The sequence below is a fragment of the Hyalella azteca genome, unplaced genomic scaffold, assembly GCF_000764305.2.
Source record: "Hyalella azteca isolate HAZT.00-mixed unplaced genomic scaffold, Hazt_2.0.2 contig10111, whole genome shotgun sequence".
In the NCBI taxonomy this organism is placed as follows: Eukaryota; Metazoa; Arthropoda; class Malacostraca; order Amphipoda; family Hyalellidae; genus Hyalella; species Hyalella azteca.
This window is the reverse complement of record NW_025940159.1, coordinates 1-53,741: the sequence shown is the minus strand read 5'-3', so window position 1 is coordinate 53,741 and position 53,741 is coordinate 1. Positions and strand designations below refer to the sequence as shown.

Sequence of the window (53,741 nt, the reverse complement as noted above, 5' to 3'; positions counted from 1 at the left end):
TTTTTTCTTTTATTTTTTTCTTTTTCCGTGTGTGTGTTCTCTCTTTGTTTCAGGTTTTCACTTTCAGAGCTGTTAAAACAGTTAGGTACCAATTAAACCTAGTTTAGGCAAGGGGCTATATGGACTAGTTTCCAGTGCTCCTATAAGAATAAATAAGAAAGAAAGAAAGAAGATGGTGACAAGACGAGTGGACTGTGGAGACTGGACACTGGAGTGCGTGTGTGCACTCGCTGCACTGCCTTCGAAAGACAAAGTTCAACAAAGGAAAGTCAACTGACTTTTTTTCTACTCCAAGATCACTGCAAAATTGTAATTATTTCCCAAATTCCCAACATTATTCATATATATTAATTATACTATTTTTTTCTGTAATCCGTTGAAGGGCGGTTGCCTCGTGTCAGACTTGCAGTGCTGGTCCTGACTCCTGCTGGACACGGCAAAAACAAACACGCATTTTTCCGCGCATTTTCACTTTTTTAAGCTATTGCTGTGCACAGTTGGCGCAATGTAATGAAAATTGATTATCTTTGCGCACGTGTTCGCGCAATCCCGGCCATCAATTCTACGTTGCGCTGCCGCGCACGAGCAGTTTGTGGAAGAACAGACGTAATACTCACATTACTCAGTACAGTATGCCTTCAATTATCTTTCAATAATATATGATTTTTCTTGATACGGAAATTTGGTGAATGAGAAATCTAGAACTTTGTTTTAGAAGAAATTTTCTCCAAAGTCATATGGCAGCACTGAACACCGTCTGTTTACATTTCGTATGTAATATGTATAACAGCCGCAGTTTATGATTACCGTACGTTCCGTATCCGACAAGGCGGACAAGCGGAAGAGTCAGAAGTAACCCAGACATTCCAATCAGATTTCCAATTCTGGGTTATCAGGGAACCACTGGGAAACACTGCACAAGAGATCACTGATCCTCCAGCATCACACTCAAAGCAGTAGTGCACAAGACATCAATGTAGTTGGAAGAACAATTACCGTCAACCGGGGCAACTCGGGACTGGCGGGGCAACTCGGGACGCACCTCTGACACGTCGTAAAACAGTCATAGTAGCGAAACTAATTGGAATATTGCTAAACTAAATATAGTGGCCTAAACAACAACATTTTTCCTATCTATGTAGTATAAAGGAAGTCGAAAAATACGACATTTACTAGCTTTAAAAAATTCTTGAAAAAAATGGTGAAAAACGCTATTTTGAAAAGTTACTTCTGCTAAGGTCTGTAGCAAAAAAAATATTTGCCGTATTAAAAAATTTTACTTACATAAAAGTTGCACCCAGGTGTCGGCTTGAAAACGTAATTGACAGATTTTGCCTATCTCATTACAAAAAAAAAATGGCGGCCATTTCCGCACAGCGGGGCTACTCGGGACACCCCCTCGGGGCTATTCGGGACAGCCCGGAAAGCACATTTACAGTAGAACCTCAGTTAGCAAAGGCTCCAGTTAAGAAAAAAATTGATTAAAAACAAAGAATATTGATTACATTTACCTGGCTGAGCGAAAAAAAAGTTCACTTATCGTCTCACAAATTACAAGCCGTCCTGTAAGCTTACAGATACAGAAAAAATGCTATGATGCTGCTGATATGAAGCTTGCAGTAGACAAGGTTGTTGTAAATGCTCAATGGCATGTTCATGGATACCATAATATCCCATCAATAATACAGTAATATCCCATCAATAATATGGTACCGTTAACTGGGACTGGGTGATTCAGCTGTGTTCATAATGATGGCCAAAGTAGGGTAATAAATGGTCATAAACAGTGGCCAAAGTCACTTGGGCGTTTATGACCTGGTTTACAACCCTGGCGTTTATGACCCCGACGTTTATGACCCCGCGTTTACGACCCCAGCATGAATCAAAAACACAGCTGAAGTCACCCCAGTTGACGGTAATTAATGTTTATGGTAATATCATATCAATGAAGGAAAAACTAGTAAAAGTCACAGAAAATGTCATTTATTCTACCTCTACATTGTCTACAATGAAAGAGGAGGACTTCAGAGTAATGGATGAGTATGCTCTACATGCTTCAAATATTTTAAAATGAAGTTTTATTCCCAGTGTCCCGAGTAGCCCCGTTCGACGGGGCTACTCGGGACACTCTTTTTTTGCTTCTGGCACCTTACAAATAGCATATGGAATTTTTTTGAAGATGCCATTCGATAGCCCTCGCAGAGCTATAAAATGAGCCTAAACTTGTTTATGAAATGTTTCATCGTAAGAAGTTATTAACAAAATACGCTCAAAACCGTCCCGAGTAGCCCCGGTTGATGGTACTATTGCCAATTACTGCTCATTCGTGCACCTTTAGGCAACTGAGACCAACCAAACTGGTGATTCATAAAACATGCTGAAATCACATAACCATGCAACACTCTAGATTCTAGAAAACAATCTGTGCATTGGCTATTTATAGTAATTGATGATCTGAAATCAGAAGAGATACAAGGGGTTAGGGAGAAATGCATGGGAGAAGGAATGGCAACACAAAATACACAGAGCAAAAAGCCATTCCCTCACAACATAGATAGTAAAAATGTTGAACTTTACGCTACTATTTTTGCAATATTTTAATTAGTTTAGCTGCTACAAAGTTACCATAAAATGGGGTAACTTAGACCGGCGGGGTAACTTAGAGTCTTAGACCACTTTTTGTTTTTTTAACAAAAACCCCCAAAACTCAAAAACTATTTGACATAGACAAATTTTGTCAATGGGCATTAAAGGCCTAATATTGAGGCTACATAACACAATAGAAAGATTTTACCATATATAACATATTTTATGTTTGACAGCCTATTTATGTTTTTTCTTTATGTTTCAGACTCTGCAGAGTCTTATGTATGGTAATTTTTACTCAATTTTCAAGCCAGTCAATATTACCCCATCAGGGCTGCCATTAGGTACTAGTCACATTTCCCTCATTATGGGGTGGCACCCCCCATTTGCAAACTATGACACTTTCCTCAAGTTTGTCATTTGCATATGTAACTAGAAGAGTTCTACTACAATGCACCAAAACCTGGAGTTATTTTACCAAAAAATATAATTGATTTTACCACCCGGTCTAAGATACCCAAGAGCTGGGGTAACAAAGACCGTCACTTTTTTTAAAATTACATGAAGACTATGAGAGGCAGGAGCCAGCAATTTATGGTGAGTGAAGCTAGAGTATAGACCTGTATTTTGCATGTTTCAATTCAAGTTTCATTTGGCTAGTAAAAAAATGACATTTATAAAAAAAAAGTGGTCTAAGTTACCCCATCTTACGGTACTACAAAATGTGGAACAACTGTCCCAATTTACCCTGCCCGTCCCTTATTACCGCATTTGACAGTAGGTAGGAATGCAGGATTCCCTACATTTCCCTTCTCTGTCTCTCTTGTATGGGAGGCTGATATCCCATGCCAGCAACCTCTTTTTTTTGAGTATTTTAGTTTCTGTTGCTTTTCACTTGTCCCTCTCCCTGGACCCTCATGGCCTCATTGTCACATCGTCTCTTTGAGATGCTAACGCTGTTTCCTTTGAGACAGCTTCAGTGGGCTGAACAAATGAGAATCTTGTGGGTGATGAACAATTTTTGATTTGAGAAACTTTTGATAACTGAGACCTTCCATGAAGTTCCATCTCTTTGGTAATTCTCATCATGACTTTCAGTCCAAGATAGCTAATTAGCTGAAGTACGGTACTAGTAAACATGTCACTATAATAACTACAAAAAACTTGTTATTAATAGACTATTGCCCTGCTTGCAGAAGCACCTACCAAAAGTTCTACCTTTCCCAAATTTCACATCTTATCTAAATTCACTTTTCAAATTTGTAATACCCTGGAACCCTAAGAAATTGACTGGAGTTTTGTGGTGTTGCTTTGGATTTTGGAATAGCAGAATAATAATGGATATAAAATTAAACATTTCACCCATTCATTTCATTACTCTAGTCATGTATCTTTTGAATAAGAAAAGATTCACCCTACCTAGGTTATCTCCTGACCTTTGCAGGAACCAATGTTCTGATTTATTTACCTATATTTAATGAAACTAAGAACTTTGTTGGCTTGTGTGATACTGTATCTTTCAAGTCAGTATTTGTGGAGGAACTGATAAAGTACATGGTTTTTCCATGATATGGGCTTCAAACTGCCATTAATATTTAAATTTATAATTGGAAGAAATTTTTGTGCAAGTTTCCTAGTTCTCAGACTCATAATCTGATTACTGGTACTTGAAGGTTTTGATATTTCTTTGATTTCAGAATTTCTTTGGAATTGAAAGTTTCTAATTGCAGTTACCAATATTAGATGAAAATGTTGTCTAGATTTTGGTCATTTGTTCGTGGGCCTCAAGTCTACCGCATTTACTCCTCAGATGGAACGGTATGTAAAATTCCATTTCTTCACAACCTTATGCAAAACTAACTGAAATGATGATCATTTTAACATTATTATTTGAAGGATATAAATATAATCTGAATTGTATAATGTTTTGTATCTTTATTCACAACTGGAGGCAATTTCTTGAAGCATCATAGGTACTGATTCTGAGGTGCTAAGTGATCAAGATGTACCATGACAACCTATTAATTTTGTTACAATTGCCAGCAGGATTGCAACATAATTTTCTCCAAAATCTGTTGAATTTTTTCTAATTGTTTACTGATGAAGCACTTGTTATAAAACTTTGGTGATGTCGCCTGTTAAATAAATAACCTTCTTTTGCCTCCAATAATGTTGCTGGAATAATTTGGAAGAAGAATATTATTGTTACTATTATTATTATCAATAATTTTGTCATAAATTTTATTCATTCATCAACCTAACCTATAGTAATTTTCTAGATGGATATTTGCTAATTGATCATTTGCTCAGTTTTCATCATATCTTTTCTGTCCATTTCCATAACATTGGAGTCAAACAGGAATGATTTGCCACAAACTATTCCACATAGTTAGGGTCCATATTATAACAATATTTTAATATCATCTTCTTTCAAGTAAACTATTTTTGTTGCAGAACCAACCATATACTCCAAGTATACTGGAAAATGGCAGCCAGCAAATCATCAAAGGCATTTCCGTGCTGGTCAGCTTAAGTCAGTACATGTCTCCTCTCATCCTCATCTACCTCTATAAGAAGAACTACACAATTGAAACCTTGTGGATATCTGCAGTCAGGTTGACAGCTAGTGTCTCTCTTCTTGTGTGCATCTCTTTCCTTATTAGAGGCATTGGTCGGATTACAAACACAAGCTACGTTAACTTCATGGACCACCTAAAAAATGCTCAAGATAAGCATTCCAAGTCCCCATACAATTATGCTCTCATCTCACAGAAATATGACTGTGACATCTCAGCTCTACCACATGCGTATGTATCAAATGAAAGCCAGGCTTCAAACCAGACATCTTCTTTTCTCATGGAGTACTTCTCCATCAGTGGTATAGGTGCTCACTTGCTAGGCCGCCCTCTCATCTACCCCGGCAGTATTCAGGTCTTGCAGTACCTGCTTTCTATGCACCTGGAGGAGGGTCGTGCAAACTTGATTCTGAAAGAAAGTGGAAGACGAGCAGTTATCCAAACAGCTGATGGGAATTCTATTGACACAATATTTGTTGATCGCCAAAAAAGGTGAATGAAGCTGAAAAGTTCTTAAATGAAGCTGAAAGGTTGTTCTTATTGGAATATAAATATATTTGTATATATTTTTCAAGTAAATACATCTGCATTTTTTCCAAAATGTGCTTTTTATTTTGTTTTAGAACCAAAAGTTTTTTGTTAATTCATGCTGAAGTTTAAATGATATATAAATCTATTTCTAAAAGCAATTTATCCTCAATGGTCTTCTTCTTGCATCTATTCTAGAATATCCATATTCCTTTAAGAATTATTCTGTATATTTGAATGATTATATACCTATATCATGATATGTGAGCAGAGGAACCCCGCAGGGCAGCACTCTCGTCATCTGCTGTGAGGGCAATGCAGGCTTCTATGAGATCGGCATCATGTCAACGCCTGTGGCAGCTGGGTACAGTGTACTTGGCTGGAACACACCTGGATTTGCTGCCAGCACTGTTAGTCAACAACTTTAATTTTATCATCATAGAATATTTTTAAAAAATTATGTCTGTATATAAATAGTTTTTTAGCCATAGATGTTCAGTACCTAAAGAAAGAGCTGCTATGCTTGGCTTTCAGTGAAGAAGCCAAGCAATGGTCCTGTTTCATTGCACATAAAATTCAATCATTTGTTTTTATCCTTTCTTGAATGCCTTTTATGTATTACTGTTGTGCCTTTCACCTATCAAAAATCTCCTTAAAGCTTATGAAATTGTAGATTGTTCTGGAGCAATTTTCTTGTTTACCAAGTTAGGGTGTAAACTTTTTATCATTTGTTCGCCTGAGAATTGGATGCCTAACTGACATTCATACCTGACAATTTGCTTTCAATGTATCTTTGATGTAGGTAAACCGCTGTCTAAATTCTGTCCTGGCAAAAAATACCTGCATTGAAATCTTTGAAATAAAGTAGAATCCATGTTGAATAGTTTAGGTTAGGTTTTAATTTGTTTTAGGTCAACTTACGTGAGCCGTAGAGACAACATTAATTGGAATATCAAAGTTAAAACTGTGCATTGTGTGGTACTTAGCCAGCAGGTATTGACGTTATGAACTGCACACTCTATAGAATGGACTGTACACTAAGAATGGATTGTCTGTGAACTATTGCAGGGCCTGCCATTCCCCCAGCAAGTGCAGGCAGCGGCAGATGCAGTCATGCAGTTTGCCATCAACAAACTGGGCTTCGCCCCCGAGAACATCATCATCCACGGCTGGAGCATTGGTGGCTACCCTGCCTCTTGGCTAGCGGAGCACTACCCTGATGTTGGTTTCACATACTTGGGCCTTATATATTTAAACTAGATTCGTTTTGCTTGGCCCTACATCATAAAGTTAAATGCTTTCTTTGTTATTTTTATTTATGTTATATGTATCAGGGTAATATTTTGTTGTTTAGTACATTGATTATTCTTCGATCTGGCCTATAGTAAATTGCAATAGATATGAACCTAGATACTATTTGTGTGCTATTGATTTAATTTTAATTGAAGCAATACTAATAAAAATACTATTTTTTTCTCATTTCTTCATAAGGTTAAATGGGGTCTTTTTAGAGTGCTATACAAGACCATGGTTATTGAGGAGATCTCTGTCAATATTAATATTGATGTTTTATCCACTATATATAATTAAAATTTTGTTCATGACCAGATTCGGGGGCTGATTTTGGACGCTACATTTGATCACGTGCTGCCTCTGGCCATCCCCCACATGCCGGCCTTCATGTCTGGCTTGGTCAAGACCGTCATAGAGACTCGCTTCAACCTCTGCAATGGAGAGCAAGCATCTCGATACTTTGGCCCCATCACCCTCGTACGGCGCCGGAGCGACGAGATCATCAGCATAGTGTATGGTTATTGCTCAAATAGTCTCTCTGTTTGTCCATAAATGCTGAGACCATTTGCAAAGTGTATGATTATTGCACAAAGTTTCTCTTCATTTCTTACTAGGTATCATTCATGAGATATAAGCATTGTGTACAGTTGTTGCTTTAAGTGACTGCATTTGTCCATAGCATTTCCGAGATCATGTTAATGTTTCATGTAATGATGGCTGTGCATGTGTAAGAAGTGGCTACTTAGTTTAAGAGGGAGGGCCAACAAAACGGCAGGAGATACGAAAAAGTTGATGAATAACTTTAGTCAAATATGGGGAGGGTGAGAGTGTCCCACAAGGAGGATGCGCTGGGAGTCTCGGGAAAGAAAAGACGGGCGACAAGATGCTGAGTGGACTGCAGGGGGAGCTGCAAGTAGGAAGCATGCGGTTATTTGTGTATGCCTTGCCCTAAACCTGTGAGACGCTTGGGAGCTTAAGAGATCCACTGTAGCTGCACCAGAGCTTAGCTGTAGGGCCTTGGGAGGCGGGCTTCCTTGGAAGCAATGAGAGATAAAGAGGCAGCATGATTCAGTGGTTTTCGCCGGATTTTGTAGTGCGGTAGGCTGTTTCCCTGCGAGAGTTTTGATGTCAAAGACCTGATGCAATCAGCAGGAGGGAGCAACAAGGTTGCTGAAACAAGACGGTAGAGTGGCTTCCAGGGTCTTTCAGCATGGGTAGCGGAAATGCCTATGAATGGTTGAGAGTCCGGTTGTTAATGATCAGAATGGCGTTGGCGAGTCATCGCGGTCACGCTAGGTCCAGGTATATAGAAAGGGCAGGAGTGGTCTGAAAGGGTAAGTATCTTCAGAGGTGGTGTGAAGATACTATCCTGAGGCACATGGTGGCTGTTTGCCATTCCGAGCTTTGAATGGACTAAAAGGTTGTGGTGACAGTGTACCAGATGTGGGCTGATAAGCAAAGAATTGGACTCGTGATGGATCTGTGGGTGGATATATCTCGTTTGGACGAGTGCCAATGAGATTAGGTGTGGTACAAGAGGCGGCTGGTAATGGGGCTGTGGTCATGAGGGGCAGCAGACAACCCTTTTGCAGGAAGCAGCAGCAATCTTACATAGCAACGTGAAAGGGGTATTGCTTGACTGGTTGGGATGGTTTGTGTGCCTTTTTATTATGAATTTATGTACAAAAGTGTTAGTATTTCCCATGCAAGCTAGAATTTTCTAAGTTAATAAAATTTCTTGTTATTTTAGGCCTGGAGACGTGACTACCAACCGGGCGAACGAGCTGCTGGTGATGATCCTACAGTCCCGCTACCCTCAACTCTTCTGCACGCGCTCCCAGGCCGCCCTGCTGCGCTACATCAACGCCTCTACTGACGCTAGGAAGAGTTAGTTCTCTGCCTCCTGATGATGGTTGAGGCAGTTCTTACTAGTGACGAATGTGCTACTGCGGCAGTTCTTACTCCTGACGAATGTGTTGTTGCGGCAGTTCTTACTCCTGACGAATGTGTTGCTGAGGCAGTTCTTGCTCCTGACGAATGTGTTGCTGAGCAGTTCTAACTCCTGACGAATGTGCTGCTGTGCAGTTCTTACTTCTGACGATATGTTGCTGTGGCAGTTCTTACTCCTGACGAATGTGCTGCTGGGCAGTTCTTACTCCTGACGAATGTGCTGCTGGGCAGTTCTTACTCCTGACGAATGTGCTGCTGGGCAGTTCTTACTTTTGACGAATGTGCTGCTGGGCAGTTCTTACTTTTGACGAATGTGTTGCTGCGGCAGTTCTTACTCCTGACGAATGTGTTGCTGCGGCAGTTCTTACTCCTGACGAATGTGCTGCTGGGCAGTTCTTACTCCTGGCGAATGTGCTGCTGGGCAGTTCTTACTCCTGGCGAATGTGCTGCTGGGCAGTTCTTACTCCTGGCGAATGTGCTGCTGGGCAGTTCTTACTTTTGACGAATGTGTTGCTACAAACAGCTGGCTGTGTCTACTGCTCTACTATAAGATCTCTTTGTTATCAATAATTACGCCTCGTGCCAAATGTGCTGCTGCTAGCGCATGTGAAGTGATAAGAAAAGAATTGACGCGACCGTTGATGACAGCTCCATCTGAATTGATTTTTTGTAAAATTTTCGATCTCAGTGAAGTGGCATTATGGCTAACTTACCGATTACATAAATATTAAAATAGGTATGTTTGTTAAGAGATAATTGTTCCTATTCTGATTAGAATAATTCTTATAGCTTATTTATTGACAAATATATTAGACATAAATTATTGTTGTGGTTGAAATGTTAGAAGTGAGTAAATATTATTGCATATCTATTGACACATTTACTGTTGATATTTTGGTTCCCATTGTAGCTTTCATTGCTGAAATGTTAATTAAGAGTAAGATTATCGCTGTCAATACCGCCTGCTTAAGATGGTTCTCATTGTGACGACGTTTACAGAGGAGGTGCTGGCAGCCAACGACGTGAACAGTGACGAGGCGCTGGCGCTGCTCAGGAGCTTCTTCGCCGAGGACGTGCCTAGCTTCCCGTCAGAGCTTGGAGCCACCAACTCGGACGAGGAGAAGACCAAGCTGCTGCTCTTCCTGGTGAGTGCGGCCACATAGTGGATTATTTCCTAGTGGATTTTTTATCTAGATGATCTTCATTTTTTTGCACTATGTGATCTTTATCTAGACCACATAGAGGATCATTTCCTAGTGGATCTTTTACCGTCTAGATGATCTTTATCTTTTTTCCACTCTGTGATCGTTATCTAGACCACATAGTGGATCATTTCCTAGTGGATCTTTTACCGTCTAGATGATCTTCATCTTTTTTCCACTATGTGATCTTCATCTAGACCACATAATGGATCTTTTCTTCTCACCGTTTAAATCAAAATACGGGAAGCTGCATGAACTTGCATCAGCATAGGTTTGGAGTAATGTTGGTAGAATAAATTATTTGAAGGTTCCTATGATCGATCATAAGGTGAGCTAACTATACTATTATCGGGATGATAGTCTGTTTTTTGATTTAGTTTAGTACAAACTATACTTTGTTGTACATTTATCGGTGTTTACTTATCGAATTACAAGGATTGATGCGAGACACAATACTGCTAGTTTCTGATTGGTTATACAAACCTTAGCATGTTTATGAAACTGGCTATTGGTGGGCCATAATACTGTGAGTGGTCGGCTATAATACTGTTGAGTGGTGGGCCATAATACTGTGAGTGGTCGGCTATAATAATGGTGAGTGGTGGGCCATAATACTGTGAGTGTTGGGTCATAATACTGTGAGTGGTGGGCCATAATACTGTGAGTGGTGGGCCATAATACTGTGAGTGGTGGGCCATAATACTGTGAGTGATGGCCATAATACTGGTGAGTGGTGGGTCATAATACTGGTGAGTGGTGGGCCATAATACTGGTGAGTGGTGGGCCAGAATACTGCGAATGGTGGGCCATAATACTGTGAGTGGTGGGTCATAATACTTTTGAGTGGTGGGCCATAATACTGGTGAGTGGTGGGCCATAATGCTGAGTGGTGGGCCATAATACTGCGAGTGGTGGCCATAATACTGGTGATTGGTGGGCCATAATACTGGTGAGTGGTAGGCCATAATAGTGGTGAGTGGTGGGCCATAATACTGGTGAGTGGTGGGCCATAATACTGCGAGTGGTGGGCCATAATATTGCGAGTGTTGGGCCATAATACTGTGAGTGTTGGAACATAATACTGTGAGTGGTGGGCCATAATACTGTGAGTGGTGGGCCATAATACTGCGAGTGGTGGGCCATAATACTGTGAGTGTTGGTGGGCCATAAGGCCATAATACTGATGAGTGGTGGTCCATAATACTGGTGAGTGGTTGGTCATAATATTATGAGTGGTGGGCCATAAGGCCATAATACTGATGAGTGGTGGTCCATAATACTGGTGAGTGGTTGGTCATAATACTGCGAGTGGTGGGCATAATACTGCGAGTGGTAGCGTAGCGCTAGCACCATCCATCACTCATAACATCCGTCCCTGCGCAGGCCACCAAGATGCTGGTGGACGTGGACGGCGGCCACGCTAACCCCCTCGAGGCGCGGGTGTTCAGGCAGCCCTGGAGCGTCGTCGACGACACCTCCTACGAGCAGGTCGAGTAGCGGCCACCTCCTCCCTCCTGCCATGGGCAACCGTTGCTAGTTCCTCCTTCTTTCTTACTCTTCTTCCTCTTCTTCTTTTTTCCTCTTTCTATCTATTCTTCCTTCTCCTTTCTTCCTCTTCTTCCTTGTCCTAACTTCTTCTTCTTCCTTCCACGTTTAATATTTCTCTCCTATTTTTTTCTCGTACCCCTTGCTCTTCTCATTGTTCAAAGTCAACGTCAGCCACTGATTTTCTACCTTACTCTCCATTTTCTCATAACCTCTCCACTTATCCATCTTGCTCATTCTACACCTCGTCTTCGCTCTTTTTCAAAATTTGGGTGTACTTATTCACGTCTTCCAACTGCTTCTTCCGCCTTCTACTTCCTTTCTCCCTCCTTCCCCTTCGTTTCTTACACTTAATCCGTTCTCTCGTATTTTTCTTCCTCCTGCAACTGCTCTTCTATCTCATTCCTCCTTGTATCCTACTTCCTACTTCCCATCCACTCCTCCCAAGAGCTGCTGCGCGCGTCCGTCGCCAAGGCTCCTTTTCTTCGGGGACTAGAATATTTTTAAGTTTTACTTAAATTTATATTGTGTAAAATAGTTGAAAAATAAAATTCTCGACTGACACGACACGAGTCCTCTCTCTTTACCATCTTTTGTGTAGCTCTTGTCCATCTCTTTTGACATCGTAGTGAGAGTTAGAACAAGAATTTCGTTAAAGAACCACATTGTAATTAGTCTAATAATACGTATTCCTTATACGTGCTTGTTTGTTGTGTTCTGTAGAAGCTGTTCAAGAACGATTTATTTCCACTTGGCGTTTCTTCATGCTAGCTGTGATGAAGCTGTCAAATAGTTATCTGGCACTGTACACTTCATGCCATTGTTTTTAGCTAAGTCTCCTGATAAAGTAAGTCACATTACCGTTGTTAAGATTATTCTCTTCTTAAGTCAACATTTTATGTTAATTTTACCCTTATAGATGTACTTTATGTGTATGATTTTTGGAAGAATCCACATCATTGGCGGCAATTAAACTGTATTTCAATTGCGGAACCAATTACCGTATGTTAAGGTGACATGGAACTTATATACGTATATTGTCCACTGGTAAACAGGATGTTTCGTATTACTGGAACTTTTATTTCGTACAAAATATATATGGGTCCTTGTACTGCAAAAGTTGTTTGCATGAAATAGCGCTGACATCGATCTAAACTAAAGCTTCTCCAATCATGAATGATTAAAGAATGTATGAATTATTCAGAGCTTTTCGTATTGCGTGATTTGTTATCGAGTTTTTCTTATACCAGCGATGATTATCTGTGTTTCTGTTAACGATACGTGTATGTTTCATATGGATGATAGAGAATGTTTTCATTATCTTGTCAGAGTTTTAAGTAATCGCACTTACTATTTGAACTGAAATAAGTGTTGACAGTCATTAGAGCTTGTAGCCACCAAATCGTCACTTGTCAGAGGGTTCATTAGTTTTTGTTGTTAAACCTAACTTAAGATTATTTAATTGGATGAAAGTAAAGATTGAACTCTTCTTGGATGCCGCGGCTTCCTGTTTGTTGTTTTGCCCTGTAAATATGTATTGATTAGCTACATAAATATTATGTATATTAGCTCCTTGTTATTCAGCTCCTCGGTGTCCATTAATATTGTAGCGTTTACCCCAACAGCAGATTGACTATAGCAACCCACGCGACCACCTCGAGTTGACTGTCGAAATACTCTAGCGCTGGGCACTGGTGAAATATTTTACATCTCATGACTTCATCGGTTGAATTTTATTCAGATTTGAAACCGGCCCAAAGAATTACAACCCAAATCTCATAATGTATTCGCTGCATCGCCTGCAATGACCAAGCCGCTGAGACCATATCTCTTGGCCCTCACTCTGCTCGTTAAGATGTCGCCATCACTATTAATATGTCCTAAGTAACATTAAGATATCTTAATTATCATTAAGACGTCTTTTCGAAACGCGTGCGCCACAATTGACTGTTGCGAGTTATGGCCGATTATGAGCTGTTAAGTATTTCTCTGCTCCTACGATTCAGAAACAATTCTTGATTGTCTGCTTGGTTGTCCTGATTCTGTCCCAACCTCTTACTTCTGTGTGATTATTTTTCCATGTTGTACAGCTAATCATCATTGTCAATAAATTGTGATCGGATGCATGATAGTATTATTAAATATCTCGCCCCCTGTCCCCCGTCCCCTGTGTTGCGGGGACAGCCGTCCCCTGTGTTGCGCGGGACTGCCGTCCCCTGGTACCGACGGGGATGTCGCTGGCCTCGGCCATCGGCATCAAGAGGAAGCGCTGGCCCCTCTCGGCCCCACGCCAGACCTCTCAATAAATTCCAGGGTATTCAATATTCTCAATAAATTCCAACAATTAATGGAATTCTCAATAAATTAATAATAAATTAATTAATAAATAAAATAAAGCGACACGTGCTTCTGCAAGAGCAAATTTTCGGTTATCAAGTTAATGTAATCATAGATTACTACAGACCTCCCTCTTAATCACGTTTGTGCTGACTATTTCGGAAAGTTGTGACTTGACCCTATTTTAGATCTTCAGTTGAAACTTGATGAGTAATTTCAATTTCATTGCTATTAATAAATACTGGAATATCTCATTATTTTTCTCACTTTAGAAATCGGTAGTCCTGAACTATACGTAATTTGGTAGATGAGATTTATGCCCTAGTCGAGATAATAACCAGTTAAGGTGCTCATGAAGTGGCATGAATCCATGCTGACGCTCCTTAACTCCGTGGTTTTTATGGATCACAGACTATGGATCCATGGTCTGTGTTGCGAGTGTAGCAGTCCCAGGCCACGCTCGGGCGCCAGCTAGAAATGTCTCTTTGGCCGGCTTTTCACCATACCGCCAGGCACGTGACAATCATATGTCAGTCACGGTACAGTCCAATATTCTTTAATGCATTTCTATAATAACATTCTCACCAACTGTACAAGGCACCTGCTATGTCCATGGTGTAAATGCTTCTATGAAAATACATTAAAGAATACTAGATTAGACCTGACGTTTGCAGGGCATGCGGAAGATGGAGATCTTTCGTAAAAAGTATCAAAATGAACTTATAGCATTATAACGATTATTCTTACTGCAGAAAGATATTTTATCGCGTCAACTAGCCCACCATCATATGAATGCAAATATCTGTAATAATATCATCATAGCTGCGTCTCCTTTGAGTGTATTATACAAGCCAGGAATCAAGAGCTGTTGCTCTCATGTGTTCATTCGGGGACCTCAAGTTCTACTCGTCACGGGCCTTCCTCGACGATGTGGACGACGATGATGAGGAAACGCAATCACCACCGTAAGTTATGGAGTTTATAGTTGCGGTTTCGTCGTGAATTTTTGGGAGCGCAGCCGTGCGTAACAAAATTGACTCGTAAACAGGCCCTGGGCCCAACGCCAACCATCAGCATGCAATATCTACACATAGCCTCAGATCAATGAGCTGTGGGTAACTCCGGCTAACAGTAATTCCGCTTTGCACAACACAGCCACTGCTTCACAGCGCCGGAGCGCAACAGGCGGTGCAGGTTAGGTTAGGAGTAACTGTTGAGGTAGGGCCTGTTGCGCCCCGGCCAGTTGTGCTCCGGCCTGTATGCGCTGCGGCCTGTGACTGAACGGCGCTGTTGTGGTGGGCGCTTTGTGTCAAAAGCCGTGAAGATGCCCGGCTGCGTTACGCCCGGGAAGGTATATGAATCGCACTGTGGACTTGGGTTATGCTGACCTCTAGCTATCCACCCGAATTTTTCACAGTTCCATTGAAACTATATAATTCTTGCGGTGTTCCTGTGTCACACGATGGTCATAAACTTCACATCTGCGAGTAGCCAATTCGTTACAATTCCCAAATGTTGTTTAGTTTATTCAAGCTGTGAATAATTATGAATTTTGTATCTGAAATTGTTTTGACCAACGTAAACATACTGTTTGAACTCATAGCTCAATCTATTATACGATTAAAGGCAACTTGGCTGAGTATCACAGTCTATTCACAGATGATGAGTTTTAATTGACCAGCGCATGGAACGTATCTCAGATAACTGAAAGGGTAATTTTTTCCAAATAGTGACGTACTTCCTTAGCACTAGAGAGTGGATACGTTCGAATATAACTCACTAATTCTAATAATAGTTCATTATTATAGATTCTTGTCCCGTGTCAAACTTGTTAAGTTTTACTCACTCAAGATTAGGAATACTCAAATAAGTCAATAATAGCAATTCTATAATGATTTGTAAGTTTCATGCAGACATATTGTTTTATGCCTGTATAAAGCCTTACATTAAACGCGATATGTATGCATTTCTACAGAAGCATTGCACCTGCCATGTTTCGATGCCATTTTCCGTACTAAGTTTCCGTACTAATTTCGCTATGCCATGTTTCCTTACATGTTCCGTCATGCCATGTTTCCGTACATCTTCCGTCATGCCATGTTTCCGTACATATTCCGTCATGCCATGTTTCCGTACATCTTCCTTCATGCCATGTTTCCGTACATGTTCCGTCATGCCATGTTTCCGTACATGTTCCGTCATGCCATGTTCCATTTCATCATGCCATGTGTCCGTACATGTTCCGTCTTGCCATGTTACCGTACATGTTTCGTAATGCCATTTCGTCATGCCATGTGTCCGTACATGTTTCGTCATGCCATGTGTCCGTACCAAGCCGTGACATGAAGGCCTGTATGTGCAGGCTGGTGTACACGTCGCTGATGTCCTGTGAGCAGCCTGCCTCTTCCCTCCTGCTGGCCTACGGCAGCCTCAGCGTCGGTAGGCTGACATTCTTGTCGTCGTGTTTATTATTATTATTATTATTATTATTATTATTATTATTATTATTATTATTATACGATTAATATTACTTTCTACTTTATTTCTTATTATATTATGTTTCAATAAAATTTATCGTCTACTAGTCATTCTTGGACAAAGGCATAACCGGAATAAATTAATTAATCCTGATTACGTTGCCTTTGACGCGTTGTATTCAAATCATTATTATATTCGTTCATTATTCTAACAAAATACAATTGTGTTATTAATTCTTTTGTGTTGAAAGCGTTTGGTTGGGAATCCACTTTCTAATCCACCACATATGATATCCATCGAAATATTCTGTCTGCAAGTTTGTGACTGAAGATTTGCCAAGCTGCGTTCATTATTCATTATTCATAGTACTCTGCTGCATTCACTTTGTTATTCACCTAAATGATTCATATATACATATATTTTAATTAGTAAAGTAAAGCAATGAAGTTCTGACTTGTCGGGCCTATGCAGCAATCGACCCCTGGGTCTAGTTGATGTGTTTCCGAATTTTGTGAAAATTCTCTGAATGAGGAGGTGAAATGAATGTGAACGAATTTAAGGGATGAATGTGAACGAGTATGACGAAAGAATGTGCACGAGTATGAGGAATGAATGTGAACGAGTACGTTATGAGGAACGAATGTGAACGAGAATGAGGAATGAATGTGAACGAGTATGAGAAATGAATGCGAACGAGTATGAGGAATGAATGCGAACGAGTATGAGGAATGAATGCGAACGAGTATGAGGAATGAATGTGAACGAGTATAAGAAATTAAATCTAAATTTCTACAGAGTTCTGCCGCGGTCTGCTGCCGGCGAGCGGCTTCCAGCTGTGCGGCCGCTTCTGTGTCGGACCTCTGGAGGTGAGATGCTCAGCTGTTGTACGTGAGTTATGCATGCTATTCATGCGTGTTATATATAGCGGTTATAATAAATATAGCGGTTATAATAAATATAGCGGTTATAATAAATATAGCGGTTATAATAAATATAGCGGTTATAGTAAATCTGTCTCTTATACACATCTAGATGTGTATAAGAGACAGGTATATGCCATAGTCTAGTACTAAGGCATATATAGGAATACTTTAGATACCAAAGTATTCCTAGTCTAATACTAGGGCATATGTATAGGAATACTTTAGATACCAAAGTATTCCTAGTCTATTACTAGGGCATAGGTATAGGAATACTTCAGATAACAAAGTATATGCCATACTCTAGTACTAAGGCATATATAGGAATACTTTAGATACCAAAATATTCTTAATATGTACCCACTAAGTACAATAAAATATCGAGGTATAATGTGCAGGTAGCGGATGTGTTTCAGAGCCCCGGCCTCCTGCTGGCGCTGTGCCCCCCTCTACGGGACGCCGCCCCCGCCTTCAGTCTCGCGCAGCAGGTTGCACTCTACACTCAAATAAATGAACAAGACTTTGTCAAAATATCGACGCACTATTTGCTCTATAGGCCATCTAAACCCAGTCTGAACCGACAATAGGACGGATCAGTGCTACATGCAGAAAGTGTGTCACTGTTGTGACAATATGAGTTACTTATTTTTTTAATTGATAACATCTATACCGAGATCTTGCTAATTAGTTTTCAGTGTTGCTTAATTAATCATAAATTAATAATGGCCTGCTCTTCCATAATTTATTGTCAGATATACGATGACAAACTCGGTCAGGATAGACGCTAGAAATAAAGAAGTTATCATAGATTTCAAATCGATAGTTTCTAATGTATTTCAAATCGATCTTACTTTTCCCGGTAATGGGAGCTTTAAATTGCTGGTGTTATTAGCAGTAGTACTGAGATATTTGCAGCTGTAAAGTGCTGGTGTTTATAGCTGTAGCTGATGTGTATTTCGGTCAACAATTATTCGCGCAGCTGCTGCAGCGCTGCAGTGGAGACAGCAGCTGCGTTGTGCTCACAACAGAACACATCTGCAAACTGAGAGCTGCCACAGGCGAGTTTAGTGAGAGCAGCGAGGCGTTGCGGTGCCTTACTTCGCCTGCTGCCGACCGCCTGCCTCCATCGTCTGTAGGCCGCCTGCCACGACCTGCTTTTGTGGACTCCGTGCCTGCTGCAGGTACGGGTCATGTGCTGCAGGTACGGGTCATGTGCTGCAGGTACGGGTCATGGTGCTGCAGGTACGGGTCATGTGCTGCAGGTACGGGTCATGTGCTGCAGGTACGGGTCATGTGCTGCAGGTACGGGTCATGTGCTGCAGGTACGGGTCATACAAAATTCAGAGCAATACAGTGAGTTGTGGATTCAATCCCAGCAGCCAGTGAAAAGTTGAGTAAATTTGGTCGAAAACCAGAAGTGGTGGACGGGCGGTTAAGCACTGTGGTATGGGAGCAGTGAGTTGCGTGTTTGAGACCCGCAGAAAGCAGAGAAAATTTCGCGATGTTTAAAATATACGATAGGTCTTTAATAGTGACACTGCTATTGTCATATTGTTATTATTATTATTAATATCATCTTTCAGTCGCTTAACTTTATTAACACCGCACTCTGCTCTCACTATTCTTCATTGTTATCATTTCTCTCATCTCCTCAATGTCAATATAATAATAGGAGTTTTCGTTGACAGTATTAACGGCGTGCACGCTGCAGCAGCTGCCCTGCGTGACCTACGTCGTCTACACAGAGACCGTCTCCCCCTACGACGTCTCCGCCGTGGCTGGAGACCTGCGCCGGGCGCTGCGCTCCCACCAAGCCTGGAGGAAGCTCTCGGCGGCGAGCAGCAACAGAAGCGCAGGCTTGAACACTGAGCAGCAGGCGGGCACCCCGCGTAAGGGCGCCTCCATACAAGTTCCTTTTAATTATATCTGAAACTTGCGAAGCATGTTTATTTTCTTTACTATGAGCTAGGTTTGTACTCGCAAACGGCACGATTAACGCTGTTGCAAGACGTAAACCGCACGTTAACCGTAAACCCTGACGTTAACCGCCAGCCGCGATAACCGTCTGCTGTGACTAATATAGACTACAATAGTTCGCTGTATTCAACTCATTCATAGGTGGCCATAAAATTGTCGAACTGTGAAATAATCCATATCATGTTTCTGGAAATCGATTAACATTTTTCAATTCAACTTTGGCACGAAAATAATGCTAGGAATAATTCATTCATGGTTTAAATGATAAAAAAAATTCCCCTCATTGTCGGCCAAAAATTTTATTCAACAATATACAAATTTGCAACAGAAAAGACCCAACTTTTATAAAACTTTTAAATAATCCTAGTAGTTCGATCTGAAATGAAAATTTTCACATCAGTATAATATTGTTTAAATAATCTTAAAATTGCTAACGAGACTCGGCGGCTATGTGCGGTTATCCGCTTAATCTTATCACAATAATAGACAAACTTGAGTATTTCCTTGTTCAACTTTACGAAGGAATTTCCCGGCATTTACTCGAGTATTTCAGAATAATTAACAAAGCCTTAATAATCGCCAACAATATATATATATACAGAATTATGTACAAGCGTAGCTGCAGTGCGATTAACCGACGAGTCAAGAAATGTACAAGGAGATAAATATTGCAGGGCGGGAAGTGCTCTAGAAGAGTGGGTCAGAAAGACTCACTTGGGAGAGTCCACCGCTGCTTAAAAAGCAATGCACTTAAGTTCATATCTTTGACTCACTTCAAATCTTCATTTGACTTCTGACTCGTGGCTCATGCTGCGAATGGGGGGGGTAAAGTATGCCCCTGAATGAGTCAGGCTGACTCACTTAAATGCATCGCGTTCAAAAGCAGCGTTGTTATCTCCCCAGCGAGTGCTTAACTCTGGCCCGATTGGCCCGATAATTTCTTTGGGTGTATTGACAAAAATAAAGCATTCACAATACAATCTCTAAATAAATCTTATAAATACTCAATTAAAAATTTATTGGCGACAACCATGAAATGTCAAGTTAAAAATGGCGACATAATGTGAGTGATAATGAGATAGAGGCGATAATGGAAGATGTAAAAGCATCGTATCCTAGAGGCGAAAACCTAAAGCCGATGGGGATGCAGAGAAGTTTTTGTGACACAATACTGGGAAAGATGAAATAATCGGAAACTTATCTAGATATATTGAACTACGAAAATTGCAAGATATATCCAAGCATGAATTTGCTCAATTTTATTTGTTAGGCGCGGGACAAACTGGTCAGCAATTCAGAGGTCCTAGCAACCACAAATGTGCTGAAGGACTCCTGAGCTGTGGAAGAATGAATCTCATGCCTACAAAGTATAAAAATGCCAATTAAGTATAATAGAAACAAATCACTGGCGAATAATCCCTATTGTCTTGAACATAAGCATTTTACTTGCATTTTTGTCAGCCTCGGTAATCGTGCTCGTGTTTGAAGGCGAACGGAGTGGCAGTCGGTAATTTAACACGTTGACTACGAAGTGGTACATATGCGTACCACGAAATGTATTTCTCCAGGACGGAGTGGTACATAATTCAGGTTGCCTAAAATTGGCCAAATCCGAGAATGAAAAAGGCCAAAAAAGGCCGATTTTTCAAAATATACTAGTTTATTTGTAGGTTCTGCTATAAAAATTCCATTTATTTTATTTTTGCACTATTTAAAATTTAATTAGGAAGTACCCCTATCATAAATTTTAGCCGGCCAAAAAAGCCACGCAATTGAGAAAAACTAAATCACGGAATTTGTCCGGAAAAAATGACCGTCTGGCAACCCTGTTTAAAAAAAGTACAAAAAATGAAATAATAGTACAAGATGAAGCAATCGTAGTCAACGTGTTAACCCGTAGACTCGTGTAATTTCACGTCCACCTCTTGGGTAAGAAATTAAATATGTCAAACTGATGATCGGATCGATGGCAAGCGCTTGCTATTGGAAGAGAATTTGTAGGTTTCGAGCCTAAATAAGAGCACAGAGACATGATTGCTCACAGCGCTGTTTTGCACCTAGTGTATCACGAGTCTTTCTTGTCGAGAGAACTTCAGGAAATTTGTCCAACTGCTCGAACTTTGTCTTGTAATATTTTTATTATCAATTTTAGTGAGATTATTGATCATGCTATTAGTCCTGTGGTTCTCGAGACGACGCAAAATCCGAATTCGCTACTGTAAAATAATGAATAAAAATCTGTTCACTTGACCACACGATGCATAAATCGAAGCGAACAAAAAAGCAGGCAATGCCTAAAAAATAACAAAAGCTTGCAACGCAGTCGTTAAACTCATTCGACAAAACCATTCGGTTTCAACATCAACTATAAAAATAACTCAAATTAATTACTGAGTTTAATAATAAACATAAAAGTATGACTAAAATGATTCGTTTCGCATCGAGATGTTCGTTGTACACAACATAACTCGCCACACTCGTCACCTAGCGCAGTAGCGCGCTGGTCTCACTTCATTTAATATGTTCGTAAACTGTGGCGTATTGCTTAATACTAACGTTGATCCGCTGGTGTCCTGCCAGATAATTTGAAGACTGATATTTTATCTGAGCTATAATGATACAATATTATCTCGCTTGCTTAAGAAAATGAAAAAATACAGGTTTTACTTATTCCAAAATACGACGTATGTTCGTCTGAGAAAATAATATTTGATTTCTTTGCGGACGGAAAAAAGTCCATTTTTAAAATTACGATAAAATGATATTTGTCTGTTCGTTTGGCGGTAAAAAGTATTCTTCAGACGGCTGATATTTTGACTTGTGTCGATCCGATTACGCACTCGAAAATTACGCAGTTTACGCTCTTCGTTCGTTTACTTACAGCCCTCTCGATTCGATCAGAGCTTCTCGTCGTTGTTGTGTTGCATGGAGAAATAGTCGTCCTCGGGGAAGTTCTCGAGGTCGATGTATCCTGTTTGGTGTTCCAACAATGTGCTCAGCTCGATCTTGAGGTGATGGAAGGTTGGTCGCTTGTTGAGATCTTGTTGCCAGCAGGTTGCCAGTAGGCGGTACAGCTCTGGCTTGCAGTGGTCGGGGCGCTCCAGTCTGTAGCCTTCTGTGACCTGCCTCATCACTTCTCTGGCTGTCAACCCGGGGTATGGAGTCGCTCCTGCACATTATTCAAAATTTTCTTAGCTGTAAAATAATCATTTGAGTTATTTATTCCGCTAATATATATGTCGCTATTTTATATTGAATACAACATTTCCTCGTTCGTGCACGGTATTAACTGAACCAAACAAACGGTGTACGGAATGTCACGACGGTTTTCACGAGAAGTACCACGTATTGTATGCACATCATTCCTACCGACCATAATAACCGAATGGAATATTTTTATGATTTACGTACCCAAGGTGACGATCTCCCAACACAAGATGCCGAAGCTCCACACGTCGCTCTTGTGAGTGAATATGTTCATGTAGAGACTCTCAGGGGCCATCCAGCGGATTGGTAGCGCCCCCTGTTATCAAGTTATCACATTACCAAGCTATCAACTTGTCTATTTGTTTAGTACAACGGAACTCATTTTTAATAAGGCTCAACACAGCGATCAACTTGTGCAGCGATTTCGTATACTAAAACAAGACAATATAGATTTAAACTTGTATAAAATCTCTTTCATCGATGTCAACTTGGAAGAAGCAAGGACATAAAAAGTTAAATTTTAAGATTTATTCACCTTTTTTTCGTATTCCAAATTTAATGACTTGCTTTAATATCAATGTTCAAGCTTTACTCGTTTATAACGCAGCAAAAAAATTAAATATAAATATGGAGATCTCTTTTTCCATGTTTGCGAATATCCAGAAAACATAAAATATATAAGTGCTGACAGGCTTTTGATTTAAAACTTTATTTAATTTAGGATCATCATCAGAGGTAATCCAGCTACGGCCACTCGCCTTGCTCTTCTGCTCGTAGATGTCGGAGCCAATATCCTGGATGCACCGCGCCATGCCGAAGTCAGCGATCTTGCAGACTTTGTTGTGATCCACCAGGATATTGCGAGCCGCCAAGTCCCGGTGGATAACCTGCATGAACAATAGCAGCATATTGAATAAAGTCACCAACACATTAATCTCGACCATGTAAGTACATAGGCGGCTTGAGGTTATTCAACAATTTGAGTTAGTCTACCTTATAATATTTTAGACATTTTGATATATTTTGATGTTAATCAATATAGATTTACGATGGTTGTTTTCGGAATGTGACAAGATCGAATCGAATATCTTCTCAAAGTAACCAAAATGGAATCAAAGTAAGTGTATTTGAGCTAAGAATTTCCGAGCAGAAATTAAAAACATCGTTGTGAATAAAATGTAGCTGTAAAATCTCTTTTAAGTAGATGAAAACACGGCGGAAGAAGGTGTCCTGAACTGAACAGAACTTTAGATGATGCGCCTCATCCTGCGTTCCACATACGCTTACACATGACAGTAAATTATTATCATTATTATTAGAAGACCAGATTCACATGATGATAAGTTAGAAAACACATGCGTCTTTTGTAGGAAACTTTTATGCAATAGGCTTAGCCATTTGTCTATTGCTGTAAAATCTCATTAACTGGCATTCCGGTACGAATAGAAAGCTTCGAAAACTCTTTTTAAATGTGAATAATGGTGGTGAATGAGTGTTAATCTCTGATTTCTGACGGCAACTCTCCTTCTCAGGCGATTAGAATAGACAAAAAAGTAAATTTATTTGTCGACATAAGTTCGATTCGGTAGTTCGAGCACTGACCACTCTAGACTGTAGGTAGTTATAAGTTTGACAAGGTGTAGGTAGTTGTCAAAACTTATGTCTAGAGTGTAGGTAGTTGATAATTAAGGTTGATGAACTAGCTAGAGCACTCACCTCTCTAGACTATAGGTAGTTAATGGTAGTTGATAATTAAGGTTGATGAGATAGCAAGCTAGAGCACTGACCATTCTAGACTGTAAGTAGTTAATGGTAGTTGATAAGTACCTAGGTAGTAGACAATTAAGGTTGATGAGATAGCTAGAGCACTGACCCCTCTAGACTGTAAGTAGTCGCAGCCTGTGGCGACCTGGCAAGCAAAGCGCGTAAGGTCGCGTGACGTGAGAGCCGCCGTGTCTGACGAGAAGTTGAAGTAATTGTGACGCGTGCGGTGGTCGCGTAGGAACGTCAGCAGCTTGCCGAACATCACGTATTCCATGATCACCAAGTGCGGCTCTGTTAAATAAATGCCAAACTTTTACGTCTTGGCGGAGCGGCAGCGGTCACTGTGACCGAGTGCGGCCCTGCCATTTATAATTAAGCTCTAAGTGAGCATGACAAAGTCATGACTGCAAGCTAATATAATGGTCTTTATCATGAGTATTGAGTAAGTCATGAATACTCGATAATAAAAATGCTCTCAGTAGCTCGTTAGAAGGAATGATGCAAATGTTACCGTGGTTTGAAAAATAAAAATCAATTCCTCAAAAATAGTGAATTAGAAGACTTGGTAACGACCAGTTAAACTGATCTACTCTCATGATAAACTTGAATAAGTTGTACCAAATTTATCATTTTGCAACCTGAACTTTTAATTTATTGATAGAGCTGACAATTTTCCATATCATTTGGAACCGATTTAAAGCACCAAAATTAGAGTGAACCAACATTTTATCTTTCTATTTCTTTCTATTGTATTGCAGTTGAAGTTAACGCACTACTGACAAACTCGAAATTATAGTGGGCAATTCGAATTATAATTATATAGTGGGAACCAAAATTAGAGTGAACCAACATTTTGTCTTTCTATTTCTTTCTATTGTATTGAAGTTGAAGTTAACGCACTACAGAAAAACTAGAAATTATAGTGGGCAATTATTTTGCAGTAAAACTGTCTTGAAGCTGAAACAAATTCACGACAAATGGACACGACTAGAATGGACGAACCGTTCTGCACGGGTGCAGACCAGCAGGGACAAATTGGACTACAAAATTTAAGTGAACGAACCGTTCCAGGCGCAACAGCCCAGCAGGGACGAATTGGATTCCAAAAATTTGAATGGATGAACCGTTCTGGGTGCAGCAGACAGGCAAGGGCGAATTGGACCACAAAATTAAAATGGACATAATTTTCTAACTGCAGCAACTCAGCAGGGACAAATTGGACTACAAAATTAAAATGGACGAAATTTTCTGGCTGCACCAACTCAGCAGGGACAAATTGGACCACAAAATTAAAATGGACGAAATTTTCTGGCTGTAGCAACCCAGCAGGGACAAATTGGACCACAAAATTTCAAAATGGACCACAAATTTAAGTGAACGAACCGTTCTTCAAAATTTAAGTGAACGAACCGTTTTGGGTGCAGCAGCCCAACAAAGACAAATTGGATCACAAAATTAAAGTGAACGAACCGTTTTGGGTGCAGCAGCCCAACAAAGACAAATTGGACTACAAAATTTAAGTGAACGAACCGTTCTGGGTGCAGCAGCCGAGCAGGGACACGACGTTGGGATGGGGGCCGAGGAGCTGCATGACGCTCAGCTCCCTGAGGAGATCCTGCTTCTCCTTCGCCCCCGCTCCTTCCTTGACGCGCTTGACTGCCACCAGGACGCCTCCTGCAGCGTAGTCGCAGAACCCACGGGCCTCTGCCTTCCACACCTTCATATGGACACGCCTCATATTAATAATAATTACAGCAATCAATATAACTTGATGAAACCTCGATTTAACTAATGACTTTTCTAAACAAACAACAGTAGCCCGTTGGTTCTGCGTTCTAGTTGAGGCTTTCATCAATATATATCTGACTTAGAAAACTCCCGCATTAACGAACGCTTAAAAAGATATAAAACTTGAAATATTTATACAAAAATACAAAACAACATTCAAAATCCAAAAATTCAAAATTGTATCTTGATTTCTGTGAACACAGCAAGACTCATTCAAAGCAAATCTACGAAATGAAGGTTTGAAACGAAATTACGAGTCGTACAATTTTTGGAGCACTACGTGGCTGAGTTACGGGAAAAATCCGATCGAGTTGTTTTTATAAGCGAGATGATAATCGAATGAACAGATTAAGTTTCAGCAAAAATATCTCTCCAACACACTACAGATGAAGCACGTATTCTACCAGTAGAGCGTGTAAAATAACGTAGACTGAAACACACATGCGTGAAATACAAGTGAACTATGCGCAGGCTGAAAGGAATGAATTGTTCTCACGGAAACAATTTCGTGCTCATAGCGAGCAATCATGCGCGTAAAACTTTCAAGCTGTCACGCGCCAGCCTCACTCAATTAAGCTAAGCAGGCGCTGAACTCGGAGCGAGGGTTCACTTCAACACCGAAATATTTTGCTCGTTAAATATTTAGGTTGTGACAAATATTATTGGTGAAGGATTATTTTTTAATCATATTCATAATAATACGGTGAATACTCCATAATTAAATAAAAACTCCACCAACGGATGAATAATTCATCAATATTTTAATTATATAGCTGAATATGGATAAAGAGCTAGATGGTGGAGAGATATATTGTGACTTTAATTCGGCTTTCATCATGATTGGGATGCATAAACCCATTGCAAAGAGTTGTAACAAAGCTATGGAAGAATAACTATAGTAAAGAACTATGACAATTTCACTAGATCGTGACTTTTACAGCGACAGGTACATTGCAGCCTCAAATATTTGGTAAAGCTCAAGCGATTTATCCAAATTATTCCATAATTTTTCGTAATCATTGAGCAGGAGGTCAAATTTACTCCGAATAAATTCATTAAAAACATAGGCAACATTTCTTTCCACGCACTGAGCTGTGCTTCGTTTATTTTATCGAATTTATAGAATATCGAATATTTATTCTATATGACAAATTTTTCAAGAGCTCCCAAAAATTTGCTTCTTGTGTTTCCCTTCAGGATTTACTGCTCACCACTCCAAAGTTTCCTTCCCCTAAGATGGACACCATCTTGAGCTGGGATCGGTTAAACTCCCACGGGGTTGGGGAAGGCTGTGTGTTGGGGAGTCCGTGGCTGGAGGCGACGTCGCTCCCCATGGGGAGGGTGAGGGTCGATGAGGATAAAGGACTGGTCAGCTTCAGCTCGGGCAGAGGCTAAAGGGGAAGCCAAAATTTGGTTACGGAGACGAAAATCCCAAAAGAACAAAATAATCAGCTTGAGATTTTTTCTGCGTGCTAATTGCGCTTTCTTATCATCTCTGAATACCGAACTGTTCAGTGGATAAACTGATATACGAATTAACTGATCAATAAATAAACTGATAAACAAATGAACTGGTCAATAGATAAACTGATAAACGACTGAACTGATCAATAGGTAAACTGATAAACGAATAAACTAATCGATAGATAAACTGATAAACGAATGAACTGATCAATGGATAAACTAATAAACTATTAAAATGATCAATAGAAAAAATGATGAACGAATAAACTGTTCAATGGATAAACTAATAAACGAATGAACCAATCAATAGATAAACTGATAAACGAATAAACTGATCTAAAGTCTGGTTAGTTCATTGCTTGAGAAGCCCCTAAGTACAAAGCTCAAGCTTCGTCAAATATCCAATTCCACTGAATCACATTTGAACATTAAGGAGTCTAGTTTAAAATGGTAAGTAAATTTGAATTATTTTCAAATAATAATTTGGTGTAGTCTTTGTTTATCTTCCTCATCATTATTGGCAACATTTTTAAGGGTCTTAATGATTGTGAGGCTGACATGTCCTAAATTTGGAAATCGTGAATAAACAAGCAATTTAAAAACTCACAACTAATGTGAAAATTCTACAAAACTAAGACTGCTATACACCGCCATTTATCATCTATGGTTCAATATTTGGTACTAAGTAATCAATTATACTGATAATTTAATGGAGTTGTTAATAAATGATAGTTATAAATATTAACAGAACAAATAATCTTGATAACAGATGACATTATCGGCGCACTTAATATTAGCCCCATAAAAAATTAGAATCACACTCAATGGAACTTGAGCATATCTACCTCCCATTCGTCATCAGCTTGCTAAACTTATGAATAACGTAGCTAAATCAAATTAATTTGTAACTCGGCTTTGTTAAATTACTGTATTTATTTTTACTACAAAAGAATTATAAATACCTAACTCATAATTGAATATGTGAAAGGAATGGCACCTAAAACAAGACTCACGGGCAGCATGGAATGAGAGCGCGGCACGTGGTGTGTGGGCGGCGTGAAGCCGTCCGGCCGCTCTTCGGACTCCGGCAAAGCCTTCTTATGCGCGTCGCCTCTGAGGAACCGCCGAACCACGTACGCCGCCACCAGCGCCAGCGGGAATATACCCACCATGCCTACGAGGTACACGGAGGAACTTCCAGCAGCACCTTCACTGGTGCCGCCAGAGTCTTCGGTGTACACGGAGGTACTTCCTGCGGTATTTTCGGTCTTGACTTCGTCAAAGAGGAGCTCTTCTATCAACATAACTTGTTTGTGGTTCACTTTATCTTCGATTTCTTCGTCTCCTGAAAGCGATTCTTTGCTTTCAGACAACCCATCGATACTCGGGGGAGTTTGATTGCTTATTCTCGGCTTCAGAAGTGCACTGAGCAAGTTCTGCTCTTCACCGCTTTTTATATTCTCTTCGCTGGGCTCGTCTTCAGTTACTACATTGTCAATGCGCGGGATCCTGGTTGTCGGCTGCGAACTCGATTGCTGGATTCGAGAGCTCAAAGATGGGGTAGGAGGGGAAGATGAGGGAACCAGTAGATCGGCGTTCATGTCAATTAGCTCCGTTGGAGGAAGTGCAGTAGACGTTACCTCGACAGAAATGCTTCGCAAGTCCGTCGCTTTGAAATACTCTGTTTCCGAAGAAAATTTCTCTGGCTTTTCCGTCCCAATCCTTGCTTCCTCCGACTGCAATTCAGGTTTTTTCGTCGTGTCTCCTTGATTCTTATTTTGCTTTGTCGTAGAAACTTCATTCAACGAATCATTGGGGACTCGTAGATTGATGTTATAATAAGAAGATAAGGAGTGACGATTATTTTTTTCCACTTCATTACCATCTTTCAATGCGAGTTCATATTCTAATTTATCGGACGGCATGAATGTCGTAGTGGACAAGTCGCCTGCGTCTGCAAGTGACTGATCTTGCTGACTTTCACGCTCAGTTTCTTTGTAATCGTCTGAACTGTCTAAAATAGTGGGCCGAGCATACGTTTCAATTGAGGTTCCATTACGGCTCCTGGTAAGGTTCCTCAACTTAATTATCTTACCTTCGACTTCCGCATGGATGATCAAAATTCCCTGTTCTGCCAATTGCTTGTTGAGTTTGTCGAGGTTAGAAGTGATCTCTCGGAACCTGTCTTTACTGACACTGCTGGAAGCCCTCATGACATCAGAAAAGCCAGCCAAGACAATATCTGCTGGAGTTTTGAAAGACGGAGTCGGAGTGGTGAGTGCAGAAGCCCGGGGAGGCGAAATAATTGATGTATCGGTTCCATTGTGTCGTGGCCACCCGAGCGTGGATGCAATACCGGGTTGCCGAGACGTAGTTCTCAAGTGGAATTTAGAAGGATTATACCTGTAAGGTGTTTCTGTTGAACTCGTTACATTAATATTATCTTGTTTGTTCCGTCCAAGAGACATGCGGAAAAAGTCATGAATTCTGCGTACACCAGACGATTGAACGCTAGCGTTGGTGTCGACTTTCTCAGCTTTCGAAGTTCCGTCGACCGGAGCAGATGAATTTCCAGGAATGTTAGAAGCTGGTGGATATGTTGTGGAACTTATTATTTCGATTGTATTATTGGAAGCGTTTGACTGGAAATAACTGTTGGGTCTTCGAGTTAAAGGAAGAGTCGAGGCTTTGGTAGTCGAAATGGAAGATAAAGAAGGAAATCCCGGTGGATTTTCGGTATCTGGCAATAGGATTTTAGTTCTTAAAGGTCGTCGTCTTCGTACAGGTATGGGCACTGACGAAGATTGACTTCCGTCTAATGTCGCAGTATTTATTTCAAAACTGCTTTTCAAGTTCAACTCGCCGGATGAATTTAAAATAGAGGAGTTTAAACTTGGGATCATTTCAACAGTACTACTTACATTCTGCGACGATTTCGTCTCGTTAATTGGTAGCCTAAAATTAGAAAAAATTTCCGAGCTTCTGCTTTTCTCATTCTTCTCTTCGTTTAAAGGATTTGAACGATTCGAAATTGGGCTTCGAAGGGGGAATGGTAAACGGCGCTTAGAAGCGTTAGAAAGCGTTTTCTCATTGTCTTTATTTTGAGTTTCGCCTCTACCTTCTGTTGATTGTTCATTGGTAGAGACAGCTTGCCAGCCAAGCAACGATTCAGAAATGTTTCTGTTCGTTGAAGTATTCGTATTTTTGTCGACCTCGCCAGCAGGACTGGCTGGCGATGATTCGGACGAAGAGGTTCGCAAAATTTCCTTCATAGGTTTTGGCAAAGGAAGAGGCCGTCGCTGAGGTTTAACATCAGATTGATCGGTCGTCTTCTCGGCGGACGATGAATTGTTTTCTTGATGATTGATCACAGATGTTCTAAAACTGGAGGAACTTGCGATCGATTTTAAATTAAATATTGGAATACGTACGGACGTATTAGAAAAAAATAAGTCTGTGGTCGGTGAATGCGATGTATTCTCCACGCCATTGATACCAGAACTTGGAGAAATATCATCCGATGGAAGGACAGGCTTCGTGGTTGAACCTCTTCTTAATTGTAATATTTGCACGACCTCCGTTGTAGTGGACGGTCTACTCGTTCTTAGGGTCGACTCGGTGCTGCTCGAGAGGTCATCTGCGGCTGTCGTTTTGACGAAGTGCACAATACGACTGTTCTGATTCTTTTTGGATCTGATCAATTCAGGCAAGTCCAATGTCTGGGACTCGCTGACTTCAGAGTCCCCCTGCAGGCCAATTCTCGCATCGGCTTTAGGCAGGATACGACGGCCCCAACCTCGCAAGTAACTAGGAGGTGGGGTGGGGTGAGAACCTCTGCGAGGTCCTCCTTGTCTTTTGCTAGTTATGGACGATAGTCGCGTTCTCCGATTGAACGCTCCTATCGGATCACTGGGCTGAGGTTTTGCATTGTCACCCCCACTCCTGGGTATCCTGGCAAGTCTGATGGGCACAGCGCCCTTAGGAATGTACAGGGGCACGACCAATGTTTCGACTCCCTTGTATTCGGGATCCTGCTTTGCTGCCCTCACGATGGCAGATTTGATGCCGAAATCCCCGCTGACCTTGGCAATTAGGGAGTCGTAGTCCGGTGGGTGGGCCGGCTTCGGGGACTGGAATTTCTCCCCCAATTTGTTTGATGTGACGAAGTGGGGAGTCGTCACACCTGGGGACCGGGCAGCTCTCCCACCAGCCGACCAGCAACCTATAAAATAAAAATGAACCAAGTTAAAAAAAACATATCTCACAACGATTACGTAACATAAATGTAAAGCAAGAAAGAATTATCTTCGGAATATATCATTAAATTCATTGATGTAAATTAGCTAATTCAAGTGCATTAATTGAATTAATATTATTTATTTATTATTAATTATTATTTTCCATTACTAATAATGGAAACTCGAATGAAACGGAAAAAATAATTTAATCTAATTTTGTTGGAGCGAACGTCCGAGACTTTAGTGTCGCCTGGGATATAAAAGTTCTTCGATGATCGAAAAGTCTTCGGTGGAGGTGAGTTCTATGATGGTCGTAAGTACAACAATTAATGGTCGCAAGTTAAACGATGATTGCGAGTTCTATTATAGTCGCAGTTCTGCGATGGTAACAAGTTATACAACAGATACCAAATGATTGTAAGCTCTATGGCAGTCGTAAGTATCACGACGGTCAACGAAAGATCGAACAAGAATTAAGATGACGCATAATATTGATGTCTACATATTAGGTTATTGAAATGCAATTCACTTATATATGCTAATTAGCATAGATAAAATTTTCAGTGAAGTTGAAAACTTCCGAGATGCAACACATTTATATCGTATCATACTTTATTGAATAAAATGAACGACAGCACTGCAAGATTCCCAACCGAATTAATAAAATTTTAGAAAATCCTATCATCTTCATATGAGATGCAAGCGATGAATTCCGCTTCATTATTTAAAATTCCGCAGTGATACATTGTAACACAAGTGAACTGGGAGCGCTGCGCTGGTCAAGGAGTCGGGACGTGACCACAGCTCATAACGTCAAGTTTATAGCGACCGAGTTAATGCATCCCGGCTACGGAGTTGATAATGAACATTTCTTATCGTAAAACAAATTGAGCATCACCCATAGGAAGTAACTCCCGCATGGAAGAATATTTCTTGTAATGATCTACATTATACGATAATTACATAGCGGCAAAGTAAGAGATACTTTATAAGCAAGTTTGAGTGTTAATTCATGGAAACGAAATGCGAGCTCTTCGAGGAAGCCTTGAGAGCGAGTCAGCCTCGGTATAATACTCGCATCAGTGTATGCAAATTTATTGACCAACTATGCGAAAACTGCGAAGAAGCGAAAATTAACTCCTGGTTGTCGCTCATTTAATCTCACTGACTATCACCATAACTCGGACCTTGCAGAAAATATTGTGCAAATCAAAGACAATCAAACGTCGGCCATTGGAAGGCCGTCGGTGACACGTCTACTGTTCACCTCAGAAGTGCGTCGCTGAAGCTGATATTCAAATCAGAATTCAAGTTCATAAGGACGAGCAGTTATAAAGTACCGCTCTACGAGCAGTTCTACAGTACTGCTCTACGAGCAATTGTACAGTACTGCTCTACGAGCAGTTGTACAGTACTGCTCTACGAGAAGTTGTACAGTACTGCTCTACGAGAAGTTGTACAGTAATGCTCTACGAGAAGTTGTACAGTACTGCTCTACGAGCAGTTGTACAGTACTGCTCTACGAGCAGTTGTACAGTACTGCTCTACGAGCAGTTGTACAGTATTGCTCTACGAGCAGTTGTACAGTAATGCTCTACGAGAAGTTGTACAGTGTGCAGGAGATATGCTCATTTCAAGCTGGAACAATTCATATTCTGTTGTACGGATTAAGAATAAGCTATGGTGACAACGACCAATTGATTTTGTTCTCCCCACTTGTTATGATGCTGATTCATTTCTGAAATGCGATCATTTTATTGCTAAAGATTTCACATGTCTAGTAACGCACATACGGTATCGATATTGCATGGAGTCCAAATCTATTCTGCCAGAATCAGAAAGTGATCAAACCATTAAGTCATAAGACGATAGGCTCAAAAATTGTGCGCTTGCAATTCATATTATTGAATAAAAATAAAGCAGCGGCTTGCTCATTTTAAATACGAGCTCATGTCAGCTGAGCATGACTACAGGTCGTGCATGTCCCGGTAAGTGTATATATATACCACCAACCTCGATTTATTTAAATTATGAGTGACAATGGCACGGCGTTGAAACCCAGGTCTTGCACACCTGGATGACAGTCGACCTCCAGGCTTGACGCGCTCCATGATTGCTTTCTTGACGGAGCCAAATTAAGCGTGGAGTGGGGCGCGCGGGGTACATGATCGAGTCCCATGACTTCCGGTATGGCCTCACAATACAATATTTATACAATATTACAATGTTAATTGCTTCATTAAAAACTTTAAAAATACAAATTAAGAGACTTTCTTCCCACAATGCCATTTCAAACAAGTAATTTACCATTTACATGTGATGGTTTTATTGTTATAATTTATGTGAACAGGATTGCTACTTACTTCGTCAAAGTCAATAATATTGTTCTCTCAACAAACCCGATCACCACAGGATGGTTGGTAGTACTTAAATCCCACTTATGGCCCCTAGCTTATTCTCATGTCAATGTCAACTCTACATTGCAAGGCAATCACTGTACAGCAAACACTGTGCATGCACCGCGATCGCAGATGGAATGGCGTTGCACTTCCTGTACTGACACGGCAATCATTCAACGAGACATCAGAGAGAATAGCGTGGCGTCTCATCTAATCGAAACACGGACACTCAAGCAGTTACTTTCTCCGATGAAATGGGAATCGAGGTGAACACGTAGCGTGACATCAAACACGGGCAGACACGCAGTTACTTTTTCTATTAAATTAAACGTTGAAGAAAACACGGTAACGTGACAGTAAATACGGGCAGACACGAAGTTACTTTCGCTATTAAATTAAATGTCGAAAAAACACGGTCACGTGACATCAAACACGGGCACCAACATAAGCAGAAAAAGCCACGAATAAGCCAAATTCGAGCAGGCGAGTATTCTAACGCAACAAGATCTCCATTGCGTCGTTTGAATGCAATTCATCAGTTCATGCATATGATCGCACATTTAAAAACATTCCCTTTTCACTTTCAGCATGTGAATGTTTACAATTCTCGCTAGATTTCTAATTTTTTTCAATAGGCAGCGTCTCTGCAATCTCGGAGAACAAAAACGTAATTTTATTTAATAGAGTAAAAAATCAAAAAAAATTTTGCAACGCTTACTTCAAAAGCGTGTTTCGAAAGCTGACTTGAAAAATACACTACTTAGAAATAAAAAATGCTGTATAAATAAACGGCCTTCCAGATCCTCGCTGAGGCCAGCGTTTCATCACAAACTGTACGAGTAATGAGACGAAATTACGCGGACATGTCCGGGGAGAAAATCGAACACCTTTCCCTGTGTATTCGAAGCTTCCATCAAATACATACAATGAACCATTATATTGACTGCATGGTGGCGGAAATTAATTGACCAATAGGTAGTTAACCTTCTAGCCGGGATTGATGATGGAGCTGATAGAGTGGCTGAGGCGATTAGCGTAGATGGATACAGCAGGGTTCACAACGCGCGCTCCTAACGAGCCTTTGTGAGGTCTGTGAGCACACAGCCTTTCCTAAATATTATCGGTGGCCTATAGGTGGCCGACGAATAACTTACGGTAAAACGACGCCGATTCTGCGTAATTGCGTCTATCGTAAGGATTTCCAGGGCTTTACACTCGCTCTACGGAGAGTTTAAGCGCATCTGAATGCTTTTCACTCAGTGGCGACTAAATGCTTCATTGCGCTTTTGAATGCTTGTCGATTACGCTATTTATACACAATTTTGAATACAACCTGAATATTGCTCGATAATCTTGTGTGTAAACTCAAGTTTGAAGCGACTTCAACAGGGACCGTCGATTATACTTAACGTCGTTCTATTCTCCGAGGTATCAATAAAAGTTAAATAAATCAGTTAGATACGGTACGTACAATTTACACTGAAACTACATTGTCGAAACCATTCCCGAGACTGTCGAGAGTGAGCTAAACATTAATTATACAGCAACAGATATTACTGCCGCTACAATATATTATATGAAGTATGCAGCACCGTATTCATGATCACAGAACTTATATGGGTGCTGCAACAATTTTTTGAAGTATGCAGCACCGTATACACGATCACAGAACTTGCGGCTGCAGCAACAATAATTAGTATGAAGAATGCAGCAGCAAAGACGTGCCCGTAACATCGTCGTGTCAAGGGAGGCACCCACGGCGCAAAAAACAACTGACGAGTTCATGGACTAGCGCAGTTATGCCGACGGTGACCTCAGGAGCGAGGACTTATACTTGGTGACCTCTCCAGCGAGGAGTTACTTGTTAACTCTGATGTTATAAGGTACGGGGCATACCTGACGACAGTTTTATTCCATCGCATAACTGTGATAGGGGAAACGGTCATCAGTCAGCACACACGACGTCAGTGTTAAACCGTCAACGATTTTCTATTCAGAAATCAAATCAAGGAAACTTTGGATCTCTATTCAGAGATCAAACATCATTTTTATTAATCAAAGTCCCATGCTCGACTCGAGGTAACATCATTTATGTTATATCAAAATAGTAATGAATGTAATTGCTCATTCAATTACATTTAGGGTTTCGGCCTTACTTCTTTGTTAACTCCGGTAAAGCGATGATCGAAATCTTCCTTGTTGTCACTCGAGATCTAATATAACTTCAATGAGTTATTCAATAATTCATCGCATTTGATACGTCGTAACGGATTATGTATTCGTAAACATAATCATAGAGATTGGTGGAATATTTAAAATGCAGAATGATAATTACGACTATAAATTAAGCTTGATGGCTACCTTGACAGTTTCAGCAGAATTTTTTTTCAGACATACACTAAATCTAGAAAAACTACAAACCAAATATATACCTAATGAATTCGTACGTATAAGCTTTATCGTTTAAGCACTGTAATGTGCCAACGTGGTCGTCCCTGCCAGGTTATCGCGTATGAAGCTCGTATACGATAAGAATGTTTGAAGTGAGATATCAAGAGGGGAGATAACTCATTACTCATTAGCGTGCAAAGCAAATTATAATTAATATAATAGATTATTCAGAATTCTGACAAGGATTTGATTTTTAAATCCCATTCCCAATACATGACTTGAGCAAATCTCATCCGTTGGTACGGCGCAGAACGTCTCATATATAGCTCATCAGTAATCTGCCCCCTTGGAAAAACAGGGTTCTTTTTACTCCTTAAAGCTTTCACGAAAGCCCTGCACCGGCGTCTACTTCTCAGCAATGAAACTTGTTACGATTATTGCACATATATTTAACTTGATAAAATAAACAGCAATGCAAGCAGTCGAGTGCAGTGTGAGAATACTTTCTTGTTGTGGGTATTAAACTTTCACCGAGATTAGAGGAATTAACTTTTAGCGGAACGATTTTTTTTTCACCACGTTGCAAATCTTCGAGTTCAGTAACAATTTTAGGACAAAAAGAATGCTGAAAGTTAGTTTTCCATTGAAGTTTTTCATTAAATAAATAAAAATATCAAGGAACAGAGCCCTGTTTTCCGGCACATGGAAGCTTAAGGGACCACAACGGTCGTATTAAAAACACTTACAAGGATTTGGACTCTAAAGCCTGTAGAGTGAAGGATGTACTAAAAACTCGTGTCATTTTCAGCCCTCGTTTTTTTCTGATTGCTTTCCCCAGACTCAAGTGGTTATATAAAAGTGGCTTCGTGGCGCAGGTTTAACAATACTCGGCCATATGGCTGAAGATGAGTGCGCGATGAGTCGTCTGTATATAACTCGTCTTCCATGTAAAGATTCGAATTAGGCAAATTCTGTCGACAGTTCTTTTATGATCGTAAAATGAACATAGGGATATCCCCGCTGCAACGAGCAAACAACAACAATGAAATAGCAAAATTTGAGCCCCTGTCAAAAAAGAGAAAGTTCCATTTGAGGGACTGCTGTACACGGGTCTCTCACTCGCTGTCATATTCGTTACTTTTTGCTAAGCCGACACGACGTTCGTAAGTCTAACTGAGACTAAAAAGAGGCTAACCTCAGTCATGTACAACACAGGATTTACGACAGACTCCATGTCCCCTTCCACGTATGCTGTCAGCACAAAATTTTCGTGAAGATTAATTCATTGTGAGTTACTTTAAACACGAATATACGAATCGTAAATAAAAATCATTGATATTTTCAAATGAATAAATACTAGAAAATAATATGTTGAGAATTGTCAGTTGAATATGAACTAATTTACACGACCGAATAGTTCGAAATAAGATAGCATACGGAGAATATCGCCCGTCTCGGAGCTCTTAAACGCGCGCCGCCCAACTTGGTGTACTCCGCTAACTTTCGTACACAAAATTAGTGTGAAAAATAGGAACGGTACTTCAAGGAATAATACCCATCATAAACGCTTACATTGATTATGAGATTGATTTAAACAAAATAAATAGCGTGCACCTCGTATGAGACACAAATCCAATTAAACAAATTTATTTTTTATGTTGCGTAATTTGATATAAACTGAATTAGAGTGAAACAACTCTCTAAGTTCAAATAAACTGACTTTCACAAGCAGAAAAATTCTCACATTCCCGGCCTCATGCAGTTCTTTACATTCCGTCTTCCATGTAGTCTGTCTATATCACACCAGCATTATGCGAGGCTCTTAGCAGCAAGAACTACAAACGTAAACCACAAGCCAAGCCTTTAATGTATTTAAGAAGTATAGATCTGTCTTTACTTCAGAGAGCTCCTCGCTTCTGAGTCAACAAAGTCCTAATCATAATATCAATGTTTTCATTTTTTCTGCAGTGACAGCATAATTTACTCCATTACTTTATTTATAAAACGAATAATTAAGGTGTCATTATCACGCTTGCACTTTACTCTCACAATTTTTTTTTTGCGAAATTCATTTGTATGTGACATTTATAAAGTGGAGAAAGACACCTGAGAATGAACGGAATTTCCTAAATTTATCATCATTGTATAAGACTCTTTATATGCTCAATATAGTCTAACAGCTTGGACCTTCAACATATAATAACAACACGTTATGGCAACACAGCAGAATTGTAGCAGTGAGTTGCGAGTTCGAGACCGCAAAATGCTGTGAATGTTCTGCGATGTTAAGAATCGGCGACAGGCCTACGGCCTAATAAACGCTGAAAACGCTATTATTATTATAATATGCTTCATGAATATATTCAGAGCGTGCATGTCGGCGGCAGGGGCGGTCTAAAAGGCTGCCGTTGCACATGCACTGGGCTGGCAAGCAGCGTTTCTTAACAGCGAGCAAGATCACGAACCCAACCACCGATACCGTGAAAAGAATGCGATTTTCTCCCGCCTGGATCACTATTTAGCATTTAGCTAAAGGCGAGTCGAGTCATGAACTTTCGGTCGTTAGCAGTCGCCTGTGCCTGTAACCTTTCTACCCGCCTGCAAAGATGGATGCAGCGCATACAGTCAGTGCTGTAAACTTTATCTCATCCCTTATTATTCGCACCCAATGAAATTTACTCTTAAATGTCCAGTGCTAGCGGTAACTTATATGTACATATTTAATTGTGAGTGCTTCAAAACCCTACCTATTAATGTATATTGCCAATATTATTCATCAGTAGCAAGTAAGCAACATACAAGCACGTGATAAAAAAGCCTTTACTTCAGTGGTCATAAAAACTCCCTATTTTGATACATCAAAGAAATGGACACTACTTATACCACGCACACAGTCCAACAAATTAGATACAGCTGCTCAAATAAGCAATAATCCTAATTCTCATACTCGTGAACTAAAATAAGTCTGTACCTTATGTCAATGTGAAGTTCTCAAGAAAACTTCCCAGAAGATCAGCGAGTAAACGAGTTACATTAGTCAACCACCAGAGAGAGCGACGGGTGTTGCACACGGAGAAGCCCAAAGATAATAAATTAGCATTGAAAAGTTCACAGCTTTGGGGTATAAATACTTAGATAAGAGGTGCAGCGCCTTAAGGGTCGTATCTGTCTCTACGAATTGAGTTATTTCGCTTCAACGTAGGTCTCTACTTATCGAGTTATATCGCTTCAATGTATCTGTCTCTACGTACCGAGTTATATCGCTTTAAAGTCTCTGTCTCTACGTATCGAGTTATATCGCTTTAATCAGTTTAATGTATCAAGTTATATCGCTTTAGAACTTCTTTGGACCAGCTGCTTGGAGCGCAGCTACGAACTTTCCCATGACAGATGGTCGGCACGGCGTCTCTACAAACACAAGATTTAATAAACCCACCGTCCATTGACTTCTCTTTTTATATCCGCACTGAACAAGTAACATTGTTTACCACGAAGATGTTCAAACATTTGTTTTCAAACGGGAATTAGAAAAACCCTCGGATGGTGTATAGATCATTGTATATGTGGATTGTCAATACCGTCATGTCGTTTACTTCGGATCAGTGAATTATTTATCAATGAAATATTTATTTAACACATGCGTCAGATACAGACGAATTGCTACATTAAAATTTCGGATTTTATGACCAACTAAGCGCGGGCAAAAAATTTTGTGACTGCAAAACGTAAACAGGCGCGACGGTATTTAGGTCAAAAAAGCATGGCGTATTGCAACAATGCGGCCATAGCCACCGAGGTAGAGAAAGCTGCACTAAAGCAGTTCGTGTACAAAGTACTGCCGCACATCTGTTGTTCCAATCAACAGAGGAGCACGAATCTCTAGAAGAACATGTGAGCCCAAGACACGGGCTTTCGCCGACTATAAATACAGTGACCCGCATGATTTGGCTCAGTGTTGGGACTTTCGATGAGGAATAATGAGGCATGATGAGACCCCAGCGAGCTCTCCGCGCCATATGCATCCCCACAACATACGCTAAACCTGTTCTGATAATAAGAACCGGCCTCCGAAATGGATCAGCTGACGTCATCACAGTTAAATTGGAAAACCTATACTGCAACGTCATTTGATTTGCATAATTTGGAAAGCATCGTTATAAAAGATTTTTGCTTCATCACTTTCAACAGTCGTACAGCAAGGTTGATAGAAGTGAAAAACCCAATGCCAAGAAAAAATACTTATAAGTAAGACTAGAGTTAGGTCCTAAAGATGTCTCAAAAGCCTTAACCTTTACTTCAATACATGAATACGAGATAAAATCCGATCACAAGACGTGTAAGGCAAGCTTGGACCTTCGGAAGACTGTAGACACGCGGCATAGGTTGCAGCCACACAAAGGTTATCATAAGAGTTTGGCGCAAATCTCTCATGACGATGAGGAAGGAAAGAATCGAGGCATTCCTCTGATGACGTTGATATCGCACCAGCCTCGTTTGCTGCCCTAGGGTCAGCCTTGCACGGTCAGGTCACGCAGGGCCATCCAGCCTTCAGACGTTTGTTCGTTCACGGTCAATAACAGCCAAACTTTTCAAACAGCGAATTAATCAAAGGGCAATGCTATACAAGCAGGATTTAAACGACGGCTCAACACTGTACACATTATAGAGTTGGAGTCGCCATCAACGCTCGTTCGCCGAGTGATCTCATTTGTTTCCAGGTCGGTCTGCTCCTGCGCAATTGGATCAGCTGTTGAATTGCAATCAAAAAACACATCTCGCGTCTGGATCAACTGGACAATGGAAGAAAGAGCGGGAATTGATTCCGTAGTAAAAAGGTCTGCTGAACTTTATGTGCTGAGGCCTGAGGTGAACCTATGTTCTGTAAGGCCTTGCTCCGAGTCTCATTGAATTGATTATAATGAATCGTCATTGAGAAGCAGACTGAAGTTTACGAAACGGAACCTCAGTTCGAGTAAAAGATTGCTCAGCAGCAGCAGCACGTTTCAATGAATGGAATACATTGTGCACTTCAATACATGACCCTACACTCAGTCTAGAAAATATGAAGACAGTTTGGATTAAAATAAACATTTAAAGATCATTGTTGTGCCGCAACAGCATGAGGCAAATAATACGTTGCAAGCTGCAGCAATTGCCACAGTCATTAAACTTTACGAAAAATCAGCCAACAAACAAACGCCAAGTTTGCAGTAAGATGGAAATTAAAATACAAAAAAAAATTCTTTTCCGACTCACAAATGAATAACAATTAATACGTTTTAATGGACGAATACTTCAGAGGTGATTGAGAAATTTCGTGAACAGATCATAGAATTGTCTCTCTTAAATTAATACGAGACACGTGTGGTCAAATCGATTACTCAGCGTTAAGGCAAACCGACTCGAATGAGATTAAGGTGAAGGAAGCTACCTAATAACTGGCGACATTATTCTAGCTCCCCCTGCTAATAAATTTTCTTGCACAAAAACACAATGGAAACCACCTGGCCATGGCCGTGAATTTCTTCTCTGAAATGAGAAGCACTCGAAACAGTTCAAGAAATTGGGTCGAAGCGCGAGCGACACGACAGAGAAACCTTGAGGACATTCTGGCAGGTTACCTATACGCTTCCGGTAACTACACTATAGTCGCCACCATGGACACGTTAGTCGCCACCATGGACACGTTAGTCGTCACCACGGACACGTTAGTCGCCACCACGGACACGTTAGTCGCCACCATGGACACGTTAGTCGTCACCACGGACACGTTAGTCGCCACCATTGGCACGTTAGTCGCCACCACGGACACGTTAGTCGAGGAAGATATTGTTGCCCATCAAGCGAAAATATAGCAGAAAGATTAAACCTTGGAAGCAATAATCTAGTTTGGAATTATATATCGCCTTGACAGCAGCTAAGAATAATTTTCAATAAATGCTGCAAGCAGGGATATTATGGTCAGCAAGCGTTCCAAACAGGTATCATGCCAAAAATTTTGTTCAACCAAATAATAACTTCGTTGCCCCGCCAACAAGAGGGAAATGTTGCAGAACTCCGTTCACGACGGCAACACGATGCGTGTGTCACGCGTCGGTGCCGACACGCCATGAAACGACCTGCAGAATTTCAGCAAATCTGCATTGTGCATCTGGACGAGTGAAGCTACAGCAAAAAACAAACAAGGACATGAGCGCTCGACCGCAAAACGAGACCAAATGGCGTGAAGGAAGCTGATCCACTGCAGATATTGAGATAAATTGCCGGGAGTAGGTTAGTAATCAGTAATTAGCAGAGATATACTATAATCAGTGTCGGTAGCTTACGATACAAAACTGCACTTGAACGTATGGGTTGAGATGAACTCAATTCTTAAATCTGTGGAATATTTTTAAGAGTCATGTTGGGACTAAGCAAATTCCCTTCCATTACCACTCTAAATCGAAATTAATATACTTAACAATATTAAACCGTCTCAATAATAAATTGAATGCACTTTCACAGCAGGTACCGTGCTCAATACCGTGCACCTTGCCTCGGTCACAGCAGGTACCGCGCTCAATACCGTGCACCCTGCCTCGGGCACAGCAGGTACCGTGCTCAATACCGTGCACCCTGCCTCGGGCACAGCAGGTACCGTGCTCAATACCGTGCACCTTGCCTCGGTCATAGCAGGTACCGTGCTCAATACCTGTCTCTTATACACATCTAGATGTGTATAAGAGACAGGCTCAATACCGTGCACCTTGCCTCGGTCATAGCAGGTACCGTGCTCAATACCGTGCACCTTGCCTCGGTCACAGCAAGTACCGTGCACCTTGCCTCGGTCACGGTAAACACGGCGACCTCGCTACAGTGTTAAGGTCAATGAGAGCGTAACACCCGAGCATGCATATGAGGCAGTCCTTCGCTTTACCTGGCATCCTACAGGGAATTATAGGAACCTTCCTGTGGCACAGCTCAATTATCGGGTGCTGGAGCCCTCCATCCAGCAGGGCTGAGTTATTGGGCGTTTGATCCTTCAATACAGCAGAGCTGAGTTATTGGACGCTGGAGCCCTCCATCCAGCGGAGTTAAATTATTTAATGCTTGCTTGGGTCTTTAATATTTCAAAGTAACCTGGTTGATGTTGCAGCCTGGCACAGTAACTGCAACTCGCTGTATGTTTCAGCCTGTCACTGTAAGTGCAACTCGCTGGATGCTGCAACCTGGCACAGTAACTGCAACTCACTGTATGTTTCAGCCTATCACTGTAAGTGCAACTCGCTGTATGTTTCAGCCTATCACTGTAAGTGCAACTCGCTGTATGTTTCAGCCTATCACTGTAAGTGCAACTCGCTGGATGTTGCAGCCTGTCACAGTAACTGCAACTCGTTGGATGTTGCAGCCTACCACAGTAACTGCAACTCGTTGGATGTTGCAGCCTGTCACAGTAACTGCAACTCGTCGGATGTTGCAGCCTGTCACAGTAACTGCAACTCGCTGGATGTTGCACCTCGTCACAGTAAGTGTTGTAAAACGAGCTGATAATCTTGCCACGAGTCACGTTTCTCTATAGGAACTGTGGCACAGAACGGGAATCGGGCGCCAGTTGCTGACATGCTGACTATTAACCTCCGCATTAGTTGCATTAAAACTTACTGCTTTCCATTTTTTTAAAGAACTATCACTTGTCAAATCTCTAAAATGAGAAAATTATTAAATAAAACGATTAAATAATTTCTAAGGAGAGAAAAAAATAGATTTCCTTGCCAGCATTTAACTTCAACCATCTCCATTACACGTTCAGAATTATTTAAATATTTTGAGAGCCCATCTTGTAAATTAAGCAAAATGTTATCAAATATTTTCGTGCCGACTGCACACAATAACTTTTCAAAGAAGTGTAATATAAAATCATGACGCACATTTGGCATCGTTGTTGAACACGCGTCTCGCCCGCACTTTCGACTTTAGGAAAACTTGGTCAGTAAAAGGCTCTTTAACCACCATGAGCTTTAGCCGAGCTACTTGCTACAGTTGTAGCCGCAAGAGTAGACATTCGTGAAGCCTTCTCACTGTGATTAGGAAGAGGAAGTCGTAGCGAACGATCGAGTATAGGCCGTGTATGCGACCCTTCACCACACGGCGCTCGGTCGCGTGTAGCAACCTAACCGCAGGCTTCCTCATCTCCATGCGCTCAGTCCTCTCTGCGAATGTTGTCAACCAACCAGGTAACGTTTATGCTTCATTGGTACATATACTTCGAGAAAACATTTATAATTCATCAACTGTGGGTAGTCAAAAATCGTAATAGAGTTCGTAACTCCGTCAACCAATCACTGACGGCTTTTCAATCTCAAATCGCCGACGAGAAATAGGCCTCAACGTTTACTTAGGCCACTACTTGCACTTCGACGAGTTTCAACAGTGCAGCCCCGGATACTTATACTTAATTATACGATGCACTCATCAAGAAAACCTAATTAACGTTGTCTTATCCTGGAATACCTTCCAACATGATAAACATTTCATCCTGAAGGACCTTGCAACAGGTGCAGGAGGAGGTCGCTAATCGAGGCCTTGCTGGCAACCGCTGCCCCTAGAAGGCGGTGAACCAAACTGAGACGCGCGCCTCTGGCGTTGCGACAAGCGAGCACCGCGAGCCTCCAGCCTGGGGCTGTGGACCGCAGCGACAAGTTGCAGGTACCCAGAAACTACTAACCCGAAACTCCGTCTGTGTCATTCATTCAATGGTCGTCCACCATCTTAGTCGAAGAAATAACCCAAAACAAGGACGATTTAAACCAGTGGTTCCCAAACTTTTTCAGGCTGGCGCCCCCTTTGGCTCCCTACTGAATTTCTAGCGCCCCCCGCAGACATATAAAATCATGAGCCTTTTTCTATAAAATTTAGTTCGCTGCAATTGTAGTAGATAATGGTGAAACACAAATGTGTATTTCACAAATAGGACTCCTTTTAGTGAACCAATGTGTTTTTCAGATGTTTTAACTGTTTCAGCACTGAAAACCTAGGACGTCTCGGGCAAATTTACGGCCGGACTCGTGGCCGGTCTCACGACCAATCTCCAAATTCGGTTATCAAGGAATATCACCCAAACTAATGAACGCAGCTCAATAAAACTTGGAACATGTATTCATCAGAACTTAATGGTGACGTTTACCTTGCGAAAATATTTTAAATGTCACCTTCATTCGTGAGTTATATTGCGATACAGACCGAAATTCGCAGTGATCGAAGAATTTCTTCCAAACTACCGAACAGATTTGAACGAAATATTAAAAAAAAATTTTGATTGAGCCGTCGTTTCTAAGATTTTTTTCATTTCGCCGTCATTCTTGATTTCACACTTCCTTATTCGCTTTCGTTAGCAAGTTATACAGATATAGGAGGTACGACCGGCTTTTCTACCGGCTGGTTTAACCAAGAGCCGTTTACGTGTAGCCGTATAACTAAAAAACGAAGGCAAAACGAAAAAATTGTAACGAGCTAAACATCACCGTTGCTGAGGTTAGGTATTAAAATACTAAATTTCGTTCAAATCTGTTCAGTAGTTGGCAAGAAATTTCTTGATTACTGCGAATTTAAGCACGTATTGCTGATTAAATCACGAATGAAACTCGCGAACGAAGGCACAATCGAAAAAATTTTCAAGAGCTAAACATCACCGTTCGGTATTTAGGACTGTAAATTTAAAATTTCGTTCGAATCTGTTCAGTAATTTGGAAGAAATTCCTGGATCACTGTGAATTCGGCCCGTATTGTCATATAAGTATGGCAAAAGCATTTGAAGGCAAAATTCAAAAAATTTTCACGAGCTTTACATTACCGTTAGATCCTAATTCCTTGTATTCCATGATCATTGAATTTAGAAATTGGCCGTGAGACCGGCCGCGAGTCCGGCCGTTAATTAGTCGGAAACGTAAACCCAGGAGAGGTTAAAAAAAATATAACTCAGTACTCACTGCAGTGAGTGACAGCGCGCATTTTCTCGTCGACGAAAACGTGAAGTCACGGACGGACTGACGGACAGACAGACGGACGGACATGGCGAGCACAATAGTGCATTTTTTCCATAAATGAGAAAATGCGCTAAAAACAGATCTGGGTGAAAAATACCATCGCTGGGAGTTTGTGCTGCACGTGTTGTGTACAAATCGCCAAACAAACGTTTGAACTTCGACTTCGGACTGCCGCCCCCCCATCGCCCCCTATCGCCCTCTTCTTCTTTACCGCCCCCCAAAATCTTTCCATCGCCCCTAGGGGGGCGATATCGCCCACTTTGGGAACCACTGATTTAAACGGATCCTAATGGGAGATGAAGTTTGAAAACAGACGACACTGCAATATAGGGTTCGCGGTGGGAAACCTGAAGGATAAAACATTAATCTATCCATGATAATATAAATCAATGGTTCTCTCCGATGATATGTTCGTTTATTCCAAAATTATATTAAACAATGACCAATACTTACAAAAACAAATTTTAGAAATATTTAATATCATAAGAAGGAAGTATTGGTATGATTGGCCAACAATTGGAAAAATGGTAAATATATGTAAGCATCTTCAATCACTGCCAAAACCATCCACCTTTACACCATTAAAAATTGGTATTGACCGATGTACGTGGAATTGTGTTCGGCTAAAACTATCCCATCACCAAATATAAGAGGCTTCGCATAATTTATCCAAGACAATTTACGAATTGAATCAAATCAAATCCTATCTAATCAATCTAAATCAAAACCTAAAATACGAATTATGGCAAACGAACAATTGGATCCTCTATTCTACATTAGGTACTAAACTTAATTGTGATTGCATAATTAAGAAGCTAACGAGCAATGAAATGGTTCAGCTGTAATAAAGTGTGAATGTCGAGTAAACAAACAGGAAAACATCTTACTGATTACCCATTAGACCAAGCATCTGTGGACAGGGAGTCAGTTCCAGGAAGCGGTTAAACTTCTCACAGATTAAAATAGAATTTAGTTCAGTAATTGAATACATTATCCCCATAACATTCAACAAGATCAAATACGAGGCATGTTTTTTAAGTCAGTACCGTTTTGGAATTAAAAAAGACGTGCAAAGATATCGCAATAATTTTATTTTTACATGTAAGCCTGTACCTTAATCTACTTTTCTACATAATTTCCTTGAATATTGAGGCACTTGTCATAACGTGGCACCAGTTTTTTTAATACACTCCTGAGAAAATTCTGCCGCCTGACTTGTTAACCACTGCATCACAAATGTTTTGACTTCATTATCGTCTTGAAAACGCCGACCGCCCAGGTGTTTCTTCAAGTGCAGTGTGATGCATTTGATGCAGTGTGATGTATTTGATGCAGTGTGATGTATATGATGCAGTGTGATGTATTTGATGCAGTGTGATGTATTTGATGCAGTGTGATGTATTTGATGCAGTGTGATGCATCACACTGCACTTGATACATCAAATGCATCACACTGCATCAAATGCATCACACTGCACTCTTCATTTGTGGATTGAGTTATAACGCAGACGTGAGTTAGCGGTGGAGGATTAATTTGTAACGCTGGCATGCGTTAACGTCGAAGGATTGAGTTTATAACGCTGGTATGAGTTGGCGTTGAAAGTTTGACTTACAACGCTGGTTTGAAATAGCGTAAAGAATTGAGTTTATAACGCTGGCTGGCGTGTGATAGCGTTGACAGATTGAGTTTTGACGCTGGCGTGAGGTAGCGTTGCAGGATTGAGTTACAACGCTGGCGTGAGGTAGCGTTGAAGGATTGAGTTACAACGCTGGCGTGAGGTAGCGTTGAAGGATTGAGTTACAACGCTGGCGTGAGGTAGCGTTGAAGGATTGAGTTACAACGCTGGCGTGAGGTAGCGTTGAAGGATTGAGTTTTAACGCCGAGTGAGAGCGTGTAAGAGACGCAGCGCCATGCGTGCCGCGACAAGGTCAGACGTCGCCACCGCGCACGCGCAGCAGCGAGCGAGAGCTGCACTTTCCTCGCGTTATTAAACCTCTACACGCACTACGGCCACCTAGCTCACTACGGCCACCTCACTACGGCCACCTCACTACGGCCACCTCACTACGACCACCTCACTACGACCACCTCACAACGACCACCTCACAAGGATAGTTGTTCAGCTCAACATAACAGGATTATTTTTCTTACTCAACATACACTGATGTATTCTGAAGTCATTGCTCGGCAAGGTTAAGCTTGTTGATAAAAATAAACTATCGCGACGTTTCAAAAGTAAAAAAATCTCCATTTCATTTTATAATAAGTATTTATTCCTTCTAGATTATATTGTTGCGGTGGGGGCTTCGTTACCAATAAGGAGAAGTCAATAATTTCTGTGTAGAAAAAATAGTATTTATTGCCAGCATTTTGTTTCAGTCATCACTATTCAATAATCTATGCACCTGCAGCAGTGAACCGCGTGGCAGGTGCGGCAGTGATCCGCATGGCAGGTGCAGCAGTGAACCGCCTGGCAACTGCAGCAGTGAACCGCATGGCAGGTGCAGCAGTGAACCGCATGGCAGGTGCAGCAGCGAACCGCATGACAGGTGCAGCAGTGAACCGCCTGGCAACTGCAGCAGTGAACCGCATGGCAGGTGCAGCAGTGAACCGCATGGCAGGTGCAACAGTGAACCGCATGGCAATTTAAGGCAGCACGCTGCCAGCGCTCTGTGAATCCTGTTGCAATTCGCGACAAGAACCTGCCTAGCTTTTTCTTCGCCGCTGCACCGAAAGATCCGAAGCCTTTAAGGTGACCAAGGCACTCAGGTGCCAGGAATTGTGTCGCACAAATTATGCATTGTCTCACACGCACAGCAAGAAGTGGGGGCTATAAAGGGAGCATCGGAGTCACGGCCGAGACAAGAGTTAGGAAGTGATCGGAAAGTGCGATGCCTTTCTATGTATTGCGCAGCATTACGATGCAACTTAGCAGCCGGAAATGGTGTGTAAAATTTGTTGTCATGATGATTGATTGACAGCCAGCGTGAGGGTTAAATATAAAAGTGAGCAGGACCATTGTTGTCTGCATTTTGCGTAACGCATGCGACACCACGCATCAACATCTAGCACCGCACGCTATCATCCTTCGTAACGCGGTTGGTCACGAATGCATTAGCAGGAAGCATCGATACTGACCACAGGACTTTCAAGGTTGAGCGCGCGTTTAGAAATATCACTATACATTGTGCAAGATAATTATCATCGAAGGAAGGTGACAGGTATATACATGTGAACAATATTTCTTGGCATACAGTCAAGCTCAATATCGATTAATAAGTTAGCCGAAGAGGTAATGTTCACTAGGATCAATTGTATTTGTTCTTATATTTTCGATGGCAGGTTTCCACTAAAGAATCTTGCAAAAATGTAATACAGAATTAAAGTTCAACACAGCATGCAAGCCTGAGAATAAATAAATACGATACCTGAATCTCTGCAAAGCCTGTAAAGAGGCCGGTATCTTGAGAAAAACATACGCGAATAACTAAAAAGTTATTACATATCACCATGAAAATGAAAGGCTTCAATGGGGCGTCTAATCATCTGATAGACTAACATGAGATATAATAATAATTTAAAAATCATTAAATCATTTCTGAAATAAATTTGTATGCCTATGGACAGTCATTTAGAATAATGTCTTAAATTCACGCAGAAAGATGTAAAGTGAGTCCCACATTCATATAAGTATGTATAAGTGTGAGAGTCACACATTCAGTGGGATGTAGTGTCAAGAGTCACACATTTATTATTGGGTGCTATCTATTAAAACTGCAATAGTCATTTTGCTGCTTTTTTCTACAATAGGCAAAAACCACGCAATATACTGCATCTTGCTGTACCTTGAAATGTCCTTTCACATTGTATGTATGTGACTGAAATTTGGTCATGTGAACTTTCATTTTCCCTGAGGTATTGCATCATTTTCAAGTGCCACCTGAACTGTAAACCTATAAGCCTTGCTATCACGCACATGCAAACTCTTGAAGAAAAACTCGTACATCTGGAAATCTCACCACAAATTTCGATCCGCGAGTAAAGAGATTTTATCAACGAAGCAGGCCTGTAAATAAGCAAGCGAGATGCATAAGTGATGGTTAATGCAGCTATTGGGATCAATCCTCCAAGATCTTGATCTCGTAACTAACATGAATCATTCGAAAAATGAGATGAGAGATTTGTATGCACTCGTATTGCAGTTCCTAATGTTTGCGTAGAATGAACAAAAAGTTGCTGGAGGCCTCCGAAGAAAAAAACATTTGAGTTGAATTGAAAGATATTAGAGCCTGAGTCATGATGATTATTTGCTGTTCTCTATTGTGCTGGTCGCCACTCAGGGTTGTCAGGAGTGTGACGGCGTATAGAATAAGAAAATATTCTGTATATCTCGTTAATCATGCTGCTCATTTGCTGGTGCCAGTGCTTCTAATGATTCATGTTCGAACGACGATAAGAAATCTCGTGTTACGAGTGACAAATTATCTAAATAAAAATTTATTAGGGGCAAAAGTTCGCTGTCCTAGAGCAAATTGAACCGTTCAGTGAAATCACCAATACGTTTCAGCGAGATCACCAATACGTTTCAGTGAGATCACCAATACGGCAATGCGTTTCAGTGTAATCTTGACGTCAACTTCGCGACTCAGAAGTGCGCTCCTGACGCAACAAAAACTTGAGCCAGCATGGCCATGGCTTCCCACGGGCCTCGCACTAACGTCGCCACCGCCAGCAAATAAGTCGCCAGTCTGGGAAAACTGCACTAGACTTTCCTCCGACACTCGCACGCATAAATTGAAGTGCTCACTGCCCTTGTCGCTCGGTAAGTTACCAGAATATTTCTTATAGATTCTCTACTCATGACTTAATAAATGTTGGACAAATCAGGGATTGCTTTCACATGCAATACGTTTTATTGATCGCATCTATTATAATCCCGGCATAAATTCAATGTTACATTTTTAGATGAGAACTACAAAGCCCGAAAAAGATCTCGCGCCGGATAGGTGCAAAGGTGAACAGGAGCAGTTACTGCGGCTCCAGTTAAACCTGACTGAATCATTTGTGACTGAATTAGTCGTGATTACATCACGAAACAATAATAACCCCAAGTTTCATTTATTGAGGAGCTTGACGTCGAAAAAATTCCCTCGATATATGTTTCATAATCAAACACACCGGTGCCACCAACGGACTTCCAGAAGAACTCTTGCAAAAGCAACACTTCACGCAAGTCCTCCTTCGTCACGAGAACCGTTCGTGATTGTCAAGTGATTATTGATTGTCCCAGTGGTTACAGTTCCCGAGTGCCGGGATTAGAGCAGTTAAGTTGCGGGTTAAGATTCCTGCGACAGTTCTGGTCACATTGGTGACGAGCCCGGTCGGTACAGCACAGCACATTTGAAGCAGTGAATTGCGTGTTCGAGACAGCAACAAGCTGTGACGGTTTAATTAACGCTGACATCGCTATACTACATTACAACATTAACGCTGACATCGCTATACTGCATCATAATATTAAGGGTGACTTGATTGCGCCAGAAAAACAACTTTATGTCGTCAGTCGCATCTTGGTGACATTCAAGCGGCAAAATACATAATTACGTTTTTAAGTAAATCATGGGCGTTCTCAATTAAGAGTTCATATGATAAAAATTGTCAATAATTTAAACATTTGAATATTTAGGCTCAAGCGATTCATGTTTTAACTAATCATAATAAAGAAAAGTAAATAAAGCTTTCATACAGCCTAGTAGAAATCGTAACACATCCTAGCTAAAAAATCAAATAATAATTACATCACTTCATGTAAATAATTTTTGAACAGCCTAGCTAGAACACGCACGACCTCAAACATATCATACAAACATGGTAGCGTATTTACTGCGTACGTATCATGCAAAGGTGACGTATTTACTGCGTACGTATCATGCAAAGGTGACGTATTTACTGCGTACGTATCATGCAAAGGTGACGCATTTACTTCGTACGTATCATGCAAAGGTGACGTATTTACTTCGTACGTTTCGTGCGGCCAAGACCGATGGTACGCAGCACGTCAAGGCCGCGCGTGCGCTCAGCCATTGCAGCGTCAAGCGATCTTCGGAGCGTCGTGCGCAACAGCAACGCAATACAATATCCTTCAATGCCGACACATTATTATCTATGGAAACTTCAGGTGAATATTTAAAGTTTAATTCTCGCAAAACAAATTCTAAGGAAGACATATTGAAAATGAAATACTGCGACACGAATGCAAGTTAGACACGAAAAATTTCTGCAAATGAAACACTTAAATGCCGAAAACCCTGACCGGTATAATCAACAGACGTATAATCACCAGAGGTATACCGGTATAATCACCAGAGGTATAATCACCAGACGTATAATCACTAGAGGTATACCGACATAATCGCCAGAGGTATACCGGTATAATCAACAGAGCAATCATTACAGATCTCACGTGTGCTCTAGGTAACCAAGATTAACGTTGTATCGCTTAAAGGTCATATTAAATTCGATGTTTCAGACTGCATGTAATAATTTCTAGAGAGTCTATAGTGATGCAGCAAAATGACACTGAAGGCTTGCAATCGCCAGCTGACATGAATGTTTGAGTGGTTTAGAGCCATACATTTCCACAAGGTCATGAATAGCAATATATCGATAATAATAATGATGAATGGTTTGCATGTAAGATTGTGATTATATGAGTTATGCTGAATGGTGCACATGTAAGTTGGTACAACTATAGAAGTAATGAAACATAGATAAGGTATTGATAGGATAGATTTCGCTTCTAAAGCACCATACCCTTTTCTACCTCCAGCTGATCTACAATGTGGATCACTACCATAAAAAGTTCATATAACGTCGATATGTAATAAGCACAGAGCGAATATAGCTGCTACTGCCGTCTTAAATACTGATACTGCGTCCAATACCAAGTTCTGGTGCTGTAAAAATTGGGAACGGCCCTCTAGTTTTGTAGTTGTACTTGTAACACGCAGCTAGTATACTGCTACTGCTGCTGTACACGCAGTACAAGGCTGCTGCTGCTGCTGTACACGCAGTA

The 53,741-nt window shown here is 40.8% G+C and overlaps 3 protein-coding genes across 3 annotated transcripts; 2 read left to right on the top strand and 1 right to left on the bottom strand.

The window, feature by feature from the left end:
- Nucleotides 1-4,242: 4,242 nt before the first annotated feature.
- On the top strand, nucleotides 4,243-11,706 carry LOC108670300 (phosphatidylserine lipase ABHD16A). Its single transcript, XM_018157761.2, has 8 exons — nucleotides 4,243-4,404; nucleotides 5,041-5,654; nucleotides 5,962-6,100; nucleotides 6,759-6,911; nucleotides 7,299-7,495; nucleotides 8,734-8,870; nucleotides 9,933-10,078; nucleotides 11,519-11,706. Exons 1-8 carry the CDS (start codon nucleotides 4,330-4,332, stop codon nucleotides 11,630-11,632), a joined length of 1,575 nt encoding a protein of 524 aa, XP_018013250.1. The 5' UTR covers nucleotides 4,243-4,329; the 3' UTR covers nucleotides 11,633-11,706.
- Nucleotides 11,707-14,766: 3,060 nt separating this feature from the next.
- On the top strand, nucleotides 14,767-19,355 carry LOC108670301. The gene is made up of 6 exons (XM_047882295.1): nucleotides 14,767-14,982; nucleotides 16,380-16,456; nucleotides 17,291-17,361; nucleotides 17,814-17,903; nucleotides 18,395-18,596; nucleotides 19,104-19,355. The coding sequence occupies exons 1-6, from the start codon at nucleotides 14,894-14,896 to the stop codon at nucleotides 19,343-19,345; spliced, it is 771 nt and encodes a 256-aa protein (XP_047738251.1). The 5' UTR covers nucleotides 14,767-14,893; the 3' UTR covers nucleotides 19,346-19,355.
- A 1,880-nt stretch (nucleotides 19,356-21,235) lies between these two features.
- LOC108670298 (flocculation protein FLO11-like) lies at nucleotides 21,236-33,964 on the bottom strand. Its single transcript, XM_047882296.1, has 8 exons — nucleotides 33,927-33,964; nucleotides 28,629-31,875; nucleotides 27,363-27,542; nucleotides 25,894-26,080; nucleotides 24,473-24,654; nucleotides 23,358-23,486; nucleotides 22,804-22,915; nucleotides 21,236-22,561 (listed from the first exon to the last, which is right to left on the bottom strand). The coding sequence occupies exons 1-8, from the start codon at nucleotides 33,962-33,964 to the stop codon at nucleotides 22,290-22,292; spliced, it is 4,347 nt and encodes a 1,448-aa protein (XP_047738252.1). The 3' UTR covers nucleotides 21,236-22,289.
- Between the last annotated feature and the right edge of the window lie 19,777 nt (nucleotides 33,965-53,741).

Coding starts and splice junctions, on each gene's coding strand:
- LOC108670301 (XM_047882295.1), top strand. CDS start 14,894: ATGTGTTCATTCGGGGACCTCAAGTTCTACTCGTCACGGGCCTTCCTC. Junction 17,362..17,813: donor TCTGTGTCGGACCTCTGGAG/GTGAGATGCTCA, acceptor TATAATGTGCAG/GTAGCGGATGTGTTTCAGAG. Junction 17,904..18,394: donor CCTTCAGTCTCGCGCAGCAG/GTTGCACTCTAC, acceptor TTATTCGCGCAG/CTGCTGCAGCGCTGCAGTGG.
- LOC108670300 (XM_018157761.2), top strand. CDS start 4,330: ATGAAAATGTTGTCTAGATTTTGGTCATTTGTTCGTGGGCCTCAAGTC. Junction 6,912..7,298: donor TAGCGGAGCACTACCCTGAT/GTTGGTTTCACA, acceptor GTTCATGACCAG/ATTCGGGGGCTGATTTTGGA. Junction 8,871..9,932: donor CTCTACTGACGCTAGGAAGA/GTTAGTTCTCTG, acceptor CGACGTTTACAG/AGGAGGTGCTGGCAGCCAAC.
- LOC108670298 (XM_047882296.1), bottom strand. CDS start 33,964: ATGGAGCGCGTCAAGCCTGGAGGTCGACTGTCATCCAG. Junction 23,487..24,472: donor ACTACTTACAGTCTAGAGGG/GTCAGTGCTCTA, acceptor TTGTTCATGCAG/GTTATCCACCGGGACTTGGC. Junction 22,916..23,357: donor TCTACGAGCAGAAGAGCAAG/GCGAGTGGCCGT, acceptor ACTTGATAACAG/GGGGCGCTACCAATCCGCTG.